This window comes from Elephas maximus, chromosome 3, assembly GCF_024166365.1.
Source record: "Elephas maximus indicus isolate mEleMax1 chromosome 3, mEleMax1 primary haplotype, whole genome shotgun sequence".
In the NCBI taxonomy this organism is placed as follows: Eukaryota; Metazoa; Chordata; class Mammalia; order Proboscidea; family Elephantidae; genus Elephas; species Elephas maximus.
This window is the reverse complement of record NC_064821.1, coordinates 171,328,218-171,400,051: the sequence shown is the minus strand read 5'-3', so window position 1 is coordinate 171,400,051 and position 71,834 is coordinate 171,328,218. Positions and strand designations below refer to the sequence as shown.

Below are 71,834 nucleotides of genomic sequence, written 5' to 3'. Positions count from 1 at the left end.
TGCGTACATTGTCTCAATTAATAAAACAAATAATTAGGTGATGCATTTAAGACTCAGTGCCTGACACATGGTGTATGCGTGGTGTTTTCCAGTCCTCATGACCACCCTGCCAGTTGGGTATTATTGTTATCTTAATTTTACAAAAGATACCCAAGGTTAAGTATGTTAAACCCAAGGTTAAACAACTTTAAGTGGCAGAGACAGGATTTAAACTGAGGTCAGTCTGCTTCCAAAGCTGGAGCTCTGAAGTCGGGAAGCTGTTAGGAAGCAGTTGCACAAGTGTTGACAACTGGTGATCAACTAGGGGAGGGGAAGAAGGAGAGGAAATGGATGTAGACTAAATTACGGATGCATAATAGACATGCCCTGGTGGCGCAATGGGTAAGCACTCAGCTGCTAACCGAAAGGTTGGTGGTTCGAACCCACCAGCTGCTCTGTGGGAGAAAAAACTTGGCAATCTGCTCCCAAAAAGACGACAGCCTAGGAAACCCTATGGGGCAATTCTGCTCTTCCCTGTAGGGTCACTATGAGTCAGAATCAACTCCACAGCACACAACCACAATAGACATGACATGGTAAATGACAGATGGTTGGAGAAAGTGGTCAAATATGACCCAGGGATTGGAGCATGAGTGACCAGTAGAAAGGTGAAACTATAATGAAAATCAAGAACATAGGAGGCGAATTAATTTATAGAGATTCTGAATACATTGAATTTGATGTGTTGATGGCATCACTAAGTAGACCTACCTTGCAAGCCTTTTGAAATCTTATTTCTTACATACTGTTCCTCACTTATCACTCCCCATTCTTTTCTTTTTCTTTCATTTTTTAAATGAATGTAAAGTTAAAATGACTTGTGTACTTATGTGTGTGTGTACAGATCTATAAATTTGAGTACATGTATACACTTATGTAAACACCATCATAATCAGGACACTGAACAGTTCCATCACTTCAAAAACTCCCTCACGCTATCCCTTTGTAATCACATCTTCTCCTTCCTCTAACCCTTTCCAAGCACTGATCTGTTCTCTGTCACTGGAGAATATCATATAAATGGGATCATGCAATGTAACTTTATGAGACTGGTATCTTTCACTCAGCATAGTGCCTTTGAGACTCATCAAAGTTCTTTTATGTGTCAATTATCTGTTCCTTTTTTAATGAAGGGTAGTATTCTATTGCATGGATATGCCCCAGTGTGTGTATCCATTCACTCACTGAAGGACATTAAGGTTGTTTCCATTTGGGGGCAATTATAAATAGACCATTATAAACATTTCTGTGCAGGCTTTTGTGTGAACATAAGTTTTCATTTTTCTAGGGTAAATACCTGTGAGTACAACTGCCGGGTCATATATTCCATTTTATATGAAATTGCCACATTGTTTTCCAGAATTATTGTATCATTTTACATATATTTCCAGCTGCAATATATGAGAGTTCCAATGTATGACAGCATCCTTGCCAACACTGGGTATTGTCAGTATTTTTTAATTTTAGCCATTCTAAAAGATGTGTCATGGTATCTCATCAAGGTTTTAATTTGCATGACCCTAATGGCTAATGATGGTGAACATCTTTTCATGTGCTTATTTGCCATTTGTATATCTTTTTAGTGAAGCATCTATTTAAGTCTTTTACTCATTTTTTAATTGGGTTGTTTGTTTTCTTGCTGTTGAGTTATAAGAGTTGTTTATATAGTCTCGATCCAAGTCCTTTGTTGGATATATGATTTGCAAATATTTTCTTCCAGTATATAGCTTGTCTTTTTATTCTCTCATAGTGTCTTTCATAGAACAAAAGTTTTTAATTTTGATGAAGTCCAGTTTATCTTTTCTTTTTGCTCATGCCTTTTTTGTCATGTCTTGGAAATCTTTGCTTAACCCTGAGTCGTTAAGATTTTCTGTTAAAAGTTTTGTTGTTTTTTATTTACATGTAAATCCATGATCCATTTTGAGTTAATTTTGGATAAGGTGTGAGCTTTAGGCAGGGGTTTGTTTTTCTGCATATGGAGGTCCAATTGTTCCAATACCATCTGTTGAAAAGACTATCTTACTCCAGTGAATCGTCTTTGGACCTTTGTCAAAAATCAGTTGTCCAAGATACTAGCAAGATGTAACAATTGGCCTCTATTTGCCTGGAGCAATGGAGGAAGAAGGAAACCTAAGACTCAGAGAAGCAACTGGACTACAAGACTGCCTTCATGAACCACTACTTCCTCTAACATGAGACCAAAACTGGATGGTACCCGGCTACCATCACTAAATGTTTCAATCAGGGACACAATAAATGAATCCTGATAGAAAGAGAAAAAATGTGGAACAGAACATCAAATTTCCAAAGAATTCAGACTTACTGAACCCACTGAGGCTGGAGGACCTCTGAGATTATTGTCCTGGGATACTCTTCAAACTTTGAACCACAACTATCCCCTGAAGTCATTTTTTTAAAAAACAAACAAAAGAATAGCTCAAAAAGCAAAGAATGTCATGCCTAAGTATTGTGCTGTTTTAAACAATTATCTATATGAAACCAAAGGAATAATAGTAACTCTAAAACACAGATAAGAAGTTAGGGGGCAGCGAGTCTTAAATTAATGCAGGTGACATAACTAGAGCAGAAATAACAAAAAAGCTGACACAGCATTGTAAAACCAACGTGGGGGAAGTGTCTGACCTCCTCCAACGCTACAAGGGGGAAGGAGAACCAAGATCAACAGCCCAAAGCTGATTCCTATGAAGTGGAGGTCAGACACACCTCCTCGCTCCTCATCTCTACAATTCTGACACCAACTATCCCTCCCACAGCACTCCTTGCTGGGTTCCATAATTCCTGGCAGCAGCCACACAGAACTCACAGACCATACTCACGATTATGGGGTTTATTGGGGAAGTATCGGTTATAATTCAAGCTCAAGAACACTCAGGATACAGGATAGCCTCTCCCCAGCTGCGCTCGCAGACGTGCCTCTCCCTGGCCCTCAGTCTCTGCCCAGAGGCACTCAGCTTTCTCTCTCTGTGGGCCCAGCCAGGAAGCCCACTGCATCATCTCCTGTTGCTGGGTCTCTGCTGCTGGGTCTCTCCTGCTGATCTCACCTTCCATGGTGTTGGCGGGCTCCTCCTCCCTGCCCTGGAACTGGCTCTCTTTTAAGGCAAAACTGACCAATCCCCTTGGCAGCCCACAACTATCCTATCACACAGTCACCTGGGTGGGAGTTACAAGACCTAGGTAGAAAGGCCACACACAAAAGTAATTAATTGCACCACAGGTATGAAGAATGCAACCAATGTCACTGAACAATATGTGTAGAAATTGTTAAATGGCAGCAACTTTTGCATGTTTTGATGTGTAAATTTTCACCAAAAATTAAAAAAAAAATTTTTTTTAATCAATTGACCATATTTGTGGGAATCTATTTCCAGATTCTCCATTCTCTTCCACTGATCCCTGTGTCTCTCCTGTTGCCAACACCACACTGTCTTGATTAGTCTAGCTTTGCTTTTTAGTAAGTCTTTAAATCACGTCATGCGATTCCTCCAACTTTGTTCTTTTTCCAAACTGTTTGAACTATTCTAGTCCTTTTACTTTTCTGTATGCATTTTAGAATCAGCTTTTCTATATCTTCTAAAAATCTGCTGGGTTTTTTTAATTGGAATTGAGTTAAATCCATTGATCCATAAGCTTGATCAATAAAACTGACCAATAAATGTGTTGATCAATAATTTTGAACCTTGAGCCTTCCAATTCATGAGCGTAGTCTATTTATGATCTTTTTTTTATTTCTTCCATCAGTTTTAATGTTTTCAGCACATAGATCCTATACATGTTTGAGGAGATTTATACCTGAGTATTTCTTTTCTTTTTTTTTTTTTTTGGAGCACTGGTAGCACAGTGGTTACGAGCTTAGCTGCTAACCAAAAGGCCAGCAGTTTGAATCCACCAGCCACCCCTTGGAAACCCTATGGGACAGTTCTGCTCTGTCCTATAGAGTCACCATGAGTTGGAATCGATTTGATGACAAATGGGTTTGGTTTGGTTTTATTTCATTTTTTTAGCTATTATAAATTGTACTGTATTTATGAATTTTTGTTTCTAACTTTTATTCCTAGTATAGAGAAATATGATTGTTTTTATATGCTGACTTTATATACCACAACTTTGATAAGCTTATTATTCCTAAGAGGTTTTTTTTTTCCTTAATGTGGGGTGTGTGTGTGTGTGTGTGTGTGTGTGTGTGTGTGTGTGTGTGACCTGCTGATTTGGGGTTCCTCAGCCCCTGTAACCACCTGAGTCAGGAAAAGCCTCCAGCCTGATGCCTGACCCATGGATTTGGGACTTGTCAGCCTCTATAACTGTGTGAGCCACTTTCTTAAACTCAATTTAGTCATGATATATATAGAGAGAGAGTTGGATTTGATTTTCTAATATTTTATTTATGCCTCACTGACTTATTGTCAATTATTAAATGCTTACACATTTTCAGTGATTGATGCAACAAGTGTTCATGTTTTCCTTCAGCTGTACTGTCAATCTGATTTCTTCTTGTATTTTGCAGCCATATCCAGAATGGAACAGTATCTACCAACCAGGTAAGCCTAGGCCTATGTGCAGCCCCACAACTATGCAGATTTCTAGGGGGGCTTAGAGCATTTCTTCTTCCTTCTCCTTCAGTAAGGTAATGCCAGGTCTCTGTAGGTAAGCATGGCTTTTGGTGGAGTAGACTGCCTATCTAAGGCCCATGGTCCATTGGATAAAGGGCAGCTCTGGACACCAGCTAGGACATGTGAAAGCAGACAAAGTTGGGAGCTTTCGACAAGGCAGCCCCTCTCCAAGTGGTGGGGAAAGGAGTTGGGACATTAGCTATTCATTTGTTTTGTCTCCTTTTCAAAAAACAATTTTTAAGTTTTTCCTAATGATATAGTCCTAAAGTGGAAGGATGTCTACGAAACAGGGTGAGAAAATAAATAATAAATAAACACACTTAAAAAAATTGTTAAAACTTATATAAAACCCATTGCAGTCGATTCTAACTCATAGCCACCCTATAGGACAGAGTAGAAATACCCCACAGGGTTTTCAAGGAGCGCCTGGTGGATTCCAAGTGCCGACCTTTTGGTTAGCAGCCATAGCACTTAACCGCTAAACCACCAGGGTTTCCAAAACCTATATAGTGCTTTTTATATGTCAGGCACTGCTTGAAGTGCATAACATGTATTAACTCAGTCAAGCCTCACACCAACCTCAATAAGGCAAGTACCACTGTTATCTCAGTGTTGCTAGAAAACTTGCAAAAGAGGGTTTGCAGGATAATATATATAGTACCATATGTGCAAAAAAAAAAATCCATGTATGAAAATACAAAAACTATTATGTGGAAGTGAAATTCCCCACTCTGATTAAGGAGAGCCTTGGAGTGGCTAGGGAAAGAGAAGATTTTCACTTTTGTTACACATCCGTCTGTTCTCTTACTTTTTTTTTGCAATGAGTGTGCATTATTTCTTCAATTTAAGATATTTAAAATGAAATTTTTGTTCAAATTACTCACCCCAAAAATGTTATACTTTATTGTAGAATTTTTAGAAAATAAAAACAGGCAAGAAGGAGAAAATTAAAATGACCTATAATCTCACTACACAGAAGAAATAAGCATTTGTGTTTACCTCTTTGTTCCTTTTTTTCTCTGTATAAATACATAATTTTAGCTTAAAAATTATATCACACTGTCATGCTGTTCTAAAGCAGCTTCCCCCCCACCCCCCATTAACAATATTATCATAAGCATCTTTCTATGTCATTAACTGTTCTTCTGACTGGCTGCACAGCATTGTCTTGTATGACGACCATATAGAGACAGAGATAGTAATTATTTAGTGTACCGTATTTTTCATTGCTTTTGAGAATATACACAACAGAACATACACCGATTCAACAGTTTCTACATGTACAGTTCCGTGACACTGACCACATGCTTCAAGCTGTGCAGCCATTCTCATCCTCCTTTTCCAAGTTGTTCCTCTTGCATTAACATAAACTCATTGCTCCCAAGCTTCCTAACTAATCTTTCATGTTGCTGGTGTCCATTTGATCCCATATAGATGGATCATAAAAGGGCATAATGCTTAAGGCAGACATTCGTCATTAGCTAACCTATTGTTTGGTTTTAAGGAGACTTCAGGAGATATTTTTTGGTTTCAGGTTTAAAGATGATCTCAGGGCAAAAGTTTCAGGGGTACTGTACCATATTTTTCATTGCTTACTACTGAACTTTTCTTTTGCTATTGAAAGTGTAACAGGGTGATTAATTGAATATTTAACGTGGCAAAATAACCTGATTGAGAAATCAGCCATGTCTGGTTTTCTTGGCCATGGACTCTTTAGAAAAGAATGTAAAGTATTTTCCCCACATCCTCCCAAGAGGGTGGCCAGGGCTTCAAGTACTGGAGGTCAGGGAGGTTTGGAAGCAGCAGTTTTCCTAGCCTTACCTGTGGGCAGTGACTTCCAGCACCTGGGAACAGGGTGTTCACAAGTGGTAAAAGTTGAGATCTAAGCGGAACACACACCCCAGGGGTGACAAAACCTGGTAAGGAGATGGCTATGAGGAGCTAGAAGAAAAACCACTGCCTGGCCCGCTGCTGAGAGAGGCCGCTGGGAGCAGGGAGCTCCCCGGCCTGCCTAGAGAGGCAATACCACAGAGGGAGGCACAGCACGCCATACGTAGCACAAGGAGCAACGGTCACTGTGGCGTCTTCACAGAACTAGCACCTGAGCCTGCCCCTGCCCCTGTTCCACAACCAAGCCTCTTGTTTGCTTGCTTAGTTTTGGATTTTTGTTTTGATTGATGTAAAATCCAGTGACCCAAGGGAGGAAGCCCTAATGTTAGACTTCTCACCAACTGTGGGTGGGATTTGGGACCAGATTTAAATAAATTTGGAAAAGTAAAGAATACTAACATTTCTTTTCCATCGAATGTCATTCCTCACTTTTGTATGACACTATGAGAAGCTTTCCTGTGGCTAAGTCTTTGAGTTCCTCCACGATTACTGGCTGTTCATTTCAAATGTCTTCTTGGCCCTGTAAAGGGTGGCAAGCTTTGCAGGGTCAGCCAGCTCCATAGATAAATCCCCTGGATTAAAGGACCCGTACTGGGCCAAGAGGAGCCCTGGTGGCGCCATGGTTAAGTGCTCGGCTGCTAACTGAAAAGTCAGGAGTTCGCAACTACCAGTCACTCCACAGAAGAAAGATGTGGCAGTCAGTTTACAGCCTTGGAGACATATAGGGTATTTGTACTCTGTCCTATAGGGTTGCTATGAGACAGAATTGACTCAACGGCAAAACCGATTTGGTTTTTTTTGGTTACTGAGTCAAGACAGATAAGCGTGGGAGAACTGGGATCTAGTCCTCATTCTGTTACTAGTGTGCTTTGTAAATTTCTTCACCTCTCTGAGCCTCCATTTTCTGACTTGTACAGCTCCATGAATCAATAGGTCTTTGTCACTTGGGAGCTCTCAGCCTATAAAGAAGTCTAGAAAAACTCACGGGTAACTTAAATAACACATCATAGAAACCATAAGCAGTTCCATATTTTTCCATGGGCTCCAGTCAAACGAGATTGCTTCCCATGTTTTAGAACATTCTCAAAGTTTCAACCTCTATATTTTCGTTCTTCCTGTTCCCTCTACCTAGAATGAGTGTCCCTCATTTCTGCTTATTGAAATCCTACTCATTCTTTAAGATTCAACAAAAACAACTCTCCTTTCACAAGACCATCCCAAGACCTTCCATGGGAAGCCATCTTTCTGTCTTCTTTGCCTTTGATTCCAGTCATCTGGCACATTCCACAAGCTCCTTGAAGGCAGGGGCTGAGCCTCATTCAGCTCTGCATCCCCCACAGGACCCAGCCCCAGGATTCTGCAAGTTACAGTGCAGCCAAATGTTTGCGGAACTAAAATTGGGACCTGGGCCTAGACTTGGATGAAGTTTCAGCCAGGCTATTTAAGGCCCTGGAACGGGTGGAGTGACAAAAGGAGTGCGGGTGCTGGGAGATAAAAGTCCTGAGTGAGAATGCGGCTTGGGCTTTACTGACTGGAATGACTCCCCTGGCTCCCTTGACGCCTCCAAGTCCAGCCCTTACAGAAGCAGAGAAACACTGTGTACTTGCGACTCTTTTCAGCCAGAACCTTGGATCTTAGTGCCCTCACTCTGCCCACCCCTTTCTTGAACCCTTTTAAAGAGGGGCAAAGGCCCGAACAGGTCTGCAGGAAATGGTTAGAGGGGCTGCAGGGAGAGGCCTGCATCCAACTTCTTGATATCTGGCTTGGGCTCTAGTTCTCACTCTTAGTCTAAGAAGTTGTGTTGACCCTTTGTCCGGGCTCTGTTTGGAGTGTGGAAGGGGCATGAGCTCATGCTGGATGCTGAGGAGCTGTTTCCTCACTGCTGTAGAATGGGACAAATGCTGAGGGTGGGGACACGGGAGGTTAACCCTTTTCCCAGGAAAGAGGCTGGGTTTGCACTGCATATGGTGGAGACTTCAACACTCAGAAGGCTGCCCAGGCAGAGTCCCAGGCTATCATGGAGCAGAAGGGAGGTTTTCAAGGTCAGCACAGAGAAGCATTAGGGGCAGACTTGGGAATGCAGGATGACTATAGGGAGGGTGAGGAGGATGAAATGGTTAATGTTTATTGAAAAACAGGGACAGTCTCTCCTCCAGGGGCCCAGCTGGCTGCAAAGGCAGGAGCAGAGGCTCCAAGGGTGATGCAATGGGGCCCGCCCTGCACACCAGAGAGGGTGAGGAGGGCGGGCTCCCACCCAGCAGCAGCCTCCACACAACCAACAGCCAGCCACTCTTTCTTCCTCTGACTCCAACAAACCAGCCACAGGGCAGGGCCTTTGGGGCAAGAGGGCAAGAGACTTGGGGAGTTGCAGCTTCTGCCTGTCCCACTCCATCCAGCCCCGCTGATGAAGCAAGCCTCTTCGCTAGCCCCTTGCAGGCAGGAAGTGAGTACCCAATAGGGTGTCTAATCAGCCCGTCCAACCTCAGGTCTTCCAGTTCCAGGAAAAGAACACAGTTGTCCCTCGGTTTCCAGTCCTAGGGGCAGGCGGCAGGCAGGGGTGTGTGGAGGGCCTGTAAGAGCACAGTCAGGTGATGCAGGACGTGACCCGTCAAACAGGTCCCTCCACCCAGTCAGCCCACTCCCCAATGTCATGGGAGAGGATATCTGCCCCCCACCCCCCCGAGACAGTGTTCCAGAAGCTTCTAAAAGGCTCAGGGCAACTTCGATGGTGAACTAAGTCTATCTGCACTCCGGAGACAGACTGCTCTCCTCCTCTCCACCCTGGGGTATGACTTGGTCTTTATTCCTGAGAGGGGCTTCTCAGGGCGGGGCACATGGACAGAGTACTTCTGTGAGAAGGTATTTTGGGGGACCCAGATTTTTTTACAAAGTCCTGCTACTGACTCTAAGCCCCATGAGGACAGGAACTGTGTCTGTTTTTACTGCTGGATGTCTAGCGCCTAGCATAGCTCCTGACACAAAGCCGGTGCTTAAGAAAACACTGACCCGGCCGAGGCCTAGTCCTCTGCTGAAGTCTAAGGCCAGTTCCACAATTTCTGGAGCCTGCTTTTTTGGCAAGCTCTTCAACACACACTCACAGGCACAGAAAAATACACAAAGTAGCCCAAAGAGTCATCTGAACAGATTCCTGGGACATTGTTTACAATCACTGGATGCCTTTTCAGCATTAACTTTAATGGGCTGCAGCTTTGGGAACTGAAGGATACAGCAGAGACTCAGTTCCAACCCAGAAAAGGCATCTGAGGACATTTTGAGGGGCTGCTGGACACACAGTGGCTGGACCACGGGGCCAAGTTGGGCCAGGGAAGTGGCATTTGCTCATGGCTGGGGCAGTTCCAGCCCTCCTTTCGGGGAAGCACAACTTGAGTGCAAACAAGTACTCAACACCAGCAATGACCAGCCTTTCCTGCAGCTGGTTTCTGCTTACTCTTGTCATTCTGGGAAGCAGGCAGAGAGAATCCCAAATCCTTGAAAACAGCCCTATCCGCCTCCAGAGTTTTAGCTTGGCCCCACATCCTAGTAACTCACATTTGCACAATATTTGTAACTTGTTCAAAGCTCTTTTGTATTTATATTGTCATGTTGGATCAGATCATCACCAGCCCCAAATGGAGAGCTAGCATCCTGTTGTGCATGAGGAAACCGAGGCCCAGGAAGGCCCAGGATCCAGTGGCCAAGTTGGCGGCAGAGTCAAGACTAGAGCCTACATCTCCTTCTGCTCAGATTCTCTGCTTCCCTCCACACCATGCTGCCTCCCTGTGAGTCAGCCATCACAAGTTCTGGGCACTGGACCTCAGTTCTCCTGATGGCTGAAGGTGCCTTGCCCTGTGCCTGTTTACAGCTAGGGCAGTTGGCCCCACTAAATATGTTTGCTCCCTCTCTCCTGTCAGGACTTGGCACTACGCCCCAACCTTGCCTGTCCTGCTTGAAAGCCATCCTACCCCCTCTCCTACCCTAACACGCTACTTCTATTGCTAAGCTGGATACAGAAGTCCTGGCAGGTAGTGGTTAAGAGCTCGGCTGCTAACCAAAAGGTCAGCAGTTCAAATCCCCCAGCTACTCCTTGGAAACCCTATGGGAGAGTTCTACTCTGTCCCATAGGGTCACTATGAGTCGGAATTGACTTGAGGGCACCTGACAACCACAAGCTGGATACAAATCAAATGCCCAACAATAGGAAAACAGTTCATCAAACTCCTAAGTCAATATACCGGGAACTTGAGAAACAATGACAAGTACGTGAACGATCTCTTTATGTGGTAATGTGTTTTTTGAAATGTTGTAATGCAATCAAAGCAGAACACAAAATGACTTGCAGACACTGATGGAAGTTATGTAGGAATGAGCTTCCGCAAACTGATACGAACCAGAAGTGAACTTAGAAAGATGTAAAGAGAGATTTTTATCTTCACAGGCTTTTTTTTTCCTATAAAGATGACATTCAAAATAAAAATGAACACGATCATACCAAGCAGAGGAGGAGGCAGAGCAGAAGAAGGAATCACTCCCTGTCCCTGGGGACCTGCCCGTCTTCTCACAAGGGGAGGAGGCTAGAAGGGGTCCTGGGGAGCTCAGGAGGCAGCAGGAGCCAGGCCCTGCTCTGGGGAGTGAGCACCCAGGGCCAGGCTGCTGTTCCAGGACGCAGAGGTGCGGCTGGGAGCTCTGCTCCTGGGTGTCCCTCAGGGCTGGCAGGGCAGATCATCAATGTGAAGTTGTGTTCCAGGGGTACCCTTCACATAGATGTTAGTGATATTCCTGGTGTTGTACAACATGGCAGTTCAGGGGCAGAAAGACAACTTGGGGGGTCTGCTCATGCAGGAAAGCAAAGTCACTGTGCTGTTCGCCTGTTTCTGTGCTGCTTTTGTCACCCAAAGGAGCCCTGGTGGCACAGTGGTTAAGTGCTCAGCTGTTAACCAAAAGGTCAGAGGTTCAAACCCCCCAGCCGCTGCTCGGGAGAAAGATGTGGCAGTCTGCTTCCATAAAGATTTACTGCCTTGGAAACCCTATGGGGCAGTTCTACTCTGTCCTATAGGGTCACTGTGTGTCAGAATCAACTCCATGGCAATGGGTTTATTGTCACCCAAAGGTCCCTAGGTAGTACAAGTGGTTTGCGATCAGCTGCTAACCTAAAGGTTGGCGGTTCCAACCCACTCAGCAGCGTAGAAGGAGAGAAAGAGCTGCTTCCGTAAAGATGACAGCCAAGAAAGCCCTATGGAGCAGTTCTACTCTGTACAGATGGGGTCGCCATGAGTCGGAATCGCCTCAACAGCTGCTAACAACAACATCACCCAGGATCTCCAGTAATTTTCCCCCACTAGACTCCTCCTTCAAAAAGAAAAAAAAAAAAATTTTTTTTAGACTCCTCCTTCTCCTGTGCTTATGATCATATTTATCATTATTTTGAATGTAGTCTACACAGGGGGAAAAAAAAAACCTGTGAGAATAAAAATCTCTTTAAGGCTTCTAATTTCACTTGATTCTTTTCAATTTGCAGAAGCTCATTTTTACATACCTGCCATCAGTGTGTACCTGCCATTTTCCGTTCTGCTTTGATTGAATTACAATATTTCAAAAACCTATTACCACATTCCCAAGTGCCAAAGTAGAGCCTGACCTGCAGGAGGTGGAAAGCCTACAGGGAGTACCCAGCCTTTGTCTGGTGGGGTGCCAGGCTGGGTGTGAAAGGTGCCAACCAAGGCTCCCCTGGGTCTCGGGGACAGTGTGTTCTGCAGATGTATCCAGCTCAACATCTAAAGCTGAGCTCTCATCTCGGCGGCCCTTCCACCCAGACCTGCATCTCCTCCCATGTTCCCAGTGGCTGTGCACCACCACCCACGCATGGGCCACCAAGCCCTGCATGCTCTGGCTCCAGCTTCATATCTCCCTCGCCCAACTTTGTACCCTATGTTCCACCTGTGCAGAGATATTTCAGCTGCCCTGCCTTTTCTCATGCAGTTCCTTCAGCCTAGAATCCCTCCCTGCCTTGTCCAGAGGCAGCTCCAGCAGCATCTCCCTCTAAGACGCCTTCCCCAATCACCCCCTATTCCCGTCCCCAGGTAGAAATCAGGGACCTCATCTGTCTCTGTAGTCCCAAAATCTAGCGCCACTCCTGAACTTCTTCAGCACTCAATATATATTTTATGAATAAAAAAAAAATGTGTTAATGTGGAGGGTAAATTTTGGGACAGACAGAAGAGTGAATTTGGCTAACCAGAACAAGCCCATGTGTGGTACCCTAGGGCCACTACATTTCTGGCGACAGCATCTCCTACTTCACCTCCACACTCACCCCAGTTCCTTCTAGAACACGGTCCCCTCTGGTCTCCAGGCCCTTTGGAGACTTCCCCTCACCACACACAACACATGCACCTGTCATTGGGTCCCTGCTCTTCTTAAACCTGGTCTCTGGACATTTCTCTCATCTGTGTTTGGATTGTGCTGTTCAGAGCGGTGGGCACTGAGTCAGGTGGTGGGTGGTGGCAGACAAATCATTCCTGGGCACCCATGAGAGGCAACCCCATTAGCTGGGCCGGGTAGGGCCATCTTAGGAATGTGTGGCAACATGCAATGGTTCTCAACGACGTTAGGTTGCCACGCTCCCTGACTGGGTGAGCTCTTTGATCTCCAGTGCACACACGGTGCAGGGTGGCAATCACCTATGCCCTCTGAAGTGGGAATGCCCCTAGACCTTGACCTGACATGAACTACAAAGGCCCACTGCCTTTCTACCAGAGCAGGGAGTGCCGCCCCTCCCATCTTCCAGCCTAAGCACCCCCAGCTCCCCTTAGTCGGTCTCACTAAGCCTCTACTTGGGCCAGGCATTCAGGTAAGGGGAGTCTGACCTGCTGGTCTCCTTCCTGGCCCAAACTGCTAAGGCACTGCCTCCTCTAGTCCTGGCCATGTCTTCACCATGCTGCAGCAGCAGCCAACTCTATGAGCCTGGTGTGAGGGCAAGCCTGTGAATTTGGTCCAGGAGGAGGCAAAGAGAGGCTGAACTTCAGTCTCCAGGAATCTCACAGTCTGAAAGCTAGAAGGCACAGCAGGAGACTGAGAGGCAAAGCACTTGGATGATGAGATTTTTAAAAATCAAATCCAAAAGCCAGACACGTCTCTTCCTTTTTTTTTTTTTAATAAACTACCCTAAGCCTCCTGGTTTTCTATCCAAGGTTCTAACTGGCTCTGCCTCTGTTCTTCGAGCAGGTAGCTCTGATCCTGAGGCTCTGACAACAGTTTGGGCAAACCCACAGGACGGAAGTGACCGTGGGTCTTATGTTCAGAGGGTGCTGGGTGGGCCGGTTGTAGTGTCTGGCTCCAGCTGGGAGATGAAGAGAAAGGTGGCACTCTGAACCCTTATGGATGAATCTGGTGCTCTGGTCCCCCATCTCTCTGCCCCTTCTGCTACAGGGATGTAGCAGGGAGAGGGAGGTCTGGGTGCTCCGAAGAGTGGGCAGATGAGAGAATCCCAACAGCCCAAGACCAGGTCTGCAGAAGTGAGCGTCCTTCTAGGCACTTGCATAGCCTGCTTCAAGCAGACAGCCTCAAGAGGCTGGGTGTTTGGAATGTATACTTCTCCAACTAAGACTCCCGGGACCCCCAGAAGTATTTCAACCTCTCCCCAACCTTGAACACATGCAAGTGAGGAAAACATCATTTCAAACCACAACTTTGTTCTCAAAAGTGTTGGCCCTGTTAAAGACTTAATGGGTTTCTGGATTTTAAAAGGTGGGCTTGTAGAGGAATTTAGGAAAAAGGCCCTGGGAAGGCTTGAATTGTTCAGCATTGTAGAGAGGAATCTGGCTTCCCAGAATCAGTCAAGAAGGGAGGGGTGGGAGGGGAGTAACAAGAGGGAGTTAGATTAGACGGCAGTGGGCTAAGGGGTATGGCCAGTGAGAAATCCCAAGTGGTGAGACAGCCAAAATAACTTCTCAGAACATTTCAGAAATGTGATTTTAAATTGTTTGCTGTGTGATGTAACCTCTCCCCTGTGACCCACAAGCCTTCATTAAAAGTTCTGCTACATGTTACAGCCTTACTTTTGTAGTTGCTTTGGGGTTGGGGATGGAGGTTGAAAGAGAAGGGGCTGTGTTTCATATTTGGAACACAGGAGCTAAAGAAACAGTTGCAAGACCGGAGCAGGGAGTAAAACTGGGGCCAGAAGTGACCATGAACATGTAAGCCCACTCAGTAATTCACAGAAATCCTGGCAAGGGCATTGGACTTTCCACAGGACATGGGAATTCCAGCCAATGTCATTTCAATCTCAAGGGACAAGCTACCTCAGCTGACATTTAGGTTCCATACAGGTTCTGCCTCTCCAGCTGGACTTGCTGGCTGCTGTGGAGTTGATTCTAACTCATAGCGAGCCCAGGTGACAGAGTGGAACTGCCCCATAGGCTTCTCTTGGCTGTAACCCTTACAGAAGCAGACTGCCATATCTTTCTCCTCCGGAGCTGCTGGGTGGGTTTGAACTGCCAACCTTTCGATGAGCAGCTGAGCATTTAACTGTGGCACCACCAGGGCTCCTTCCAGCTGGACTAAGCCCTTGCAAAACATAAAATGTGTCACGCATGCCTTTGCCATCCAAGGTCTTAGCGCAGGGGCTGCACACAGTAAGCAAAAAAACAGTAGTGCCCAGTAAAAGTGTGTGAATGGCCCATGAGTGCCCTGGGTGCCCAGTGGGAGTCGGCAGAGCCTAATGCTTGGGTGGAGGATGGAGCAGGAAAGCTTTCAGGCTGGGGACTTCTCCCGCCTTACTACTGCTTTCCACCCTCTGACCCAGCATGGCTATGCGGCCTGAAGGTCTTGTAAACAGACAAGGCCCAGGCAGAGGCGGTGTCAGTGCAGGTCACAAAGGGTTGTGCAGAAACCAGATAGCTCTGATTTTGTTCTGTCCACCCCTGTAGGGTGAGAAGAGGCAAACATGGCCTCTTAGGAGGGGGCAGCTGGTCCAAAGGGCCTGGGGCAGAGGCAGTGAGTGAGTGAGTTGTCCGTGGCCCCGGAACATTCCTAGGAACGGCTGTAGGATATGACCTGTAGGGTTCTGGTCTTTGCTCCCAGCATACCCCTTACGCCCTCTGAGATCTCGCCTCGCCCGGAACACCGCAGTCCAAAAAAAAAAAACCGTTACCGTTCAGTCGACTCCAACTCAAAGAGACCCTACAGGACAGAGTAGAACTACCCCACAGGGTTTCCCAAGAGCGGCTGGTTAGCTGACCTTTTGCGTAGCGGCGGAGCTCTTAACCACTGCCCTACCGGGGCTCCCCCCTACAGCCCAAATACCCTCAAGCCTCTGGCATCCAAGCAAGAACCCTGAGCCGCTCACAGGGCTGATGGCGCCACCTGGCGGCACAAAGGGTCCGGCTCACCCTGGGACGGAGTTTTACCATCAGCTAGAGAAAGAGGAGGTGGCTTCTGGGGCCCAGCCCGGTCCAGCGTGATGACGTCACGACAGAGCCCACTTCTCCCCGCCTCTTCCCCCTCCCAGGAGTTGCCAATACTTAACGTGGCGTCCCGCCCTCTGCCCTTACTTTGCGTGCGTGTTTGCGTGCGGCGGAGGTGGCGGCGCTGGCCGGTGGGAGCTCCGCGCTGCTGCTTCTGGTGCTCCTAGCGCGGCCGTCCGTGTCCCGCTGTGTTGAACTGCCAAGCTGACGAGGCGTCGGCCGCAGCCCCTTAGAAGCGAACGCAGCCCGAGTTGGGGCCGGGCGGGAGGGCGGGCAAGCGCGTGTCGGAGGGCGCGGAGCGAGCAGGCGGGCGGACGCCCGTGAGGGAAGGAGGCGGGGGCGGCGGGTAAGCCGCGGGCCAGGCCGGCCGGGGGATGTCGATGCCTGACGCGATGCCGCTGCCCGGGGTCGGGGAGGAGCTGAAGCAGGCCAAGGAGATCGAGGACGCGGAGAAGTACTCCTTCCTGGCCACCGTCACCAAGGCGCCCAAGAAGGTGCGGGGGCTGTGGGTGGCGGCGGGGGCCCGCCGGGCCTCGCGGAAGGGGCGCGAGCGAGCCCCGGGTCCCGGCTTCGGCTAGTTCGGGACTTCAGGGGCGAGGGTTTGGGATGATTGGGGACAGCAGAGGTGGTGTGGGGTGGCGGGTGAACGGCCCCAGGCCCATCCCGAGCTGGAAAGGCCGTCCGTGACCTCGCTTTCCTTTGTCCCTCGGCCCTAGCCCTCTAGGATCTTTCTTAAACCCGACAGGGCCGGGCCTTAAATTTCCCACTGAGTTTTCCTGGATGAAGGGCCTCGAGGACGGGAGTGAGGGGGTGAACAAACTCAGCCGGCCCCTACGACCAGCCGCGGGGGCGGCGGGGGGTGGGTTGTGCAGAGAAGCTCCCCTCAGGTGAGTGAATGAATCCGGCAGAGCTTTTTCGGGCAAGTCTTTGGGAACAGTGGTCGTTTTATCCAGCAACTGCGTGATAGCTTGGAGGCAAGAGAAAAGAATGCGTGGACCCAGCGGTTTTATTTAGGTGAAGGCAATGAATGCACCGTGAGATTGAAAAGAAAACTATGATTTTCACCTTCTACGGTCTTCCTGTTGCTTTGACATCTCTAAGGAATTAACGTTTGGAGGTTGGTGACAGCAGACACTGTCATGGATACAGGTTGATCGAGAGTCGTGTGAATAGATCACTTAGACATCCCTTGAGAAAGGAGCTTGGGTGGGTTGGCAGGGTGGGCGGTAGGGAATGATTGCTCATTCTTTACTGCTCTTATTGAGGCAGAACAAGTTTAGTCTGTTGTGCTGTGGGTTGAACTCAAAGGACACCCTTCTGATCCTCTTGTTGTGGAAGATTAAATGGAACTCTTTGGAGGTTTTAGTCCAAACACTTCTCCAGGTGGTGGAATTGGGGTCCCTAGTGCTTCCTGATCATTTACTGCCAACCACATCTTGACTTTCTACATACCTGGCACCCAGTTAACAGTAGACCAGAGAATCTTTGCAACAAAAAGGTGACCTTTCTGAAACCAGTGAGAACCCGGATAATTTCTCTCCTATATAAAGACAGAGTCTGTCAAAGCTACCTCTGCCTGCAGCGTTTGATGGGATGCAGTGCTTGTATAAGCTGAACAGAGGCTTGCAGGAGTTGTTACAGTCCTTGAGGCTCCTACACCTGAACTGGCTAAGCTATCTTAAGTGGGAGAGATGACATTTAAAATGAAAGAATTTAACGCACCATTGCAGATACCAAATGCCACATTGAAAAGACATTGTGTGTGTGCTGTCTCCTCCCCTCCCCCCCCAAAAAAATTGAGATCTTACCAACGAAATGCCTAAAAGAGATTAAGGACCATCCCTTGGTTCTAAGGAGTCTTGATTAACTGTATTTTTACTGCTCTTTGGTTCAGCTGGCTGCAGGGGGCTGTAACTCTTTGTATTCTGCACAGTTCTTTGGAGAAACAGTCACTGCACTTAGAGGCTGAATGGTTATAGGTATTATCTCGGGGAATTAGAAGGAAGAATGGGAAAGCCCTGATACCCTAATTCCCTGGACTCTTACTCTCCCCATTAGCCCATCTTTTGTCTAGTTGCTTCAGGGTATTAAGTGTCTTTATTCTTATTTGTGAATGCCACCGTGATAAGACAAAGTTTGTATTATAGTTTGTAAACTTTCATAAAGGCAGGGCCTCTTTATGCCTAGCTCTGTACCTAGATACTGTACTCAAATATTAATTGCCCACCTGGCTAACAAGTAACTGAGATGTCAGGATGGCTGCCTCCCAGAAATAAATATCCTTTTTCTCTCCTCTTCCCAGGAGGAATGTTGTTAATGTGTATTATTGTAAGGCCAAGAGCTAATGATTTTCGAGACTTGTATTCCATCAGCTGAAAGAAGCAGTCCCGGCCAGGGATGTGGGAATGCCCTGTTGTTAGTTTCCATTTGCTGGTAAATGTGCCCCCGTGTTTCTTATTAACCTTGCTCTTTCTGAGCTTTATTGCTTAGCATTTACGCAGCACTTGTATTAAAGTGCTTTATGATGACTAATTACTCTTCCCCTAGTGATGATAAAAGGCATTTATTTAGTTAATGGGTCACTTGAGGACTAGTTCAAGGTCACATATCAGGTCCTAGGTAATCCATATTTCAGAACTTCAACCTAGTTGGACATTATGACTTAAGTCACTTCTGTACCTCTGCCACGTGCCGATAACATGAGAAAGCATGGAAAAATAAGAGGAAAAAGGTAGTTTGGCATGGTACTGAATGGTATGAGAAAAAGACCTCCTGAAATGGTGCCAGTCCTTCACCTTTCACCTGTGAGGATTCCAACCTGGCTCTAGACCAAGAAATCCTTGAATCATCCAAGCCTGGAGGCCCCAGGGAAATGAGGGCATTTCTGGTGCCAGTCAAAGAATATAGGTTATTTCAGGGTGACCTCGATGGTCCTGCATCAGATTCCAGGGTAGCTTCCTGGTGAGCTTTTACTCACTTTGTTTGCTTTGCTTGGAGTTGAGTGGATGTCCACCCGTTCAAAGCAGAGGTATCTGGATTCTTCAGCTATAATAATGACTTAGTTTTGTGTGGCCCTGGGGTCTAGCACAGTGCTATGTAAATAATAGGGCTTGTTGGATTTCACAGTTTGATCTGGGTGTCAAGAAGCCAACTAAATGAGTATCTCGTTTAGCAAATGAATTTAGCATCTGCGCTTCAGTTTTCTCATCTTTCAGATAAGTACTTGTTAAGAATAGGTGGAGATAGAGGCATGTTGGAAACTAAGATAGCAAGAGGGCTTTTTAAAAAGTCTATTGGTGTATTTATACTCCCTCTTTTTAAAGAACATTTGAAATGGCTTATAACACAGAACACATATACAAGCAGGAAGTCAACACTATAGAGAGGAAAAAAAGAACTATTAACCTGAAGCCTGAGACAGTTGATAAGGTTGACTATCACCTGCTGCTCTACACTTCCTAGCAACCAGAGCATAATACAGGGAATCACAGGGTATAATCTCATTAGTAGACATAGTTATGTATTTACCATAAACACATAGCTGACCGAAGTTTTAAAGAAAATTTTCACAGGACAGTATTAATAGCTATACAGTCATGAGCCACATAACGTCCATTCAGGCAACGTCTGACCGCGTGTGCGTTCATGGTCCCGTAAGATCATGATAGAGTTCAGAAATCCCCATCGGAGAACGGGACACAGCGGATATAATCAGACGTAGCAGAAAGCAACAGCTTTCTTCGTGCAACACATGTATGTAATGTCTTTTGTATACAAAGCAATTGTGCTGCCAGGTGTATAATGGTACAGTACGTATGTAACCTGTAATATGTATTCTTGATAGTCATAATAAATGCCTGTGTGACTGGCTTATGTAAGTACTGTCCTTTTTGTTGTTACTTTCATGTGGATTTTCCCTACTTACAAATAAAAAGTTTATCATATAACAGTGCATTCTTGAGCTCAGGCAGCAACGTCCAGTCTTGTGTATTGCACATCTCTTGAGTGTTACAGCATTATCTCTGTTTAATTTTCTTTCAAAAATACTGCCATGAAGTGCATCATGGCCCTTGAACGCAGCAAAACCAGTACTAGTGATACCAGCAGCAAGAGCTGATACCTGGTGGAAGGAACACCACTCTGATGTTGGGGTTGAGGTCACCAGTGAAAGGGGGATGTCCTGGAGCATTGTCCACAATTAGCAAAATCTTGAAAGGTATGCGTTCTTCCAAGCAGTACTGCATTTCACTGGCATAGCAATTGAGAAGGGCATCCTGAAACAGCATTTGTGTCATCCAGGACTTTTTACTGTACCTGTAATAAACCAGTAAGGTATGTTTGTTATATATGGTACTGGGCAAACAATGTGCAAATCACATAACATCCTATTTCATAGAACGTATCATGGCCATTAAGCAACACATGACTACTGTGATCCACGTGTTAAGGCTTGATAAAGACTATCACTGGTGATTTCAGATCTTATTGCCAGATAATTTGAGGTGAGAAAAGGAGTCCTTGAGTTGTAAGGGTAGTGTACATTGTACCACAGCTGAAGAAGAACCTTGTTTTGTGTTGGCAGTTATCAGTTGAACCAAATATGTTGTCCAGCTCACCGTATTCACTGGGTATTTATCCCTCTTTTTCGGCTACTCTGTGTTGCCAGGGTGATGTCTGTCCTTGGACCTTTGGAAATTGACATTGTGTCAAGTTGATTCTTTATAGGGTAAACTCAGATCTCTGGCTTATTGACAAAACCTCCTGAGATAGACATGTTCCTCTGGACAGCCTGTCAGAACATTTGTTATTCTCCGAATTTCTGAGCATTTGGGAGAAGTCTCTGAGTGATAAGCGTTAGGCATTTGACCTAGGATCTGTGCACTCAGACCTTTAACACCTGCAAAACAGGGAAAAGGAGAACAAAAGAAACCTCTCTTTTGTTTATAGTATATTCTTTATTTGAATAGAGCTTAAACCAAAAAACAAACCCATTGCTGTCGAGTCAATTCCTACTCATAGCGACCTTATAGGACAGAGCAGAACTGCCCTGTAGAGTTTCCACGGAGCACCTGGTGCACCCGAACTGCCGACCCTTTTGGTTAGCAGCTGTAGCAACCGCTACAGCAGCAGGGTTTCCTCAGTAGAGCATATGTAGCCCTAATTCATCAAAAGGAACAACTGAAATTTAGGAAGCAGACCTGGCTGCTAACCTAACAGGTGAAATCTGGAATGTGCCTCTTGTCGTCAGGGTTATCTTAGGGCTGATTCTTGGTGCACTTTTGTGGAGTTTACACCTGTACTTCTCAGATTCATTGAAAAAAGATCCGATAGGTTGACACTCCTGTCTTCTCTGCATCTTGAGTCTCATCAGAGCATCTACTGTCTATTTTAGTGGCAGTCTTTGGACAAGAGTTAAAGGTGTAAGATGAACCTGACTTTTTAAGATTTCTCCACAGATACTGATTGCCTCTCTTTTTTTTATCTGGTTTGGCGTAGTTACTTAGATTCTGGTTTCCACATTACTTTGTTTAAATTCCTCTAGTTTTTCACCTTGTACGGAGAGAAATCTGTTCGTTAGCTGTATATCCTTTGCTGGCAAGATCACAAATTCGTACCTTTTATTTTTTGCAGGGAGGTGTTACTTAGATCCAATGTGGGTTACCCTGTATAATCTTGTAAAGTTGTTTACAAAGGATGTTTTCATACGTAGACTCTTGTGGATCTTTAGTTACTTGTGACTCCTCATAAGTTTACTCTGCGACTTAAAGTAGCTAATGATCTGTAAACAAGCTCTTTGATGCTCTCTTGGGGACTGTTATGTAAAGGAGCTGGTTAGTAAAGGAGGAGCCCTGGTGACACAGTGGTTAAGCTCTCTGCTGCTAACTGTAAGGTCAGCGGTTTGAACTTACCAGCCCGCTCCGTGGGAGGAAGATGTGGCAGTCTGCTTCTGTAGACATTACAGCCTTGGAAACCCCGTGTGGCAATCCTGCTATGTCCTATAAGGTTGCTATGAATCGGAATCAACACGATGGCAGTGGGTCTGGTTTTTGGTTTTGCTTAGTAAAGGAGAAATCATTTTATACCTGCCTTTTCTCAAATTTAGGTATTCAAATATTAAATTTTTGTTAAAAAGGAAACCCTGATGGCATAGTGGTTAAGTGCTTGGCTACTAACCAACGGGTCTGCCGTTCGAATCTACCAGGCGTTCCTTGAAAACTCTATAGGGCAGTTCTACTCTGTCCTGTAGGGTCGCTATGAGTCAGAATTGACTCAACGGCAATAGGTTAGTTATACTGGATATGAGAACAGTGGTGGCACAATGGTTAAGCACTTGGCTGCTAACCAAAAAGGCAGGGGTTTGAACCCACCAACCATTCCATGGGAGAAAGATGTGGCAGTCTGCTTCTGTAAAGATTTATAGCCTTAGAAACCCTATGGAGCAGTTCTGCTCTGTCCTGTAGGATCACTGTGAGTCGGAATCAACTAGCCGACAGCGGGGTTTATATTGAGTGTCATAATTCAGAAGGCATGTTGAGGTGGGTCAGAAACATCCTTATGATGTATGAAGGACAACATATTTGCATAGTCTATAGAGTTTTTCCAACTTGAAGTCTGAGAATCCAAAGCTGAAGACAGATTCTTACCACAAATTTTTCTTCCAGCTCTTGTCAACACTATCAGTGTCTTGCAAATGGTAAGCGGCTAATAAAAACCTACATGGAATTGTGGTCACTTTTTCTTTTCTGATTACATATTTCCCTTTGACTCACTTAGGTGGCTCTCTTGCTATCCCCCTTTGGCTGTTACATAAGAGCCTTTTGACTTCCCGTTTTTGTCCCTCAAACTGTGAGAAGTGGTAGTACAATGTAAGTGCTTCACCTTTGGGGTCACATGGGTTTACCCTTCAGTCTCTGCCATCTAATAGCCAAGCTCTGTGACCTTGAACAAGTGACTTAACCTGTCTCAGCCTCCATTTTCTCATCTGTAAAATGGGAATAATGATAGTACTACCTATATTGAATTGTTGAAGGAATTAGCATTTAGGAAATACTTTTTTGGAGCCATCGTGGCGCAGTAGTTAAGAGCTCAGCTGCTAACCAAAAGATCAGTAGTTCGAATCCACCGGCTGCTCCTTGCAAATTCTATGGGGCAGTTCAACTCTGTCCTATAGGATCACTATGAGTTGGAGTCAACTCAATGGCAACAGGTTTGGTTTTGTAAATACTAGTGTGTTTGCTCCTTTATCCCAGTTTGCCTGGTAGATTCCTGGTTATCCTGTTACCCCAGCATGCTGTCCAATGAGTGTTTCCTTACACTCTGAAAAGTATATGGTAAATTATGTGGTTACCCTGTTTATAACTCCCCAGATGATGCAACATGATAATTCAAAGGAGGGCCTAATTTTGAAATATTTTTAAAGCGCCAAAGCAAAGATGTTTCTATTATATTTTTTTCAACAGGAAAAAACTTTCACTGACAGAAAGTGCTGTTTTATGTAGTGCTTACACCTGTTGGACACTAAAATATTTGTTGATTCGTGGAAAGGGGGAGCATAGACAATGGAAGATCCTAGAGCTTGTGATGGAAATGGGATATGTTCTACCTGACTCCTCCTTGAGCCCACTCTTTCCCCCATACACTCCCAGTGCACCCATAGAATGTAGGTCTGTGTCAGGCACTGGCCTAGGCTGAGTACAGGAGTTTATTTCTCAAACTGCAGTAGTTTGGAGGTCTTCTAGACTGCCAGGATCTTTGAATTACATGAAACAATTCCAAGGACTCTTAGCTGTGATTTTATCTTTTCGTATAGTCACCTTCGATCTTAGCCCTGTGTACTCCAGCTCCCTCCCCCAGGTACTGTTTCTGTTTGCCCTGAACAGCCTGCTCTTACTTACCGGTAACTGGTTTTCTCCTGCAGAAGGTGGCCTTTGCTCCATAGCAGTTACAGCACTAGGGTGGAGCACCCTCTTTGTTGAGACTCAGACAGGTTTCATATTTTGCCTAAAAAAAAAAGTGCTTTTTTTTTGCCTATGTCTGTTCAATTGTTCTGAAGGATTCAGCCTGATGCCTTAATCTCAGAATGTGTATAATGTTCTACAGTGGGGCTTAGCAATGTACCAAACCCGTTGCCATTGAGTCGATTCCAACTCATAGTGACCCTATAGAACAAAGTAGAACTGCCCCATACGGTGGGGCTTAATCATTTATTACCAAAACAGGACACAGTGTTTCATGAACTACTGGTGAAAAGTAGTTTCTAGAATCCTGAGATAGAGATTAGGGAAAGGACTTTGACAGAACCACAGATACAGGACTGTCCAAGCATGCACCTGCTTTCTTGCCACGAAAGCCCCAAAGCCTCACTCAGGTCATGTGCCTCTGTTGATTAACCTGTAGCCCAAGCCAATTCACTTCTTTTAAAATGGACATACTGTACTCGGTGTGATGGAAATGAGGCTTAAATAGGAGGGGTTTGACTGCTCGCTGTTCCATGGTGTGGGTCTTGGACCTGCCCCAGGCTAAGTGCTTTACAAAGTGAACAACTGCCTGCCTAGAGCAAGCCCTGTTTATCCATTTTTCTCTCCTGTCCTGAACCTGTGTATATGTGATGGTATCAATGGGATCCCACTGAACTTGCATGCTCAGGGTGCCAAGGGGAATGCACATGTGCTGATCTACAATGGTGCACACCTCTGTGTGAGCTAAATAGGGAGTAGGTGAGTGGCAGAATGAAGGGGCTGAAGGCCTGGAGGAGATGCTTGTAACCATGTTTCATTTTTTTAGGCCTCCTGAATGAAGCTGTTCATATCACTTTGTACTGAGCAGTGACAGGATTTTGGAAGTTTTGTTTTTAATCAGCCCCCCACCCATGGCGACCCCATGCACAATGGAACGAAATGATGCTGGTCCTGCACCATCCCGGTGATCATTTGTGGATTGGACCATTGTAATCAATAAGATTTTCATTGGCTTATTTTCACAAGTAGTTTACCAGGCCTTGGCACCAGCTCTTCCATTACTAATTGTGTTAGAGTGAACTTTTGAGGCACTGAGGTTTCCATGGGCATAATGGGAATTATCCCTTTCCCCCAGGACTGGCTTGACCTGAAGTCAAATCTTTTGGGCCTTTACCTGTTCCCATTATGGTCCCAGGATCCTGAAATTTAAAAACAAAACAACAAAAAATCTACCAGGAAAGTTACTAGGGCAGAGATTCTGGTCTTCCCTCTGACTACGTCTGTCCTGTCTCCTTCTTAAAATGCTTTAAGGACAACCTGTTTGGACTCTCATGACTGGGAGCTTTATTTTAGAGCTGTACAAAAGAGGCATTCACCTCGAATTTTCAAAGTGCCACCCCCATCTCTGTTTCTAATTTCAGGAGAGAAGTCAGTAAATATATAACTCTGGAAGGTAGAGATTTTAAGTAGGTTTGTCTTTTGCCTGTATGAGGGAAACCTCTTGAAATTTAGAGACTCCAGGACAGTGGTTCTTAATCTTTTGAGTCACACACACACACAAAAAAAAACCCACTGGCCTTCAAGTCCATTCCCACCCATAGTGTCCCTTTAGGACAGAGTAGGTTTCCAAGGACCAGCTGGTGAATTTGAATTGCCGACCTTTTGTATAACAGCAGAACTCTTAACCATTGCACCACCAGGGCCCCTCTTGAGTCACAGGTCCCTTTAATTTTTTATGAAAATCATAGTTCTTTGCTCAGGATAATTCAGGAACACAGGAATTTGCATATACCTTCAGAGGGTTTACTGGATTCCTTGAAACTCATCCATGGGTCCTGGTTAAGAAGCTGTGATTTAGAAGGTCAGACCTCTGAGCCACAATCTTTTCCTTTACGGGTCCAAAAACTGCTAAGAGATTAAGTTTCCAGCATGCAGTTTGTCCTTGTGGCTTGGCACAAAGCTGAGGTTGTTGGTGTTCTTTGTTACCCAACCCCCCCCCCCCCCCACCTTGGGATGCTCCTCCGCTTCCCAAGAGACTCATTATAAATGCCTTGAGGGTTCACCTTTGGAACTTCAGCACACTGAAACCAGCATTTCAGCAACTTTTGGGGATTTTGTACTGTCTCAACCCCACTGCCCTCCAGAGCTGATTCCCTGGGAATGTTGAAAATAGGAAGCTCACGTAGTAGACTGAATTTAAAATCCTAACAAAATAATTTGCTTCCCAATGTCTCTCAAAAATAGGTTTGATTTCAGTGTTGTGCTTCTCAAACTATTTTAAGGGCTGGTCTGATGATTCTTAATTTGATTTTTCTAGACCAAACTTATTGTAGGCAAGGACCATGATTCATGCATACATGTTATATATAGTGTCTGGCCCATAATACAAATAAATACTTACTGTATTATGACTAAAATAATGAGGTGATCCTTTCTAGGAGAAAGTGAGTTGGACTCACTTGGTGGCTTTGGCTCACTTTCCCTTTCAGTTGATCTAGATTGTTCTAATTTAGGTCCCTCCCATGTGGGTGATAAGGGAGTATCAAGAACTGCAGGTGAGAAATTTATGGGGTTCTCAACAGCTTATTAGAGCCTTTTATGATGCCGGAAATAGGAGTTAAGGGAGGAGACTGTTGTGAATATGTGGCCCCTAGTTTTTTAGCCCAGTAGCATGGAAATGTAAGTCAGTGGCCTAGAAGCCTAGGGCTATAGTTAAACGTAATGGGAAAGGTAACTTGAATTTCCCACCATTGAAACAAACTTTAAACCCTTAGCATTCGGGCTACTCTGCTCAGAGTTGAAACTGGTATTCTGGTTTATAGGGTGCTTGAGGTCTGAGACCAGTGACGAGTTGAGCAGTTTGATTTTGGAATGTGTGTTGGAGTCCTGAAAGTAATAAAGCAACAGCTCTGCCCAGCAGTGGGAGGCAAACTTCTGGCTCTTCTCATTCTGCAGCCCTGGCTGTCCCTTCGGAGCCAAAGCTGAGCTCAGTGCTGAAAAGCTTTATGTGTCCTTGTCTTTGAACCGCACCTCCTTTAGATAACAGTCTACTGGGACCTGGGCCATTGCTTGTCCTAGCCGCGAGCTCAGACTCTAGTTAGCACTAAGGATTTTGTGTGTGTCGCTTCCTTAAAGTACAAGCCCTAAGCAGGATTCAGGGGAAAGAGACACCTTCAGAATTGTACTGCTTTGGCACTGGAGATGCTTCTTAGAAACGGCAGATGTGTTCAGTTGTTCTGGTAACTAAGTTTCCTGATGGTGGCCAGGTAGTATCCAGCTTCTGATGTAGTACTTGAGTTTTTAGTGCCCAGCCTCTGAATACCAGACTTCTTAGCAAGCAAAACACGAAGGTTCCCAATGTTCGCTTCTTCTGGGGAGTAGCCCAGCTGGCTTGTCATGCTGGACTAGATGAATTGTGAATGTTAATTATACTGGTCAATACAGTGGCCTTGGTAACAGACTTGTAGCTGCTCTAGAATCTTTTGCCAAAGTTTTTAACAGAAAAGAGACCAAGCTGGTTGGGGACATGATGTTCTAAGTGCAATAAACTATTGTACATCCAAGCAAACTGCATGGTGGAGGGGCTGACCCTTTGTACCCCTTCCCTAGGATTTCCCAGAGGGAGACATTACTCTGGGGTGGCTTCTGTTCTTCTTTCCCAGTTGAGAATGAATTGAGGTTGGCAAAGGCTTGGTACTTTGTGGGGTGGAGAAAAATGATTATAAAGAGTAAAAATTAGAAGAGTGCCCATGTTGGGGAGCACCTGATTTCTCTACCCAGCTTGTAATTAGGAGTGGATAGTTGATGAGTTTTGTTTCAACCCTCACATTCAGGAAAAGGAGCTCCTCCAATTTGGGGAGTAGGGGGTTCAGAATTCTGCACATTCTTTTCTGACTCCACAGCGAGGAGATTAACTAAATGCTGGGCATGTTTGGAATGAGAGCACCTTGCCAATTTTTCCTGAATTTGAACCGAGCCATTGTAAAAAATACTGTCTCCTTCTTTCTTAGACAGGCTTTCGTCATGCTCTCCTAAACCTTTGTGGGTCCACATGGTGGATTGTCCATATCTGACAGGTGGGATTGGTATTAAAGATTCTCTCCTTCCTTTGCCATATTTGTCTTATCTCTGCCATGGCCTGTCTAACCCATTCGTTCCCTGTGTTCATCAAGCCGCTTTAACAAGAGCCTGGTAAACTCGTGTGCTTGTGTTTGCTTTTCCACACCCTACTTGGATTAACCTGGTTCCTAACCCCTACTGAATTAGAATGGAGGAGGGGACAAGAGTAAGAGGGCAGATGGACAATGGTTTGGTATATGGATTTTGAAACAGTTTCCTCAGGTAAACTTGATAGATCTCAGATTTATAACCACTCTTTTATCTGACAAGGCTGGCAAAATTTTTAGAAAATCTTACGTTGGAATGGTAGTGCAGCGACTCCTATCGAGGATGACTTTTGGCCATGAGGAAAATCTTAGGCCCAGTGTGGGGGAGCCTGAAAATTATCTGCCTTTATTCTTCTTCTCCAAGGTATTCAGAGTAAATCAGAAATCGTTGTGCAGCCCTATCAGTTTAGGAAGTGGATTTGAGTTCTTTGTTGAATGAATGAATAAATAAGTATTGCTTGATCACCTACTGTGGCCCAGGATCTGTTCAGGCACTTAGGATAGTCAGTGAACAAAACAAAGACCCATAGTCTGTGAAGTTTGTATTACTGTGGGGTTATCATTTGGGTCATTTCAGTTTAGTGTAGAGGTTCGTACCCATTTGGGGTTTGGAGCCCTATCAGAGCTGTGTACATCTCCCAGAAAAAAATGCACCTACCCATTAAAATTTACACATAAGGGGGTTATTGGCAGCCTATCCATGAACCCCAGATGAAGAACCTAGAATGCTTGCCTAGAATTGAGAATGTGGTGATTGGGACAAAGCCAGTCTCTGAGTTGGGTGTTTGGGATTACTATGTCCTAACTAGACTGGCTGTAGTTTCTTCATCTGTACAGCCAGTGAAGTTTGAAAAGAACTCAAGGGTATCTCTAGAAAAAGTGCAAGGAACAGTGTTTCTTGAGTCTACGTTCTATCTGAAATGCTAACAATGGTTCTGACTGCTTATCCCCATCCCCACCTCCAGTTGCTGGCTAGCCGAGCTTCCTAGACTCAGTCGATTAAAATTCAGGTCAGAATATAAGGATTTCCTTAACATGCTAGTTTATATTGTGAATTCCTGGACTGAGAATGATAGTAAAATTATAAAGGTCATCAGAGGGTGTTTTAATGAAATTCTGGCTTCAGAAAATCACAGAAGGTGCTGAGAGTAGAGGGACTGAGAAAATAGCCAAAGAGTGAAGTTTGGAGAAAGATAATAGGGAAAAAAAGGAGAGCAGAGCTCAGAAAGACAGTTGACTAAGCTGGTGAGCTCAGTTAGTCAGGAGACCAGCTTCCACCTTAAGCCAAAGGGGATCTAAGACCCAGACAGAAAAAGATTTCTTTTTAGTCCTAAAGCAGTCTGTCACCATTGCTTTCATTTTCTTTTCTTTTTTTTTTTTTTTTGAGCTCTTTGTTGTGTTTTAGTGAAAGTTTACACAGCAAGATTAGTTTCCTATTGAACAATTCATATACAAATTGTTCCTTGACATTGGTTGCTGTCTCCACTTGTGTCAGCACTCTCCCCATTTCCATCCATGCAGTTTCTCTGCCTCTCCTTGCCTTCTCATATTTGCTTTTGGTCCGATGTTGCCCCTTTGGTTTCATATAGTTAATTGTTCTAAGGAGCACACTCCTCACGGGTAGTGGTGTTTTATAGGCCAATCTGTTTTTTGGCTGGAAGGTGCCTTCCAGAAGTGGATTCAATTCCAGATTAAAAGGGTGTCTTAGGGTGGTAGTCTCAGGGCTTACTCCAGCCTCAATCCAGTAAGTCTGGCCTTTTTGTATGAATTTAAATTTTGTTCTACATTTGTATCCCATTCTAACTGGGACCTTCTATTTTGTCCCTGGTCAGTAGTAGTAGCCAGGCACCATCTAGTTCTTCTGGTCTCAGGCTAGAGGAGCCTGTGGTTCATGTGGGCCATTAGTCCTGTGGATTAATTGTCTCCTTGAGATGTTGGTGTCCTTCACTCTCCTTTGCTGCAGACAGGAGGAGACCAATAGTTGTATCTTAGATGGCCACTTGCAAGCTTTTAAGACCCCAGACGCTACTCATCAAACTAGGATGTAGAACATGATCTTTATGAACTATGTTATGCCAATTGACCTAGATGTCGCCCAAGACTGTGTTCCCGAGCCTTCAAACCAGGCATCTCAGTCCTATGAATTATTTGGATATGGCTTGGAAGTTTCTATAACTGTGCCCCCATGTGTTCTGTGATACGTGTGAATATATGTGCAGCATGTACAAAAACGTATATACACATGCCCACAACTGTACATAGATAAGCAGAAGCATGTACTCCCATAGGCGCCCCCCACACACACACCTATATAGGATACGTATCTACCTGTGTAACCACTCGCCGATTTTTGGTTATTGTTACTGTTGTTGGAGAATGTATATGTTACAGCATTTACCACAGTTGTCCTTTATTCTTGTGTACCTTTTGGTGTCTTCATTTAACTTGGTCATGTTGTGCTGACTTCCCCCATATTGTATATTGCCTTTGCCTTCACCAGAATTAACACGTCTGCTATCTAGTAAATAATTTTCCCGCTCTTCTGCTCCCAGTTCTGGTAACCATCAAAGAACGTTGCTTCCTATTCTTGACTTTTTATAAAATTCGTATCATATAATATCTGTCCTTTCGTGATTGACTTGTTTGTCACAGCATAATGTCCTCTAGATTCATGCATGCTACATATAATATGTTTCATGGACTCATCAATATTTTTTATCATTGTGTAGTATTCCGTTGTATGTATGTACCACATTTTGTTTATCCATTCATCCATTGGACACTTAAGTTGTTTCCATCTTTTTGCTATTTTAAGTAATGCTGCAGTGAATATGGGTGTGCGTATGTTTATTCATGTCACTGCTTTTATTTCTCTAGGTTGTATACCTTGGAGTGGGATGGCTGGATCATACAGTATTTCTATTTCTAGCTCTTCAAGGAAGCACCGTACCATTTTCCATAGTGGTTTTACCATTTTACAGTCCCACCAGCAGTGTCCAAGAGTTCCGATCTCCCCACAACCTCACCAGCATTTGTTGTTTTCTGTTTTTTCGATCAGTGCCATTGTTGCAGCGGTGAGATATGCTATCTCATGATAGTTTTGATTTGCAGCTCTCTAATGGCTAATGATCCCGAGCATCTCTTCATGAACTTGTTAGCTGCCTGCATGTCTTCTTTGGTAAAGTATCTGTTCATGTCCTTTGCCCATTTTTTGATAGGATTGTTTGTCTTTTTTGTTGAAGTGTTGAAGTTTTCTATATATTTTAGAGATTAAACCCTTGTCAGATTTGTCTTTGCCAAAAATTTTTTCCCAGTCTGTAGGTTGTCGTTTTACTCTTTTGGTAAAGTCTTTTGATAAGCATAAGTATTTAATTTTTAGGAGGTCCCATTTATCTAATTTATCTTCTGTTGTTCATGCATTTTTGGTTATATTTTATAGTGTATTTATGCCACAAATTAGGACCCCTAGCTTTGTCCCTGTGTTATCTTCCAGTAACTTTATGGACTTAAATTTAACATTTAGGTCTTTGATCCATTTGAGTTAGTTTTTGTATATGGTGTGAGGTGTGAATCCTGATTCATTTTCTGCAAATAGATACCCAGTTTTGCCAACACCATTTGTTAAAGAGACTGTCTCTTCCTCCATTGAATGGACTTCAGTCCTTTGTCAAAGATCAGCTGTCCATCGCTGGATAGATTTGCTTCTGGGTTCTCAATTTTGTTCCATTGGTACATGCATCTGTTTTGATACCGTGACTGTTCAGTAAGTTCTGAGATCAGGAAGTGTGAGGCCTCCTACTTTGTCCTTCAATATTGCTTTAGCTATTTGGGACCTCTTTCTTGTCCATATAAAATTAGAGATTAGTTTTTCCATTTTATTGAAGAATGTTGGATTTAGATCAGTATTGCATTTTATATCTGTGGATCACTTGGGTAGCACTGACACTTTCACAATGTTAAGCCCTCCAATCCATGAGTATGGTATATTTCTCTATTTACATAGGTCTCTTTTGGTTTCTGCGGTAGTGGTTTGTTGTTTTCCTTGTATACATCTTTTACATCTCTAATTAGATTTATCCCTGGTATTTTATCCTTTTGGGGGCTATTGTAAATGGTATTGTTTTCTTGATTTCATTTTTGAAGTTCTTCTTAGTGTAGAGGAATCCAACTGATTTTGGTGTGTTGATCTTAGACCCTGCCACTTTGCTGAACTCTCCTATTAATTCCATTAACTTTCTTGTGAAATCTCTGGGATTTTCTGTGTATAGGATCATGTCATTTTTGAATAAGGATAGTTTTACTTCTTCCTTACCAATTTGAATGCCCATTATTCGTTTTCTTGCCGTATTTCTTTTGCTCAGACTTCCAGTAGAGTATTGAATAAGAGTTGTGATAATGGGCATCCTTGTCTCGTTCCTGTTCTCAAGGATAATGCTTTTGATCTCTCTCCATTGAGGATAATGTTGACTGTTGGTTTTGTTGTACATATGCCCTTACTTATTTTGACCATTGCTTTATTAAATAAATAAGACTCAGGGTGAAGAAGGGAGGGCAGATGAGGCTTTGCTTTATACCAATATTAGTATGTTTCTCTTCCTGGAAAAGTTAGTGTTTGACCAGAAAGAATGGCCATACCCTGCCTTAAGGTTAGTACAGTGTGTAACATGTACTGCAGAAACACGAATGAAATTTAGTTTGGGGCACGGGAGAAAGAATGATGTAGAAAGACATGGCCAGATATAGAGGTTGGAACACACTAAGCACACAGAGTCCCTTACCTCTCTGAAATCTGATCTGTAGTATAACCACAGGCCAAGACCTCTTTAGGGTGGTCTTTGCAGGGGTATTCTTTTTCTCTGCCTGAGGTCTAAGAGGAATTTCCATAGCCACACCGAGAGATTGCTGAATAAATGTTGTATTCGAGGCCTTATGGGCTAAATGTGTATAAACTGAGAGCCCATTAGAGAACAGAACCCACAGTCCTCCCAGAGGAGCCAGGAAGACCTAGATGGTTCCAGTTGTAACTGTTCTCCAGCACATGGAAAAAATGTTCTGCTATGAAGCCTTTGAACCTGCTGTTAATATAAGAATGTCTTATTCTTTGCTCACTGATGCAATAAAGCCAAGAGGAATTTAAGCACACCACCAATTATCTATTTATTTTTAAAGAAACCCTTTAAGGTGACCAAAGGAATTTCAGAACTGACTTCCTGGGACTAATTAAATTTGTTTCGAGGTTCTTTTCAGTCTGAAACTGTATAGTTAAAACCTGTTACTCAATTTTGGGGAAGAGTTTCCGTATCTTAAAAACCATGTAACTGGAGGTTTTTCTTCAGTCGTTCATTGAGTAAGTAAATGTTTACCATAGATATGAAACCATGATTCCATAATCATGTATCATGTTACTTCAATACAAAGTATTCAGTGGAATTAATAGCCTCACAAGAACTTTTTCTAGTCCTAGTAGAGTCATTTGGAGAGGTGATACCAAAATGTGGGAAAGCATCAATGACAAAATTTAGCTTTTTTTTTTTTTTTTTACTTCACGTCCCCAAATTTAATATAACTCATTTGTAGTGGGAAAATTCAACTTCTCTAGGTATTTCAGGCATGTTATAAAATGGAGAGATGATTTGAAGACAATACTTTCTTTGAGTAGCACACTAGTTGAGAAAGGAACCTACTAGAATGTTCTCATTTTAAGGATGTGATATTTAATTTTTGCTGTTAGTCTCTGAAAGAAAAGCTCCACCATTCCCATTTAGCACAGGATAAGTAAATGTCTTCATAAGCACATTTAAAGTATACTCTTTATTGCATGTTTTAAATATCGTAATTTACTATGAAAATAACCAATGTGTTTTACAGGTGATCCCCCCGCCCCCCCAAAAAAATTATTGGTCAGTTTTAGTCATACAAAATTGAAAATCTCCTTGTGTAAATACAGGTTGGGATTTCTAAGTTGCATTTGATGCTGGTAGGAAATGCTAAGGACATTTCCTTTGAGTAAAGTGGTCATGATTAGATTACCCATATATTGCCCTGCTCCTCATTCCATCCATCCCCAAAAGACAGCAGACATATATGCCAGGATGAAACACCTTGATTCCATAGTATTTGAGCTGTACTTTTCTTTCCTTGTCCTTTCTGGGTCTAAGGAACAGTACCTCTCAATAGCAGTTCATTGGTAACTGTAAAATATTACATTTGTCTGCATTATATCACTTCCCCCAAAAGGAGTCTAGATTTTGGAACTGAAATTCTTTTCCTTCCCCGAAAGCACACAAATGTTCAGCTGGTATTATAAGCTCAGAAAGCTTTATTGCAGTAGTAGACTGTTCCATAAACTGACCCCTTGAAAATAAAAGGGAAAGCTGGTATTTCCCCAGCCTATTCCAAAAGAAGGAAAATAGTACTGGACTGATGGGTTGTTTGGTTCTTTTTCAGTGTCAGTTTTGGTAGCAAATTGCTTTGAGCAAGTCACGTAACAGCATTCCCCCACCACCCAGCGTTCTGCTTTCTCTGTGAAGTGTAGATGCAGCACTCACGTGATTCTAAAATGCTTTCACATACAGAGCATATGTAAGGAAATCACAGTCACAAGCCACTAATGTTGGGGCAAAGCATTTTAACTAGAAAGTCAGGGAAATCTAGGGATTTAGGACCTTGGTGTTCACGATACTAATCAGTATGGATTTCAGACTCCTTCTCTACTCGGCTTATGTAAACCCTGACCTAGTGCTCTCAGGTGGTTCTACCATTGAGGCTTGTTCCTTATATACCAAAGTTTAAACAAAAATGGTTTGAAAAATACTGACATCAGTGATGTTCTGGCAGTGTTATTTACTGAAACATTTTAGCAAGCAAGCTTTCCTATATGGGGAGTCCCCGGATTACGAATGAGCTCTATTCCTTTATCTCTCTTTAAGTGGAATTTGTATAAATTGGAACAGTTAGGTACAGTTCGTATCTAACATCAGTTAAATGTTTGTCTTGGTATATTGTCTACCTTTCTATCCATCAAAAAAAATTAAAGAGACTTCCAGATACACTACAATAATAATGTTTTGATGCACATTGCAAAGCAGTATCCATTTGTTATTACAAACCACTGTATGTACCTCAGATTTTTAATATACTAAGCTTTACAGGGGTTGGCTCGTAATTCCGGGTTGTATGGAAGTAACCCGAAGACTGCCTGTATACAGAATTTTATTTTGATTTCTGGCTTGCCATACAGCCTAAAGAAAGAGATCTTTATCCTTGTATTTCTGTTCACTTGTTAGAAAATGGCTGTTCAGAAAGTCATAGGTCAGGAAAACCCAAACTTCTGTATTCTGGTCTGGGAGGTAGAGAGTGTTGGGGGTTATACTGTATTCATTATCTAGTAGCTGTTATTTTTAAATAGCCCCACAGAAGTTACAGCCAACACTTTCAGTCATCTTGTTTCTTACAGACCATCTAAGGTTATAATTTTATACTGAGGTTTTTCTCTAAAACTGAATATACACAGCTGAAGGTAGAAAGTCAAGAAGATGACACATATTGCTTATCGGGAATAAAAAAAAAAAAGCTTTTTAAGTGGTTTGACATGACTATCTTTGACAGACTGCTGTACGTGTATTGTGTCTCTGGTCTGTCCTTATAGAGCCTTAACGTTTTTTGTTTTAAGAGCTGTGGAAACTAAGACCAACTGCCACTGAACTTTAAAGGGGTTTAACCTTGTCCTTTGAACTTGAAAATATCTAGTCTAACTGCATAATGGATTCTGAAAGGTCTCAGTGACCCACACACATTTGGAAACAGTACCAATTATTACTTAGTTACAATTTAACATTAGGTCCTTAAAGTCAGACTTAGTTAATGTTGAGTTTTGATGACCCTTTCCTCCCTTGAGCCTATGCCTTGTGAAAAGCAGTAGATGGTGACTAAAAAACTGATACGGCTTTTGTCTCATTAACTTTTGTTGAGTGCTAGCCTGAGGAGAAAGCTCACCTGCATAGACTTGGCTGCCACTTATTGAAAGTTACTTATACTTCTGCCACCCATGTACTACTTGGCAAGGACTTCCATGTCTTTCACCTCTAATTAGACGTAGCCTAGCCTTCCCAAATGCTAAGCTGACTCATAGTTGAAATTCATTCACTTAAGCAATATGTGAAGTGGGTTTGATTTGTAGGATGCAGTTGGCTTTCAGCCTCACCAGATCCAAGAATGGAGAATTGTTCTTAGACACCTCCAGTCTTGCTCCTTCTTGGTAGTGTAAGAAATTACACAGACGGCATTTACTCCATCTGTGTGGCCACCTTCCAAAATGCCAGACACCCCATCTTCCTTCTAGGGCTGTCTACTGATCACTTGCTTTTTAAGTCAACTTTTCTTACCATAGAAATTCATTTGCAGAATACATATTTGCCTATTTGTAAGCAATTGGTAAGTTTTCATCTTCTTTAAAAAAAATGCCAGCATACATTGCAGTAGGGTTTGCCTGTTTCTAACTTCTTGTGAGCTTCATTTAAAATCAGGGTTGGCTTTCGAGAGTTAAGGCTCATGATTTTTTTATTACAGACATGTAAGGTTGGGAAGGTGAACACAGTAACTAGCTTGAACACAGTAACCTAGCACAGTCTTTTCCCAACACCAAGAAATGTTCATTCTTATACTCTGTAAACCAGTTCCCAAGTTAAAAAAAAAAAAAAAAAAGTACAGAATATTTTAGTATGCTACATTTTGAGTAAGAAAGTGAGACTGTATGTATTTGCTTCCCCCCCCACCCCCAAAAAGGAACATGGGTTGGATAAACTAGAAACCAATGGAAACAGGAAGGGGGAGCAGAGTAGCAAGGATAGAAATGGAAGTGAGACTTCTCTGAGTATACCTTTTTAACTTTTAAGACATGTAAATGTTTTATATGTCAAAAAATTAAACCAAAGAGAAAAAAAGAAGCCTTAAAATTGCTTACAAACAAATGAACCTAGCTATACATCAAGTTGGTTATACAATCACACAGAAAGCAGTACACTGACTGTACATCCTAGTAAAATATATTCTAAGAACAAAAAGAACTGCAGTGAAATCTTGAGATTCACTCAACAAATTATTGTTAGTGGTAATATTAGTCTTGTTATTTCTAAGCTATTTTATGTGTATTAGGGAATAAAGCAAATAAGTAGGTATTGTTATTAAGGACCAAGATTGGCAACATAAGAGAAAAGAAATACAAATAGGAAAATTTAAAGTTTGAAAAAAGTGGTAAAGTTAAATTTGAAATGGCAATGTCAGTATGAACTCATAATTGAAACAAAAAGATGTATTTCATTCCTCCGAAAGAACCTAAAAACAATGATACTTCTAATAGCAATTAGCTTACTTTGCCCCCATAAATTAGTTTCTAAGTATCATTTCCCACTGCAAGAAATCAGGACCCTTGGAGAAATGGCTGATTGCAGGTCTGGGGCAGAGAAAGAAAAGGGCAGAGACTGGTGTATCTTCTTATGTCAGAAAGGAAGGAAGTGCTTAAAGACTAATGCAGTTGGGTCAGAAGGATAGAAGAGTCAGCTTGGAGGAAGCTCCGACTGGCCAAATGTAGGACAATTTGAATATTTGGTGTACTCAGTGTGTAATTGATTGTAGCATGTCGAGTAAATAAAAATATGAATGCTAAGTAAAAATGAAAAAGAGAAAAGGGAAATATTTCCGTACAGTAGAGTGCCAAATATGTGGAAGGGAATGATAAAAAATTCATGATTTTATAATCTCCCTCCCCATTATAATTGGTTCAGACAAGGATTATTATTAACAGATGCTAAAGCCAGGAGAGAGTCCCAGGGTGGTGCAAATTGTTAAGTGTTCAGCTACTAACCAGAAGGTTGGCAGTTTGAATCCACCCACAGGCACCTCAGAAGAAAGGCCTGGCAATCTAATTCTGAAAGATAACAGCCATTGAAAACCCTCTGGAGCATAGTTCTACTCTGAAACACATAAGTCACTGTGAGTCAGAATCAGCTCGATGGCAATTAGTTTTTTTAAGTCACTAGGGAATTTTTTATTTTTTTGGGGGGGAAACAGGATATTAACACAATGACAGGGGTCAACCCACAAATAAACCTTCATTTGCAAAGGAGAAAACTTTCAAAGGAGAGGTCTGATGGTCATCACTTTCACCCAGGGTTCAAACATAGCATCACTAATAGTGGTACAACCTGACATGTGTCTACTGATGCAGTACAAAGTGAAATATACATCATTATCTATAAAATATTCTTGCCAAAATTTTGTAAACCTCTTTCTACTCAACCCTCAAAAGTGAACTTCCAGTTTACAGGAAGAAAATAATATGAAATATTCAGAATACAGAAGATTCTGTAACACAGCTGGCCTAGATTCTTCAAAGAAAAGTCAATATCACTTGGGGAAAAGGCAGGGAAGGGACTCTTCTAGATTAGCAGAGACTGAAGAGACCTAACAACCAAATGTATTTAGTGAACCTTGATTCAGTCCTGGTTTCGAAGGGTGGGAGAGGCTGTTGGGACCATACCTATGAAAGATATTCTTGGAGAAATTTGAATACAGACCAGATATTTGATGCTACAGAATTGTTAATATTCTTAACTGTGGTGGTGTTATCTTGGTTCTGTAAAAATATCCTTACTCTTAGAAGATATGTTCTGAAGAATTTATAGTTCAATTTTCATAATGTTTGCAATTTTTTACAGAAACATTTGAAAGTATATGGGTGTATGATTGCACAAGTACAGAGAAAGAAGGCTAATTTGGAAAATGGAAAGATCCAATGTAGGTGGAGGGTGCACAGGTGTTTATTATACTTTTAACTTTTTTGTTTGTTGAAAATGATCATAATAAAGTTGGAAAAATAAATAAAACAGAAAGTGCAGCAGCGGTGGAGGGAGGAAAATTTGGCGTATCATCGAAATAGTGGGTCTATTCCAGAGACGTAAATTTCTTCAACCACCTGTACTTTTTTTTTTTAAACCTAAAGTTAATGATAAAAGGGATGCCTGGCATGTTTTTATATAATGTTGGGGTTGGAATTGAGGATGGGAGGTATGACAGCCCAGGCAACAGGTAGGTAGCTAAATCAGTATTGAAACAGTGTGGATGTGTGCTATATCCTGTTGTAAATTGTTTTAAAAAGATTATGAAGAACACACAAACTGCCCAAACTGACTCAAGAAGAAATAGAAGGTCTCAGCCGACCAATAACATGTGAAGACATCGAGTCAGTGATGAGAGACCTCCCAACAAAAAAAGTTCTGGACCAGATGGCTTCACTGGGGAATTCTACCAGACATTTAGAGAAGAATTAACACCAATACTGTTTAAACTCTTCCAAAAGATAGAGAAGGAAGGAATACTCCCTAATTCAATCTATTAAGTAAACGTAGCCCTGATACTCAAACCAGACAAAGACACCACAAGAAAACTACAGGCCCATATCTCAGGAATATAGAGGCAAAAATCCTCAAGAAAATATTAGCAAACAGAATCCAACGGCATATGAAAAGAGCCATAAACCATGACCAAGTGGGATTTATTCCAGGAATGCAGGGATAATTGAACATTAGAAAATGAATTGACACAACATTAATAGAACAAAGGAAAACTACATGATCGTCTTTATGAACGCAGAAAAAGCATTTGACAAAATCCAACACCTTTTCTTGATGAAAACCCTAGAGAAGATTGGACTAGAAGGGAAATTCCTCAGTATGATTCAGGGAATATATGAAAAGCCAACAGCTAACATTATACTTAATGGAGAAAGACTGAGCTTTCCCCTTGAAATCAGGAATAATACAAGGGTCCCTGCTCTCATCACTTCAATAATAGAAGCCCTAGCCAGAGCAATAAGACAAAAGAAATAAAAGGTATCCAGATCGGAAAAGAAGTAAAATTATCTCTGTGGATGATATGATCCTATAAATAGGAAATCCCAAGGAATCCACAAGAAACCTCTAGAGCTAATCAAGGAATTTAGCAACGTTGCAGGGTACAAAGTCAACAAACAAAAACAGTTGGGTTTCTATACACCAACAATGAGGAATCTGAAAGGGGAATTAGGGAAACAATTCCATTTACAATAACATCTAAAAGAATAAAACACCTAGGAATAAATCTAACCAGAGACGTGGACTTATACAATAAAAACTATAAAACACTGCTGAAAGAGTTAAAAAACCAAACCCATTGCTGTCGAGTAGATTCCAACTCATAACAACCCTATAGGACAGAGCAGAACTGCCCCAGAGGGTTTCCAAGGAGCAGCTGGTGGATTCAAACTGCCGACCTTTTGGTTAGCCGCTGAGCTCTTTAGCCACTACACCACCAGGGCTCCAAAAGAGATTAAAGAAGACTTAAATAAATGTAAAGATGTTTCATGTTCATGGATTGAAAGAACTAACATTGTTAAGATGTCAATACTACTGTGACGGTTAAGGTTGTGTGTCAACTGGGCCGTGATTCTCAGTGGTTTGGCAGTTATGATGTGGTTTGGCCAGCTATGTAGTGATGTAATCACTTCCATAATGAGATCTGTTACAATGTAATCAACTCTGTGATGAGATCTGCTATGAGCAGCAAATCAGTGGAAGGGGAGTTTCCTTGGGGTGTGACCTGCATCCAATATAGGTGGACTTTCTGGCAAAGCTCACTGGCTTTTGCACATTCTGGATCCTGCTGCCGACTCCTGTTCATCTGACCTGCAGTTCTTAGGACTTGAGCTAGCAGTTGACCTGCCCATCTTGGGATTTGTCAGCCTTCACAGCCTGTGAGCCAACAGCCTGTCATCTTACTGCTGATCTTGGGATCTGCTGGCCTCTGCAGCCTGTGAGCCAGAGCCCTGCTGTCTTACCTGCTGATACTGGGTTCATCAGCCCCTTCAGCTACATGAGTCAGGAGAAACCTCCAGCCTGACCGAAGGAGTTGTGATTTTCCAGACTTGTGAGCCATTTGCTTGATATAAATCTCTCTCTGTATATACTTATGCACTTCACTGATTTTGCTCCTCTAGAGAACCCAGGGAAACCCTGGTGGTGTAGTGGTTAAGAGCTATGGCTGCTAACCAAAAGGTCGGCAGTTCAAATCCACCAGGCGCTCCTTGGAAATCGTTTGGGGAAGTTCTACTCTGTCCTATGAGTTGGAATCGACTTAACGGCAATGGGTTAGAGAATCCAGCCTGAGACAACTGCACAAAACTATGGATTCAATGCAATCCCTATCAAAATTCTAACAGTCTTCTTTACAGAAATAGAAAAACCAATCCTCAACTTTATGTAGAATGGCAAGAGGCTCTGAATAGCTGAAACAATATTGAAAGAGAAGAACAAAGTAGGAGGACTCAGACTTCCTGATTTTAAAACATACCATACAGCTATGGGGCAGCTCTACTCTGTCCTATAGTGTTGCTATGAGTCGGAATCGACTCAATGGTAACAGGTTTTTTTTTGTTGTTTTTTGTTTTTTTTTTAATACAGTTTTGGAGCCCTGGTGGCACAGTGGTTAAGAGCTACGGCTGCTAACCAAAAGGTTGACAGTTCGAGTCTACCAGCTGCTTTTGGAAACCCTGTGGGGCAGTTTTACTTTGTCCTAGAGGGTCGCTATGAGTTGAAATCAACTTGATGACAGTGTGTGTGTGTTTTTGTTTTTGTATCCAGCTGTGAGTCAGAATTGACTTGATGGCAGTGGATACAGCTGCAGTAATCAAAACAGCCTGGTACTGGTTTAACAATAGACACGTAGACCAATGGAATAGAATTGAGAGTCCAGAAACAAACCCACACATCTATGGTCAACTGATTTTTGACAAGGGTACTAAGTCCCATTCAATAGGTAGAATCTCTTTAATAAATGGTGCTGGGAAAATAGGATTTCTGCATGCAGAAAAATGAAACAGGATCCATGCCTCACACTGTACAGAAAAATTCAAAATGGATTAAGGACTTATATGTGCAAACTAAAACCATAAAATTCTTAGAAGAACGAGCAGGGACACTGTCAGGTCTAGCTTTCAACAATAGATTATCTAATGTAATACAAAGAACGAACAGCAAAAGACAAATAGGAATCATAAAAATTAAAAACTATTGTTCATCAAAAGACTTTACCAAAAAAATGAAAAGACAAGCTACCGACTGGGAGAATATCTTTGGAAATCATACATCCAACAAGGATTTAGTAACCCAAATATATCTACAACTTCAACACGTTAACAAAGAGAACCCAGTCATAAAATCGGCAAAGGACTTGAACAGACATTTCACCAAAGAGTACATTCAAATGGCCACCAAACGCATGAAAAGATGCTCAGTGTCATTCACCATCAGAGAGATGCAAATCAGAACCACAGTGAGATACCATTTCACTACCACTAGGATGGCTAAGATAAAACATAAAATAAATGTTGACAAGGGTGTGGGGAAATTGGAACCCTTCAGTGCTGGTAAGAATGCAAAATGGTACAGCCATTGTGGAAAACAGTGTGGAGGTTCCTCAAAAAACTAAAAATAGAACTACCATATGACCCAGCGATCTTCCTAGGTGTATACCCAAAAGACTTGAAAGCAGAGACTCAGACAGAGACTTACACACCAATGTTCATTGCAGCCCTGTTCACGGTAGGCAAAAGGCGGAAAAGACCTAAATCCCCAGCAACAGATGAGTGGATAAACAAAACGTGAAACATACACACAGTGGAATACTACTCAGCCAGTAGGAAAAATGAAGTCTTGACACATGCTACGGTATGGATGGTGCTCGAAGAAATGCTGAGCGACATAAGCCAATCATGGAAGGACAAATATTGACCTCACTTATATAAAAAGACAAATGTATAGAGACCAAATTTTATTGGTAGTTACCAGTAGTGGGAAGGAGGGGGGGAAAGGTGGGTTAACAGTGATGGAAAAATCACATTGATTAAGGATAGGGTTGTGCAGCCAGTTATTGTAATTGCTATCAATAAGTTCTACACCTGTAAAAAGTTGAATTGGCACAAGTCATGTGATACATTTATAACAATGACAAAAGAAAAAAAAAAAAGCTGCTGTGACTGCTTATATACAACCAAACACCTCATGAGATTTGGTTCCTTGGTTTAGAGGTTTAGGGTCATGGTTTAATGGGACAGCTCAATTAACTGGCCTAATGTTTAGTGTTTCTTTTCTACTTCCTTGTTCGTTGTGTAGCACCTGGGGTCTTAAAAGCTTAAAAGCAGATGTTCCAAGGCACAGCAATTGGTCTCTGTTCTCCTGGAGCAACAGGAAGAAGGAGAGTCAGGAATAGGAGGAGGATATGGAATGTGTGGCTAATTGACTCTATGAACAACTGCCTCCTTTGCCATGAGGCCAGAAGAACTGGATGGTGCCCAGCTACCATTACTGAACATTTTGGTCAAAGATTCCATGAAAGAATCCTGGTCAAAAGGGAGAAAATGTAGAAAAAAATTTCAAATTCTCAAGGACCTTAGACTTTCTGGAGCCATGGAGGGTAGAACTCCTGAAACTATTGCACTAAGATAATCTTTAAACCTTCCGAAATATCCCCTGAAGTCACCTTAAAACCCAACAATAACTTAGCTTAAGTAGTAAAAAAAGTCTGCCTTGAACATTATGCTCTTGTTATGCTCTTTTTAAGAACTATCTGTATGAGATCAAATTGACAACAGCAACTCGAAAGATTAGGTAGGAACCTTAGGGGGCAGTGACTTTATGTTCATGAGGGAGGAACAACTCAGAAAAGAAGGGTGAGAGTGGTTGTACAACTCAAAGAATGTAATCAGTGCCGCTAAATTGTACATGTAGAAACTGTTGAGTTGGTATATGTTTTGCTGTGTTATGTTCTCAGCAACAACAAAATAAATAAAAATTTTGGAAAAAAAGATTAGGAAGCCCTGTTCTGTCCTACTTCTTGCTATTTTTTAACCTCTTAATTTTGTATCTAGTTGGCATTTGGAGGCCCAGATCATTCATTTGTACTAGAGCACTTGAGGCGATAATAGGAAAGCCAGTGAGTATGTTGTCTCATATGAAGGGAGGGGGAATCGCTTATAACGGTGAAATTTGGCAGTTTTTCAACCTCCACCTTCCTCACCACTTAACGGACTCAGCAATGTGGTGCCCGGTGTTACCTCACCCCTTCTTCCCACCAGCACTGACAAAAGAGCAAGTTGAGTCCCGTTTCTTCTGACTGTGGAATTGGATTCTACCAATGTGTGTGTGTGTGTCTCATATCCTGTTACTGTTGAGACACAGAGACTGGTGGAGTGGGGGAGGGAGCTGTGTGCTGTGATTAGTCAGCTTGCCCACCTCTCCCCTCTCTGGGGTGACTGAGAACTTTAGAAACTTGAGACAGGGAAGGAGGGCAGGGAGCAGCCAAAACTGAGTCTCAGAAGACTGGTTTGTGCACTAGGGAATGGAAGAAGTGACTGAAGGAGGCTGTGGATTCAACTCTGTGGCCTGAGATCGATTCCCTTGAGATAAGTTGTTTTCTGGTAGGTGTGCCTGAGAGCATCGTGTTGGGAAGGGGATGCCCTTCATCTCTGGGAAAACTTCTTTTACCAAATTGAGGTGAAAGATACTCAGACTTGTCTATTTCTTATACCAAGAAGTTGGTGTTTCTTGATAACTTTCTTTGGATTCATCTGAAATGGGAGTCGTACTGATAGCTCACAAGTTATCTAGAAGAGGTAGTGAGGCTGACAGTCATTCCCTCTTCCTGTCCTCTGAAAAAGAGAGGGTGAAAGTAGAATCCGTAGAAGAAAGGATAAATTAGCCAGAAGATGTATGCAGTAGGGTTTAGAAAAGATAATAGGAATCCTGGAAGGTGTTCGAGCACGCTCTTCAGTAATTTGCCTTGTTAAAATTTCTAGCTTATAATAGTTGCTTTTTTAGTACTCACTTGCTAAGTGTTGATTTAAAAAATATGCTTATGCTGACCATAATTTCTCAACAGAAAAATCTGCACACACATATGCTAGAGTAGACAATGGGACAGAATATATAAAACTGGGGATGTTCCAGAAACTCTGTAGGGTACCACAAGAGGGATACAGGCCTTTCAAATAATCCTCGGCAGTAAGAAAGACCGATCCTGCTACTCACTTCTAAGGTATGTTTTCTTAATGATTTGTTTTCCTAATAATCGCTGTTTACCTTTGAGCCTAGTTCTTCACCCTTAGGAGGAAACCTTTCTGAGGAAATTAAAAGCTGTTAGATAGTCATGTGAAATAACAAGTTTAACAAGGTGACTTTTGGAGGCCTAAGTTAAGCAATATGCAGATAAAACTACGAAGACTGTAGTACCCAGCACGTTCCTAAAGAAATAGTAAAATTCCCTGACAAAGCCACCTGTGTCATTGTTAAACACTGTGGGTCAAAACACCTCTACAGACTTTAAAGTACCATATCGCCTTTCTTAGATCTTTTGTGGAATAGCCCTGGGTTTAACATGCTCAGCTGTTAACCAAAAGGTTAGTGGTTGTAGCCCACCTAGAGGTCTCTCATAAGAAATGCCTGGCAATCTACTTCCAAAAAATCAACTATTGAAAACCTTGTGCTACACAGTTCTACTCTGACATAAATGGGGTCACCATGAGTTGAAATCGACTCAATAGCCGCTGGTACTTAGTTGATGCCCATTAAATGTGTTGACTGTAAGAATGTAATGCCCCATAGGGTGTTATCCTTATCACTACCCCTTGGCCATAGTGTCATAGTGGAATTCTGGTAGCTTTTAATTCTCTCTTATTCAGGAGCTAGAAGGCAAAATTGAGTGGTACTTGGGAAGGAAGTATAGCTAAGCATGAGTATATAGGCCATGTGTTTGTGGAAATAAACTTCTCAATCAATGTCTAATGGTAAAAAATATCAGTTAGGGTCAACTGAGTAGGATACAACCGTTTTTCTTTTTGAGGCTTATAACTTTTTTGGTTTGCCTCTGATCCCTTTTTCTTAAAAACTTCTGTATAATTCTTTCGGCTCACTCTATCACCAGACTTACCACTAGGTGGTGGATGTACCCACAAGTTGTTTCTTCAGTAGAATTTTTCTTTGTCATTCTCAATATCACATGGAAGAGAGTCCATCATTAGTCAGCTAAGCTATTGGTAAAAAAAAGGTAGAGGTGCTTTAAAACAGTTAGCATGATAAACTGGCCTGATATTTAACTGGGTTTTTAAGACACAGCAAGTAGAGTTCTGTATTTGGATGTGCCATTTGGAGAATGGGCCAATATGACCTTCTAACCTTTCTCAGATTAGTATTAGTTCAAGAATGGAACACTAATGTGCTTGCCCAGCTGTTGGTAAGGCTGTTTATGGGGTGGTGAGCACCCAAGCACAAAATAGTTGTTTAACACAGAACTTGTAGACTTTAAGGTAACTTTTTGGACTTTAACCACTTTATCTCCTTTCCCTCCCTCCTTCGCCTGCTGTCTACATCATATTTAAGACCCAGCATCCCTTGGAGATCTAGATTTGAAGAAACACCAAAACACACCAATTAATACTTAACAACGATAGGAAATAATATAAACAGAGCAGCTTTGCGGTTTGTCTTTGGATTTTGTTTTCACCCAAATTAGCATATTTGGCTTTAATTGCAGTGAATCCAGCCCAGTTAGAAGTCTGTTACTAAGATCTGGTTTCACTAGAGAGAACACTCGTGACATCCAAGTTGCTTTTGGCAGCAGTGTCTTTATTTACAACGTGAAGGTGAACAACACTCCAGGAAGTGCTTTGTGCAGGGGGCGGGGGGGTGGGTGGGGACAGCTTCTAGCTGTGAAAGCAACCAGTGGACCTAGCCTGCCTGGAGGAAACTGGCAGAGCAGAGGCACTCCACGGCAGCAGTTGTGATACAGGTGTCATCAGCTTTTAGGTTGGGGTCAGAGAGAAGGCAAGGTTAGCATGCAGCTTGTATAGCTGACATGTCACTGGACCACCTTACAAGCAGTGAGAATATCAAAGAACGTAAAGAATAGGCAGCCACTCATCCAGGGTCATGGCTTGAGTTAACATTCTGCCCACTTCACATATGGACCATATTCATTATTCAAATATGATTAGTAAGCTGCTTGCAACACAGTCTCATATTTTTAGATGGGAAAGATTTTTTCTAAGCTTTAGGCTACCGATGAGCTGTATTAATACAAGGTAGGATTATGCCTATTAATTCCATTCTTAGGTTGCTAAAGAAACGTACTTGTATCTTGCCACAGCTGCCTAGTTTCATATTTAAAAAACTGCAAATGTTATTGCAGTTTTCCCTTCTCCCTGCCCCCCAGGTAGGTGGTATCTGGGAACATGCCTAGAACTTTTTGAAAAAAGATGAACAGAGGAGGGAGGCCTAACAAGCCAAGAGAGGAGAGCAGCTTCCGGATAGGCTGCCTGTGCCAGCAGCACGGAGGCTGGGAGGGGGAGGGCTGCCACTGTTTTAAAAGGCTTTGCTGGCCCCTTGATTATTTTTTTCACCACCAAAATATTTGCACATTGGGTTGAAAGTCATTACCTTGGCCCTGGATTAATCTCTTCAGTAAAACAAGCTTTGCTGACTGCAGAAGTCACATGAACATGCAGTGGGAAATCCTATCTAGGACTAATGCCGACCTGTGGCCATCTCATTGAGTGTGCTTTTGGACAGCACTTGTGCTTTTGACATTTCAGGTATTTAAAATTAAAGTTTTAGCACCTAACACGAAAGAAGAGCTGCTTTGGACTTAACAAAGATATTTGTTAACCGCAGTGCAGTATATGTGGTTTAACTTGAGTTTTCTTAACTTACTTATTTTGAAGCTTGAGTGATTTGATCTTACAGAAGGATTCTGAAGGGGTAACACATTCTACAAATATCTACTGAGTGCCTTCTGTGTTCAGGGCCCTGGACTAGGTGTTAGGACATGAAGGTCTTTTCGTTCTGTGCCTTTAGGATCTGTCCTCAGACTTAATAAAACAGGCGGTGGTCTCTGCCCGCTCCTTATTTCACCGAGCAGCCTAAAGGAAAAAACTTGCACGACTGGATGTTGAGCCTGGGCGGGGGGTTTAAATGGAAGCGTATCCAGCTATTTCCCCGAGGGCCTGCTGCCCAAGTAGTGGTGTATATGGCCGTTACTGCATGGCTATTCATTCTCTGCTTTCATTTTTGATGTGAACCGTGCCAGATGGGAAGTCAAAAACACAAATCTGCGCTGCCTTGATTTTTGCTTTGTAACCTATGGACCCTACTAATTCAGTTTCTGATTTGTTCATTTTAGCTGCCTGTGCCTAGGCTGAATTTCAGCCTGTGAGGCTGTACTTCCCTGGCTGGAGAGTACACAGTGACAGAGGGGAAGGTTTTGCAGCTGTAACTAATGAGCACTTCACTGTTGCTGGCTTGGGAATGACCATAGCTATGTTGCCAGCTTCATGGAGAGAAGATTTTAATCTATAATAGCTTACATTTCCAGAGATACTTGCTGAAGATTTAGCTTAATGGATTCTCCAAGGGAACCCTTCCAGATTTAGTCAGATCGTGATGATACAGAAGAGATTCTCAATTCAGAGTCTCACACCATCCTGTTTATTTTCGGAGGCTGAAGTTTATTTTATATTCTGATGAAAAGGTTTATCAGAGTTTAAACAGCTTAGGAGAGAGGTTTGAACCATTTAATAGAAGGAAGTGTTTTAACGCACTTTAGAAGCATCCATTAATTTATTTACAAATAACATTAATTGCAAGCTATTTGCCATTTATAAAGCCAGTCTTTCAAGCACTCTTCAGACAATTCTCTAGTTCTGGTTTATTTCATTTAAGGGAGTTTCTAATCCAGAGTTTACCAAGTCATTATTTTCCCTTTCAAATTAGTCCTAATTAGTTGGACTTTAATATGATGTGTGTATGTTTTTCTATCTTTTTCATCAGTATATTCTTTATTTTAAATTTTTAATGAGTGTAGAAGGTCCTAGAGAATGCTACATTGGCTATGTGAAGTATAGGTTATGGGTGGGCTCTGACTATTGGCACCCCAATGTCCACTAGCATTTCTAGGCATCTCTTTATGATTCTTTAAAAAGTCAAGACCGTTGCCAACTTCAGGGTAAGAATATGCTACAAGGGAATGTTCTGAAGCAAACAGAAGCGCTATAAGGTTGCGTCGGTTTTTTGATAGAGTTGGGAAGAAGGGTAAAAAGCTTGTTTTAACATGTGAAGGTTATAAGAGAAAAGAAAACTATGGAATGTGAGAAAGAAGGATTGTGAAGTTGAATAAATTCTAAAAGAAGTTGGGTCCTCACCACCACCCTTCGCCTCCCCCCAAAAAAGAATTCCTCCTGAAAGTTGGGAAGTGACAGTAATGGGCATCTGGGGGACAGGGCGGGGGGAGTCATAGTAGCCTCTGCTCTGTCATTTCTGGTGGGAGAGTTGCTGCCTCAGTAGGAGCCACATGGTAACGTTGCCATTTAGGGAAAACAGTGAATGGCTTTAAAAAAGGGAACATTTCATAGTCTTTCTTATTATAAGTTTTCAACTTTCTGTCTTCTGCTTATAGCAAATCCAGTTTGCTGATGACATGCAGGAGTTCACCAAATTCCCCACCAAGACTGGCCGGAGATCTTTGTCTCGCTCCATTTCCCAGTCCTCCACTGATAGCTACAGTTCAGGTAGGTCTGAGCTTCGTGTCCTCTCAGAGCCTTGAGCTATTTCACTACCCAGAGGCCTTCACTTATCTGAAATCTGAAAATACCTCATGTCAGGACTGTCCATTTTTGTGCCGAACGCTAATAATTAATGGCTGAGCAGTGGGAAGTCCTCAGCCAGGCTTGTAGCTGGGGAAGCTCTTGTCGTTTTGAGACTTTTTACCCCTGACTGTCTCTGTGTGTGGTCTGTGGCCAGTGCCTGGTTGATAGTACTGGGCCGGTTCCCATTCCCACGTTTATCCCCTCCCCACCCCCAAACACAAAGGGAGGGAATCAATCGTATTTTGGCTGACGGAAGTAGCCTTGAAAAAGAAGTGTACTTGAAAAAGAAGTGTACTTTGGAAGCTTAGTTTATTTATAAAATATTCCCTGCCACCTATCTTTTTTTCTTTCTTGTCTCAACACTGCTTGAATTGTAAGAATGAAATTTAACATTTTAGACATTTATTAGGTTACCCTTTATGTGGAAGCACCTTCCTCTGTTAAACTCTGGAGTAGGAAAGATTCAAGTTACTATAACATGACTCCAGTTCTTTTCTTGTAGTTCTCTCCTCCTATTTTAGCTCTGTGTAAGTAAAGTCTTTTTCTGCTTTGAATTACGCCTCTCTCAGCTATAGAGAGGGTGTTATGAACATTAACATGGAAAGAGATCTGGAGCTTTAGGATTTGAATACAGGAAGAAACATTAGGAGCGTCTAATTTAACCCCTTCATTGTTCATCTGAGGAAACTGAGTCCCTAAGAGATAAAGAGGCTTGCCCCAGGTCACCGATGGCCAATCGTGTCAGCAAAGAGATTGTTACAAAAGCTAATCATTGTCTTTTGCCAGAATATTGTTTGCATTGTCTTACTAACATTATGGACTGGGCTTGATGTACAAGGAGTATAAAAAAATCAAGGAAACCAACCAACCAAAAAGCCTTGTCTTTGCCCTGTGCCTTTGATAATCCAGTATAGACCACATAGGCAGACAAGAGCAAATGTGGTATACGGCATTAAGTACAAAAATAAATGAATATACAGATTCACTGCGGGGATAAGTATGCAAGAAAAGGTTCCAGATTTAATGGCTATCACAAATGAAAAGGTATTACAGAGTGACAAATATGAAAGGTGGCACATGACAAGCAGGCTGAGTATATCTCAGAAAGAAGGCAAATTAATTTTGAAAGCTTGAGTTATAAGAGGAAGAAAGATGGAACAAGTAAAGAAGGCTTTAAGAAGTCTTCAAAGATCTTGATGGCCGTGTAGTATGAGAGCATTTTAAAAAGCTTAGTAATATAGTTTAATTGTCCTAGTGGGGAAGATAACCTTTAGTATTAGTCGCGTTAGCTGGACGGAAGAAGGACCTATATGTCACGGTCAGTGAGAGACCTGATTCTCTGGCGGAGACAGTGAGGAGGGAAACTTTCAAATCAGAGAGAAAAGACGTGATTATTGCACGTCCTCTTACATATCTATTAAAAGGACATTTTTAGCTGTTAATGCAGCTGCTTTTTAAAGTTGATCATTTTGACAGACTTCCATGACCCGCAGTAGAACCGAAGCTGTTCGCCTTTTGTGCCATTTCTTTCCATTTCTGTATTCCTTCAGCACAATTTAGTGTAAAATCCCTTGTAAGATTATCTTATCTCTTTCATCCATAGCAATGGTTCTCAAAGTGTGGTCCTCAGACCAGCATCAGCAACACCTGGGAACTTGTTGGAAGTGCTAATTCTTGGGCTCTAACAGCGACCTACTGACTGGGAAACTCTGGTGTGGGGCCTAGGAATGTGTGTTTTAACCCACCTTCCACGTATTGCTGATTGATAGATGCTTAAGTTGGAGAACCAGTGACTATAGAAATAGCATTTCTTATTGCCTTAATTTATTTTTCTGGTTTTTTTCCAGGTCTGGTTCTAATCCAGGTTGGGACCAAGTAGTCCTATTATCTGGGGTTCGCTAGAGCTGATGCAGGATAAGCATTAGTGGCTGCTTAGCACAGGCGCTGGTGGCATCAGGATGGGTAAAATGGCTGAAGCACTGAAAGATCCACAGTAGTTTCATTCCTACCATCTATTAGACCCCGGAACTGAGAGTGACCTAAAAGGTGGCACCAATTAAGAGAGTTCGCTTACCTTAAATGAGAGTCCCTTAGGGGCTGCACTCTGTGGAACTGGGGCCATTGAGGTTTTTCTGTCTTTGTTTCTTTCCTTCCTGGCTCTAGCTGCATCCTACACAGATAGCTCTGATGACGAGGTTTCCCCACGAGAGAAGCAGCAAACCAACTCCAAGGGCAGCAGCAATTTTTGTGTGAAGAACATCAAGCAGGCAGAATTTGGACGCCGGGAGATTGAAATTGCAGAGCAAGGTAAAGAAAAGGAGTGGGTAAGGGACTCAAATGGACAAAGGGACCAGAAGCAGCCCTCTTGCTGGTCATCAGGATCCACAAACAACTTAAGCCTTAAAAATTCACTTGAAGATGTTCTGGACAAAATACAGCATCCTGGACTTTTTGACAAAGACTTCTGTCTGTATGGAGCATGAGCCTCAAGGGTTCTTGTTCTCCCTTTTTCCTGGTCTCAGCATATGGTACTTACACACAGAGTAGCTTCTCCTCTTCTCTCATGACACCATATTCAAAGATCTCTGTGGCAGAATCAGCAAGTCCTAGATCACTACATGGTGGTTAGTTCTGCAGGATCCTACCATACCTGCAGTCACTCAACCAGAAAAACCCAAACCCGTTTCCTTCGAGTTTATTCTGACTCTATAGGACCCTATAGAACAGAGTAGAAGTGTCCCATAAGGTTTCTAAGGCTGTAAATCTTTGTAGACTGTCACATCTTTCTCCCAAGGAGCAGCTGGTGGGTTTGAACTGCTGACCTTTTGGTTAGCATTCTAGTGTTTTACCACTGCACCACCAGCGCTCTTCCTGCCAGTCGCAGAGACCCAGATTTCCCAGAAGCAGCAGACCTAGGAGGGTTTTAAGCTAAGGATGTGGCGACCTAGGATCATGTTTGGTTCTGAGCACCCTCTGCCGGAGCAAGAGTAAAAGTGACTAACAATTGGTTAACTCTTGGTTTCTCCACCCCACCCCCAATAATGTCTGATTGCTCTCCTGTTGCTTTCACCTTGGGAGGGAGTAGAGAAACCAAACTGACACGGTGGGGTAAGGCAGCCTGGAGAAACAGAAGCAAGTGGCTTCTGCTAAAGGTAAAGTCTTTCTTCTTGGTCTAGTGATTATATTTAGTAGTTCATTAGCCAATGCCATAACTGCTTCCTTCTCCTCCCAAATGAATAAGATTCCTCCTCCATTTTGATCGGCTTTCACTCTCCATTTTGATCAGTTTTGAGAATTTACTTCATTCTCTATCCAGTCCTCTGAAGCAGTGGAGGAAGAGAGGAATTCCAAGTGATTGGATGGTGACTCCCCACTGTTCTGCTGTTGATGCTGCGAGTCATCATGGAAATATGTTTAGAGTTGTTCTGCCTCATCTCACCATATCTCAGCAGATCCAGGCCAGCCCTAGATGTTGCTCGGGCAGGAACTGATGATGTTGCTAGTGCAGACCTAGCTCAAACCCTCTGTTCTTTCACAGACATGTCTGCTCTGATTTCACTCAGGAAACGTGCTCAAGGGGAGAAGCCCTTGGCTGGTGCTAAAATAGTGGGCTGTACACACATCACAGCCCAGACAGCGGTGAGTTTGTGGGGAGGAAAATGAGGGACTCCTGATAAGGGGAAGAAGGGAACAGATTTTTTTTTTTAACTTTTCCTTCCTCATTAAAAAAAAAAAATTTTTTTTTTTTTTTTCCCTCATTAGCCAGCCTCCAAATGTTAACTATGAGGTGGGGACCTCCCTGTTACACAGTAATGAGGTTCTCTACTTTGTGTGTGTAGTTATAATCCGCTTTTAGCAAACCTGTCTTACAAAGATCTAAATTTGCAAAAAATATGACTCTTAAAAAATGTAATTAAGACTTTTAGGAACATATCTTTTGGGTAAAGTTAGATACCATTGTGCCACCTAACTCTTTTGTAATCTCCCACCTCTGCACCTGTTGCTCCAGAGGTGAGGGGTATCGTTCTGTTAGTGAGGTTTGCGCGTCACCGCTGTCTGGGCCTCCTCTTTCTCACGCTGTCTTCCTACGCATCTGGACAGGTGTTGATTGAGACACTCTGTGCCCTGGGGGCTCAGTGCCGCTGGTCTGCTTGCAACATCTACTCCACCCAGAATGAAGTGGCTGCAGCACTGGCTGAGGCTGGTAAGTTCAGCTTCTTTTCACCTGCCCCAAAATAATTAGCTAAACGTAACTGTTGTGTATCAAAATTGTTGTTACAGTATCATTTATGTCTAGGAGCTGTAAAATTTGGGGGATAATAAAAACATCGACAGGAAGAGATTGGATCCTGCAATTGATGTCCAGATCTACGGTGGAATATTATGTCCTCATTGCAAACGATCTTTGAAAAGAATCTAATGACGTGGGGAAATGCCCAATTCTAATGTTAAGTGAATAAGTGCAAATATCAAACTGTATAAGCTATATCATTTGAGTTCAAAGGTCTCTTTTCATCAAAAGTCTCATCAATTTTGAGAGAGAGAACACAGGAAGAAATACCTTCTTTATTGACTGTTCAGGAGATAATTTGGTATTCGGTATTTGATTGCAAAATACATGGACTACTTGCACGTTAAATTGAACAAGAAATAATTTTTCTTGTTAAAGTGTTCCAAAGAGACTCATCATAAAGTTTAAGGACCTCTCATCTTCCTGGCATCCTCAGAAAGTGACTTTGTAATACTTTTGTTTTTGTTATTCACTTTTTCCCAGTGAGTATTTATTGCCGAAAATTTAGGAAGTTCCAGAAAAAAATTCATAATTCTACTACACAGAGATAATACTTGATGTGTTTTCCCCTTTTTTAAATTCATTTTTGACAGAGAAGAAATAAATCTTAGAATGTGTACGGTTTTGTAACCTAAATAAGATCTCTTCAGAGTAGTTGTCCAGCTGACTGAGAGACGCAGAAAGCATCATTTGTAGTGCGCATTCACATGGCCGTGTGATTCTGCTTCACTGTTTTCCTAAGGTTAAACACAAGATGTTTGCTAACGTAAACAACACTCGACTAAACAACTTTGCATTCATACTCATTTCATTTTCTCTCCTTAGGATAGAGTTCTAAGGAAATCACTAGCCCTAAGAGAATAACATTTTAAGGCTCCAGAATTTGTTTTTTTTTAATCCCTAAATGTTAACCAAAGTAATTTCTGAACTAGAAGCACTATTTTGACTCCTTTTGCTTTTGCCGATTGTTTCCTTTCCATGATAGTTTCTTTGGCCTTTTTCTCTTCATGGGATCTCAGAAAGCATTGGTGGAATAGGGCACTCCTCAGAGGAAGAGTCAGCTGACGCGTTCTGTTTCTACAGGAGTTGCCGTGTTTGCTTGGAAGGGAGAGTCAGAAGATGACTTCTGGTGGTGTATCGACCGCTGCGTCAACATGGATGGGTGGCAGGCCAACATGGTAATCATGCATATCTGTCCTGCATTCCTGACAATAGATTTTCCTTTTTTCCCTCAAAACATGGTTCCCTAAATATGTTTTGGATGTTTGGTCTTACGCACTGACTTTGTTGCTTAAGTGTTTAGCGTGGTACCTATTCAGAATGGGTACTGAGTACTGAATGGAAAGGTGGGGGAAGGGTAAGACTAGCTGAACACGTGTGACTCAAGCATGGCAGAACGAATTAGAAGGAAATGATGTACCTTTTTTGAGTATGATTCTTGTTTCTTCCTTCCGCCCCAGCTCTCCTTTTGCATTCAATGGGGCCATATATTCCAAGACTCTAGAGTAAAAATGACTCTGTAATAAGCCTAAAAGTACTATTCATCGTAGCCTAGGACAAACCTAGGAATCCTTTTAACCATTTTACACCAACAAATTTTACTGTATTTCCACTGTCTAAGCCTGCTCTAAGGAGCTCTAAGAAGGGCTCTTCTAAAACAAACAGGGCTCTCTCACTAGTGCAGAAAGTGGGTTCAAAGTTCCCCCCAGCTCTAGCAGCCTGAATGCCCATAGAAGTCTTCTGGCTGTTCTATAGATCCTGGATGATGGGGGAGACTTAACCCACTGGGTTTATAAGAAGTATCCAAACGTGTTTAAGAAGATCCGAGGCATTGTGGAAGAGAGCGTGACTGGTGTTCACAGGTAACAGATTCTGGAGTAGCTGCCCCTGTTGTCTTTGCCTCAGCAAATTCTTCCGGTCTCTGTTAGGCTTTAGGGCTGTGTTCCAGATTTAGAGTAACTAAATGGGAACATCTTCACTAGACAAGACTTGAGTTTTTATTCTTTGAAAAACCAAGGTGACCTTATATAAGGAGGTTATTTCAGTTTCTAGTTTACATATTTTTCTCTCCCACTTACTCCACTGAGTGATTCTCAACAAGTGTTGGGAGGTGGGGAGTGAGTGTACCTGGCAAAACTGTATTCAATATTGTATTATAACTTTATATATGAAATATGAAGAACAAATCCTATTGTAAAATTATTCGTTATGCACACTACAGAAAGTAAAACTGGGCAAAATATTGTTGGCTTACGAGGATACCTAAAAGATAACTGAAAGTGTGTTTCTCAGTCGGGGGCACATTGCACATGCCGTCACCCAGGGACCCATGTCAGAATCAATGATAATCTTCGTTCATCAGACGTAGCCATGGGTTTTTAAAGGTTGAGAAATGTTGGTGTAAGGAAATAAGTAAGAGAAGTAAATTTCTTCAATTGAAAGGATTTTTTTTTCCTTTAAGAAAAAAGTGGGGGGTGGGCAGGAAAAAAGAAAATAAAAAGGTGAGATGACAAGGAAATGATCTTGTTGACTGATATCCTTGGGCAGTTAATAAGGCTGGGTGTAGGGGGGCAGTGTGGACCTTGGCGAGAATTAGGCAGTTTTTGTCACATTTTATGCTTTACAGGCTAACTTGCTTTTTGTTTGTTTTTGTGGCCCCTTTTCCTTAGGTTATATCAGCTCTCCAAAGCTGGGAAGCTCTGTGTTCCAGCCATGAACGTGAATGATTCCGTTACCAAACAGAAGTTTGATAACTTGTACTGCTGCCGAGAATCCATTTTGGATGGGTAGGTTGGAATTTATAGGGATAGAAACTATGGGGGGTAGATTTGGAGTGGGTTGCTGTGTTCATCTGCTGTCGATCTTGCCTGGTCCCCTGATCATCTCTTGGCTTTAAACGTTTGTTAGAGGGCCCAGTTCATACCAAGCTCAGCCGGCTTCCAGCTGTAGTTCTCCGGGGCGCTGATCCACACTTCTTACTTTGTGCAGAGGGACTGTGTTTGAGTTAATAATGTTTAAGTTGAGCCCTTGTCTGTTTCCACAGCCTCAAGAGGACTACAGATGTGATGTTTGGTGGGAAACAAGTGGTGGTGTGTGGCTATGGTGAGGTAAATAGTGGGGCCTCATTGTCTCTCTCTGTCTTTTCGTAGACTTACTAGAAATGTTGGGTGAAGACTTGTGCTGTCAGTCTAGAGTCAGTCATGCAGGGTTTCAAATCTGCTTTTAAAGAATGTGTCTTAAAAGAATAACCGAGGTCCTTTATTCAGAGTTATAAATAAGACTGAACGAATGAAGTGAGTTTTCAGATTTCACCAGTTTGGCTTGTGGAATGGAATCTCAGCATCATTTCCCCCCAGTTATAACAAAAACCTTTTGTGGGGCTTAATTCAAGCACATATGTAGCTTTTTAGCCCTATAGGTAACTTGCTGTGGAGTGAAGGGTGGGGTCCAAAGTGGTATATAGTTGCTTTTTTCTAAACTGGAATAGGTTATGGCAGACTTTATTGTCATCAACAATGACCCATGGAAGCTCCCGACCTCCTAGATTGTTTTTAAATAGATGCATCGCAAGTAAGAGTTACCAGGTTTTTTGGAATAAGACATTCGAGGTTATAGTTGCTCTGCCTTGGCCTTGTTTCCCTAACGATAACACCTTTTATTTCCTTGATCTTTTTCACTATCCAAAGCCCCAGCCCTTACTATGAAATGTTTGCTAAATTACCTCTCTGACTTTAAGATTTACAGCATACTCTGGGTCCATTTCTGCTCTGCCTGGGCTTGGAGCATCCCTGCGTGTGCTCACTAGTTGCTGAATGATTTCAGGAAGGTTAATTCCCATCTCCCAAAGAGCCCTCCCAACCCACCAGCCAAGCCTTAATGAGCCTGACAGCCTTCTTTCCTGTGCTCTGCAGGTGGGAAAGGGCTGCTGTGCCGCTCTCAAGGCCCTTGGAGCAATTGTCTACATCACAGAAATCGACCCCATCTGTGCTCTCCAGGCCTGGTAAGAGCACATGGGTAATACTCTTAGAATCTCTCCGGGTACTTTATGTTCCTCAGGGCTCACCATTGATCACATTCACCTTTCCTCGCAGAAATCTCACAGGGGAGAAGAAAGTTTAGGATTGCTAATCCTGGGGCTCTTCTAGAGCTTTTTGGCATTTCCCTTCCTGGGTGGAATCTTGGGGAGTCTGAAGAGGCCAGTGTGTGTAGTTTAGCACAGCTGGTCACTTGTCATCCCTGTTGGTAGCACTGGATCTGACATTAGAAGGGGATTTAGTTGTCTTATTTTGTGACCAGCTTCTGTCCCACTTCCTTCTTGCTTTGCTCCTAATGTGCTTTCCTTTTCTTCCAGCATGGATGGGTTCAGGGTGGTAAAGCTAAATGAAGTCATCCGGCAAGTCGATGTCGTAATAACTTGCACAGGTAAGTATCAGTGCTTTGATGTAGATGGAGGGGTGTTGACCCAGAAGCTAAATCTTGAAAGTGGTCTGACTGACTTCCATTCAAAGTAGGTGCTAGGTTTAAAGCTCTCAGAACTAGAGCGTTCCAGTAAGCTATCAGAACCTTAGCATGTTTTCCAGAGCAAAGAGCCTTTCTTCCCAGTGGCTTTTTGTTCTGCTCAATCTTAAACAACTGAGCCGAAAGAGCTATATACATACTTCTTTTCTCATAGTGCGTTCATGTTCTTACGTGCCAGGAAACCTCCTCTCTTCCGTGTTCTAACTGAAAGCCAGTTGGTACCTTTTTCCCCCAAGTTTTTCTTTCCTCAGCCACCCTTCTTTCCTTTTAGGAAATAAGAATGTAGTGACACGGGAGCACTTGGACCGCATGAAAAACAGTTGTATCGTATGCAATATGGGCCACTCCAACACAGAAATTGATGTGGTAAGACTCCTCTCATTCATTTGTTGCTAGGCCTTTCTCCTCTTCTTCCATCATAGCCACAACCTGCTGTGCCCTCTTCCTTTCAGACCAGCCTCCGAACCCCTGAGCTGACATGGGAACGAGTACGGTCTCAGGTCGACCATGTCATCTGGCCAGATGGCAAACGCGTTGTTCTCCTGGCAGAGGTACACACACAGAAGGACCCAGGCAGTGCACCACCACAGCAGTTGGGGTGGAGGCAGGGAATAAATATTTGGGCCTAGGCTTCCTTAAACTTTGTTTTTTGGTAGAGGTATAATTTCAAAATGTTTTTTTTTTTCTGATCCCCAAATTAGAATCACTCAAAAATTCTACTTTTTACAAAGAAACACTATTTCCATACCACAACTGATTCTTCACCTTTTCAGACTCAAGTGGACTTAAGGAAAATGGATAAAACCTAAGAGTTCTGATCTGGAATGTAGTTTTTCCTCTTCTGACAGAGTCTAGAGGGATAGAAAGTCCTTTCCTGTTCTTGCCTGACTTGTTCAACACTGGAGTCTGAGACAGAGGGATGACACAGCTGATGCCAGGGCTCTCTTTTACCTTTTCAGGGTCGTCTACTCAACCTGAGCTGCTCCACAGTCCCCACCTTTGTTCTGTCCATCACGGCTACGACACAGGTGTGTGGCACAGCGCCTGCTCCCCCTGCACTGAGATTAGTGGGACTGAGCAGAGATCAGCGTTCCAATGAGAGTAGAGCTGGGCGGGGGTCGGACCTCTCTGAAGTGCGCACTGCGCTATGTTCTCATTAATCTGTTCTTTTTCCAGGTCATAAGTTGTTGAGACTTAGGCTTCTTCAAGTATAGAAAAGAGTCATTAGTCGCAGTCAGTGTTTGGCGTCCCTTTGAGTTGGCTGTTTTGTTTGAGAATCTGGTGCTCCAGCTTAGTTGTATTTAGTCTGTTCTTTTATCAGTAACTAAACAAAAACACCAACAAATCCACTTGGGGTGTGTGCCGACATTTAATTCAGGCAGAGCCCTGGGTGCTTTCGCTGTAGTAGATCACTGTAGTACTTACTACTAAGACCCTGTTAGTCCTACTTTATTGTTATACCCCTGCCAAAGAAGTGTTTGCTTTTTCTGACCCTCCCTTCCCACCTTAGGCATTGGCACTGATAGAACTCTACAATGCACCCGAGGGGCGATACAAACAAGATGTGTACTTGCTCCCTAAGAAAATGGGTGAGTGGACACCGATACTGATCCTCAGACAACTGCATGGTTTGGTAAAATGAATATCCTGAAAAGCATTGGCTTTGGAGTCAGAGTTCTAATCCCAGTCCCAGCACGTAGTGATTGTTTGACCTCGGCACAGATTCTAATCTCCTTGAGTCTCAGTTTATCAGTAAAATGGGAATATCAGTGCATCCATTGCAGCACTGTAGTAAGAATTACAGATGAAGAGTAAAAGTGCTTAGCATCGTGGCTTAGTGTAGGTGCTCTTATGCTTAGTAGCCTCATGAAGTTCAGTGAACTCTCTCCATTTCCCCAGTGCAACTAAGTATAGCCTGGGGCCAAAAAGGAGAAACAAACAATGCAGATTTTATCATCCATCCTCTGTGTAGGTATGCAGACCACCCCTCACATGGCCTCCTGTATTTCCAGACACCGCCCTGCTGTATTCATGTAACATAATGCCTCATCTCTAGTTCTTTACCTTTCTGAACAGCGGTGCCCACCTCCCATCTCTCATCGGTCAGCCCAAATCCCTGACCTCTTAAAGCTAAAATTTCTTACCCTCAGCCCTTCCCACACCTTACTTCAAATTGGTTTAAAAAAATTTTTTGTTTGTTTTCGTAAAGGCAAAGCCAGGGAAGCTTATCTATGGAAGAGTAGTAAATTTGTGCCAACTACCAGAGAAATCTCCGATCCTAAGATTTGAGGCCTGTTATTGTTCTTATCCTAAATAAGAGCTTCCTGGTATCTACTTTGATTTGTAATTTAACTAGCATTTAATCCAGTGACGAGATTGCTGTAGACAGGTGAGAATAGTATGCAGCATGTTGGCCACCGAGGTGATGGCCGCAAACTTTGCCAGAGAAGGAGAGGGAGATACAAGCCCACCCCGTTTTGACACCTTGGTAAGGGAAATGCACTCTAAATGTACTGAGAGAAGTTCCCTGCCGGAAAGGCAGCTTTGGGTTTTTTTTTTTAGTTGACCATTTCAAGTCATGGATTCTTTCAACCCATTGCCCACACTCTCAGAAAACTTCACATGAAAACAGAAATGCATATTTGAGATGTCGTCCTCTCCCCTGCCGCTTTTTCTTCCTAGATGAGTATGTTGCCAGTTTGCACCTGCCGTCATTTGATGCCCACCTGACAGAGCTGACAGATGACCAAGCAAAATATCTGGGACTCAACAAAAATGGGCCATTTAAACCCAATTATTACAGGTAACTTCTTCCCTGTTCCTCCACAGGGCTCTTCTGAAAGGCTCTTTTCCCCAGTATTAAACCAGCAGGCTGGCCAGCTTTCTTCAATAAGGATCAGGAACTATGGTGATTTTAGAGAATACAAGAGCTCTGTTTCAGATTAAAAGGGTAGGCAGAGAAATTGTATTGCCAGTGGTAGATGTAAAGAAGTATGGATTTTCTGAAATTTTACAGCCTGGTCCTCACCCCCAGAGATTCTGATATGGTTGGAGCTGGATGGGGCCCAGGCATTATTTTCTGAAGGCTATCCAGGTTATTCTAATGTGTGGTCAGGGTTGCAAACCATGGAGTTATATTATTAGGGAGCAGGAAGTACAACCAGAGATGGTACCATCAGAGCCCTGAGGAAGAACAGGGAAGGATGCTGAGCCCACAGACAACCTGGGGAATGACTGCAGGGGTCCCCAGCCTGGGCCCTGGAGGGACCGTGGAGAATGTGCTAGTTTTGATTCTTCTCTTGGAACTCACATATGGAGGATACAAGTGCTAACTGGTCTCTCTCTCTCTTCCCAGATACTAATGGACCATATTACCAAGGACCAGTCCCCATGAACCACACAAGTCTAAAAGAAATATTTTTTAAGATAATTTTTATTTTCTTCTTACTCCTTTCCTCTTGATTTTTTTTCCCCCTGTGATTTCATTCTTGTTTTTTCATCTCATTATCCAAGTTCTGCAGACCACACAGGAACTTGCTTCATGGCTCTTTAGATGAAACTGAGGTTCAAGATACCTCACCCTAATCACTAAAGAAGGATCTTACTCTCCCAGCCCAGAAAGGTGATTCCTTCTTTACCATATCTGGGGACTTCAGTCTTAACTGGGTACCTTATTAACAGGAAATGCTAAGGTACCTTCTGTGTGGAACAATCTGCAATGTCTAAATTGCCTTAAAAGAGCCCATTTCTCAGCTGCTGAAATCAGTGCTCTTTCACTTCTCCAGAGGAGCAAGGGTGGTACCTTACCAGCCAGGTAGGTTAGATGTAGGTGGTGCATGTTAATTTCCCTCTGAAGTTCCAAGCCCTGTTTCCTGTGTAAAGGTGGTATGTCTGGTTCAGAGATGTGTACTAGTGAGTGTTGTTTGTTAAGATCCAGTAGGTCCACTTGGATTCAGTACAGCCCTTCCTCCACTCCTGCCAGACCCTCTCATTTTCCTAGTTTTTAACCAGACTGCACTTTATCAGGTTGAATTTTTCCCCTAGCATTTGTTATTTCTGTTGTACAAAAAGAAATTTTTTTGTAGTGTTAACACTGAGGAGCCGCTTCAGTGCTTGGCTAGTTGTTACCAGTTTCTCTTTCAGACCTTTGGAGCTATGAGTGCAGAGTTGAGTCTAGTGAAATGCTGGTCTCAAACTCTGAGAAGCCCCTCAGTTTCTATAGTTTACAGCTTCAGTGACCTGGGGCCATAACAGCAAAGTCTATCAGCTCTGCCCCATCCAGCTTGTGCTGAAGGCGAGTTTCTTGAGCCACTACTCAGTATAGAGCACTGAGCTCCCTTTTTAGGATTTATCCTTTAAAAGCAAATTTCTGGTCAGCTGTGCTTTTGCAACCTAAAATATTTAAACGGAGGTAAAGGTAGATGGGAGAAAGGAAGGATAAACTGGGCCAGGGTGAAAGAAATCTAGCTCTGTATAATTTGTCTGGGACTTCAGGCCCTATATAACATTAGTTTTACTGAAATGGTGCCACTTTTGGTTGACACATACTGCAAAAAGTTTATGAACCAAGACTTTAAGGGGCAGTTAGTGTGTAGAGACAGTAATCAGCAGGTCCTGGCTCACGTGCTAGAAGAATCCCCAGGGAGGCTCTCAGATCAGAGAGCGGTGCTCCCACGCCACGCACCCTGCTTACCAGCGTCTCTGCATGGTCAGATGAGCTTTGTTCTGCTCACGAGCTTTAACTATATAATTATCCAAGATTCTAAATCCTCAACTTGTTCTAGCTTGTGATCCTTCAAAGTTGGGTCAGGCGTTAGTGCCAGGTACTAGAAAATTTCATTTCTCTATTGCCACTGATCAGAGAGACAGATGTTAAAAACAGGAACATAAGAAAGGAAAGCTTTCACCTGCAGCTTCCAGCAGGGGACAGTTGTCTTGCCAAAACTTTTTTCCCTGTCCTCTCCTGTTTCTCCCCACCCGAGTCCCTGCCCACTCCTTGCCCGTGTGACCATTGTCTTCTCTGTAGATGCTAAGGGTTCAAGCCCTTTTTCCCAGGGCACATAACCAGCCAATCAGAACACCACACCCATTAGGGAAGGTAACCTGGCCAACAGTGTATCCATCGCGTGTCAGGTCTGTTGGAGGGAAGGGGCCAGGTCCTGCTGCCCTCCGGCCTGTCCCAGCTCCCATATCAGTTACTGTGTCCATAGGAATAATAGGTAAGGGCTCCATCTCTGTCAAGCCATGTAACAAAGGACACTGGGAAAATGTCTGGCATCAGAGGGAGCATGTGGAGAGCAACTTGGGAGGAACAAGTTTATTTTGTATTGAATGATTTTTAATGAATGCAATATTAATCCTTGCAGATGAGCAATAATCATTAAAGTCCATTAAAATGATAAGACTTTATTGGCAGTCTGTGTCATTCTTGGTTGAACAGCAAAACTTCCTTAGGACCTGTTTTCCGGGGTGGGATGAGTCACGGGTCAATATTTAATAGAGGAACAAGCTACGTACAGAGCTCTGTAGTAGTATCTGAAGTTTGATGCCTGCTCTGTTGCCAAGTACTGGGCCTAGGCACTTTCAGTCTAACTTCCTTCAAGAAGCAAACTTGCTGCTTAAGCTTTGGAGCTTCTTATTTGCTCAGTGCTTTTCCCCACAATTCAGCTGTTGTGTGGGACAGAGCAAGCTAGGTGTCCACAGGATCTGAGGCCTGCTGTGGGAGTGGTCCACATGGGAACTGGTGGTGTGGGGTAGGGGGCTCAGACCCTAAGTAGGATGAGAGGGGCATCCAGGCAGGTTGGTTAGAAATAGGGGGGCTTGATCAAATAAGCAAAAGCATTGAGAATAATGGAAGCCAGTTTTCCTGGAAAGGGAAAAAAAACGCTGGTGTTTGGTTTGAAATGGAGGCATCACGGTGAACTTGTGAATTTGGAATAGATACAGAAACCCAGATGTAAATGTGTATGTGAATATTTGTGTGTCTATACAGACATTCTAGCATGTCTACTGCACGAGCCTTGGAGCAGCACCCCCCCCCGCCCCCACTGCAGTGTGCACACCCAGCATTCAGATGTGGGCACCACGGTCTCCACTGAAAGGAGCCAAGACTCCTTGGAGAAATAGCGGATTCCGTGGCTGGGCCAGGAAAAGTACAAGATGAGCCAGAAAGCAAAGAAGTACTAAGAAATTACGAAGGCATGTCAAAAGCACGCACACCAGCTTTAATGGACTTTGGCTGGGAAAATTCGAGCATCAAAATAAATAATGGCTTATAACCTATTGAATAAAATGGGAAACTCTGTGTCTATAAGAAGCCCTGCTGGCACAAATGGTTAAGCACTCTGCTGCTAACTGAAAGGTTGGTGGTTGAAATCCATCCAGTGGCTCTACAGGAAAAAGACCTGGCAATCTGCTTTCATAAAGATCTCAGCCAAGGAAATCCTAGAGGGCAATTATACTTTGCCACACGGGGTTGCTGTCAGTTAGAAATCAACTCAACGGCACCTAAAAACAACAACATGTGTCTTATACTGATATAAATAAGCAAATGAAAAGTTTAATAAGGAATGCATACATAGTTTCAAAGTACTTTCCCATAAAATATTTCTTAATTACAATGGGAAGAAGTAACTTCCCAGTGTAGAATCCTGACAGACCAACTTAAGTGAACATCTGTACTGGGAGAAATCTAAACCCTCCACCACGGGAGGTGGCATTGAGAACACAGCATCCCTTCTGTGATATTCCTGCCAAAGATGCAAGATTGGAATGTAATCATGAGACATCAGACCAATCCAAACTGAGGGACATTTTGCAAAATTGGAGCCCTGGTGGTGCAGTGATTAAGAGCTACATCAAGCTATGGCTGCTAACCAAAAGGCTGGCGGTTGGAATCTACCAGCCCCTCTGGGGCAGTTCTGTAGGGTCGCTATGAGTCAGAATCGACTCGATGGCAACGGGTTTTGGTTTGCAAAATAACTGGCCTATAATCTTCCAAAGTATCATAGAATGACTAAGGAACTGTTTCAGACTGAAGGAGAATAACATGACAACAAAATGCAATTCTGAACTAGATCATTTTGCTATAAAAGGACCTTTTTGGGACAATTGGTGATACATGAAAGGGGTCTGAGAATCAGATGGTAATAACATCAATTTCCTGCTGTTAATGGCTAAACTATGGATATATAGAATGTCTTTGTCAGAAATAAACACTCAAGTACTAGGAAGTGATGGGTCATCAGGTCAACAACTTAGAAATGGCTCAGAAAAAAATAGTATTTGTACTGTACTTGTTAACTTTTCTGTAAGTGTGATTATTTCGACGTTAAAAAAATTTTTTATGCAGTTTCAAGACAAGAAAAATTAGACTTGTCTTGACTTTAACAAAGTCAGTTATGTTCTATTTAGAGATATCTTAGACCAGATAATAAAGGTAGTCTGAGTTAGTAGAAGAAAATAAAAACAGTATTTTACATGCCCACACAAAACAGCATTTCACTGACAATAAATCCCAACTAATAATAAATATATAGACTGAGACTGATCAAAGGAAGGTGGAGAGTGGAAGGGCATGGTATAACCACTCCAGAGTACCAAACAAAGTCTTACCTGCTGTCATAGATTGAATTGTGTCCCCAAAAAGTATGTGTTGACTTGGTTAGGCCATGATTCCCAGTATTGTGTGGTTGTCTACAATTTTATGATTTTCCTATGTGTCATAATCTCTGCCTGTGGTTAAAGAGGATTAGGGTGGGATGTAACACCCTTGCTCAGGTCACATCCCTGATCCAATGTAAAGGGAGTTTCCCTGGGGTGTGGCCTGCACCACTTTTTATTTTACAAGAGATGAAAGGAAGCAAGCAGAGAGTCAGGTACCTCATACCATCAAGAAAGAAGCACCGGGAGCAGAACGCGTCCTTTGGACCCAGAGTTCCTGCGCAGGAAGCTCCTAGTCCAGGGGAAGATTGACAAGAAGGACCTTCCTCCAGAGCTGACAGAGAGAGAAAGCCTTCCCTTGGAGCTGAAGCCCTGAATTTGGACTTAAAGGCCTCCTAGACTGTGAGAAAAAAATCTCTTTGTTACTAGTGGTATTTCTGTAATCGCAACACTAGATGACTAAGACACCTGCCAGATAATTTCTGAATGCAGGAAACTTCTAGAGAAATTCATAAGTTTTGAAAGACTGTAAGACAGGAATTGACATCATTACCTCCCTACTACCTGATTGCAAAACCCTGGGTTTGAGCAGGGGTCAGCAAACTGCAGCTCTTCCATGAACCAAACTACTGCTTGTTTTTGTATAGTTTACAAGCTAAGAATGGTTTCTACAGTTTTAAATACCTGAAAGAAAATCAAAACTAATATTTTGTGACACGTGAAAATTACATGAAATTCAAATTGCAGTGTGTAGGCATGCTTATTCATTTATGTAATGTCTATGGCTACTTTCTTGCCACATTGACAGTTGAGTCATTGCAACCAGTGGCCCACAAAGCCCAAGATATTTACTATCTTGGCAGAAAAAGTTTGCTGCCCCCAGGCTAGAGCATAAAGGTTGTTGTCTCAGTCATCTAGTGCTGCTATAACAGAAATACCTCAAGTGGATGGCTTTCACAAAAGAGAAATGTATTTTCTCACAATCTAGTAGGCTACAAGTCCAAATTCAGGGTGTCAGCTCCAGGGGAAGTCTTTCTCTGTGGGCTCTGGAGAAAGGTCCTTGTCATCAATCTTCCCCTGGACTAGGAGCTTCTCCGAGCAGGAACTCTGGGTCCAAAGGATACGCTGTGCTCCCGGCACTGCTTTCTTGATAGTGTGAGATCCCCAACTCTCTGCATGCTTCTCTTTCATCTCTTATAAGATAAAAGGTGGTGCAGATCACACCCCAGGGAAACTATCTTTACATTGGATTCGGGATGTGACGTGAGCAAGGGTGTAACATCCCACCCTAATCCTCCTTATCCACAGGCAGAGATTATGATTCATAACACATAGGAAAAGCACAAAATGGAGGACAACTACACAATACTGGGGATAATGACCTAACCAAGTCAACACATTTTGGGGGGACACAATTCAGTTCATGACAGTTGTGTTAGGTGTAAAGGGAAAGATGAGTTGAAAGGCACATTTCATTTCCATTCTATTAGGTAAGAAGAGGGAGCCTCTGGTTTTCTTGAGCAGGAGCCAAGACAGAATGAAAGCACTGGAAAGGAAAGGACATTGAACAAAAAATCCCCAAAACCCATTGCCATCGAGTCGATTCCAACTCATAGCAACCTTATAGGACAGAGTAAAACTGCCCCATAGGGTTTCCAAGGCTGTAAATCTTTATGGCAGCAGACTGCCACATCTTTCTCCCAAGGAGCAGCTGGTGGATTTGAACCTCTGACCTTTTGGTTAGCAGATGAGCACTTTAACCACTGCACCACAAGGGCAGGATTCATTCTGGGATTAGGAAATCTCACCAAACTGATAAAACCAACCCATTAATATCAAATTGATTCCAGCTGATAGCGACCCTATAGAACAGAGTAGAACTGGCCCATAGAGTTTCAAAGGAGTGACTAGTGGCTGTAGCTCTTAATCACTGTTCCACCAGGGCTCCAATTTAAAATGTGTGATTGAATGATCAATTTAGACTTGCAATTTTAAGTTACAATCAATTTTGTACACAGTATTGGGAGTTAATGTATTGGAACTTTTAAGACTAAAACCCTTTAAAACACCCGTGTTTTGTTTGCCAGACCGTTAAACTACTCCAAAAATGAAATTGATTACATTAAATATATAAATGCACTTAAAAATGCTGAAAGGCGTTTAAGTTTATAAATGGGTTGCTCGCTTTAAAATCCCATTAAAATGATTAACATTTGCTGCATTTATAAATTCAGTGATAATATCTGTAAACTAAACTTGCAAAAGCTTAAGTAACGTTTTCAATTTTTTACTTTAATAAATTGCGTATGAAAATTTTAAACTGAAGCAATGTCTTCTCTGTCCACAGAAGCAGCCCTTGAAGACATTTTAAAGCATCCTCTAGAAAGGATTGTTCAGGACTATGGATCAGAGGGTCCTTGTCTCTGACCCTGGGCGGGGCCTTTCCCCTTCATCTTACTGTCCTGTGATGTAGTTCTCTACTGCAACCACCAGATGGCGAGTTTTCACGTTGTCTGGCTGCCCTGTCTCTCGAACTCTTGTGTTTTGAAAATTTTCAATTTTCTTTTTTTTTTTTATTGAACATTAGATGAAGGTTTACAGAACAAACTAGTTTCTCATCAAACAGTAACACATTGTTGTATGACATTGGTTAACAACCCCATGACATCTCAACACTCTCCCTTCTCAACCCTGTGTTCCCTATTACTGGCTGTCCTGCTCCCTCCTACCTTCCAGTCCCTGCCCCAAGGCTGGTGCGCCCCTTTAGTCTTGTTTTGTTCCACGTGACTGTTCAATCTTTCGCTGAAGGGCAAACCTCAGGAGTGGCCTCATTACTCAGCTGAAAGAGTTTCTAGGGGCCATACTCTCAGGGTTTCCCCAGGCTCTGTCAGGCCAGCAAGTCTGGTCTTTCTTTTTGAGTTAGAATTTTGTTCTACACTTTTCTCCAGCTCTGTCTGGGAACCTGTATTGTGATCCCTGTCAGCGCAGTCAGTGGTGGTGGCCGGGCACCATCTAGTTGTACTGGACTCAGTCTGGTGGAGGCTGAGGTAGGTGTGGTCCCTTAGGCCCCTGGACTAATCTTTCCGTTGCGTCTTTAATTCCTTCATTCTTCCTTGCTCCTGAAGGGGTGAGAGCAATGGAGTGACTAGAAGGCTGCTCACAGGCTTTTAAGACCCCAGGCGCTACTCACCAAAGTAGAGTGTAGAACATTTTCTTTATAAAACCCTGTATGCCAGCGGAGCTGGATGTTCCCTGAGACCATGGTCCCTACAGCCCTCAGTCCCAGCAGTTCGGTCCGTCAGGGAGTTTGGATGTGTCTGTGGAGCTACTATGGCCTTGCCTTGTACAGGTTGTGCTGGCTTTGCCAGTATTGTGTACTGTCTTACCCTTCACCAAAGTTACTACTTATCTATTGTCCATTAAGTGTTTTTGTGCCCCCACCCCTCCCCTCCCTCATAACCATCAAATATTTTTTCTCTTACAATTTTTCAAATTTTTAAGTACTATATGAATATTGGAAACCCTGGTGGAGTAGTGGTTAAGTGCTACAGCTGCTAACCAAAAGGTCGGCAGTTCAAATCCACCAGACGCTCCTTGGAAACTCTGGGGCAGTTCTACTCTGTCCTATAGGGTTGCTTATGAGTCAGAATCGACTCAACGGCAGTGGGTCTTTGGATATGAACATACTGTATATTATCTAAAACCTACTGGGGGAATGGGGAGCAGTGTTCCATAATCAAATGTGTTAATGTTTCTGCAGTGACATTTATGGCTGTTCACAGTCTAAGGGGTAAAGACTGTCAATAGCCTCCCATCAGTTTAGAAAGGTGGTGCTGCCAAATAAATTTGTACCAAACTTCAGAAAAAAAAAATTGATTTTTAGTTTTTTTGTGAATGTTGGTAAGGACCACACCCTGGAATAGTAACAGTAAACAGTATTTGCTGTGTATCTGGGTCTACCCTAAATGCTTTCACACAGTTAGCACACTTGCTCCTCACAATAACCTGTGAGATAGGTTCTATTATTAGCTCCATTTTACAGATGGAGAAATTGAGACCGTGCAATTAAGTAACTTGCCTAAGGTAATACAATTAGTGAATTGATGAAGCTGGAATTAACCCGGGCAGTCTGGCTCCAGGGTCTCTTGACACTAGGCAATATTGTTTCCAGGAAACAGCCCTAAACCAGGGTTCTAGCGATGCCCAAACTAGCCTGTGCATCAGAGTCACATGCAGAGCTTATTCAAAATATGGATTCCTGGACCCTAACCCAGACCTACTGAAGCAAACTCTTAGGGCTATTAGGAAACAAGATTCAGGAAGCCAAATGTCTCTCCAGAATCTGTGAAACATTTCATAACATGGAGGAATCTGGAAGGCATTATGCTGAGTGAAATTAGTCAGTTGCAAAAGGACAAATATTGTATAAGACCACTATTATAAGAACTTGAGAAATAGTTTAAACTGAGAAGAAAACATTCTTTTGTGGTTACGAGAGCGGGGAGGGAGAGAGGGTGGGAAAGGGGTATTCACTAATTAGATAGTAGATAAGAACTACTTTAGGTAAAGAGAAAGAGAGCACACAATACAGGGGAGGTCAGCACAATTGGACTAAACCAAAAGCTAAAAAGTTTCCTGAATAAACTGAATGCTTCGAAGGCCAGCGTAGCAGGGGCAGGGGTCTGGGGACCATGGTTTCAGGGGACACCTAAGTCAACTGGCATAATAAAATCTGTTAAGAAAACATTCTGCATCCCACTTTGAAGAGTGGCGTCTGGGGTCTTAAACGCTAGCAAGCAGCCATCTAAGATGCATCAATTGGTATCAACCCACCTGGATCAAAGGAGAATGAAGAACACCAAGGACACAAGGCGATTACGAGTCCAAGAGACAGAAAGGGCCACATGAACCAGAGACTACATCATCCTGAGACCAGAAGAACTAGATGGTGCCCGGCTACAACCAATGACTGCCCTGACAGGGAACATAACAGAGAACCCCTGAGGGAGTAGGAGAGCAGTGGGATGCAGACCCGAAATCCTCATAAGACCAGACTTAATGGTCTGACTGAGACTGGAAGGACCCTGGTGGTCATGGCACCCAGACCTTCTGTTGGCCCAGGACAGGAACCATTCTCGAAGCCAACTCTTTAGACATGGATTGGACTGGACAATGGGTTGGAGAGGGATACTGGTGAGGAGTGAGCTTCCTGGATCAGGTGGCCACTTGAGACTCTGTTGGCATCTCCTGCCTGGAGGGGAGATGAGAGGGTGGAGGGGGTTAGAAGCTGGCGAAATGGACACAAAAAGAGAGAGTGGAGGGAGAGAGCGGGCTGTCTCACTAGGGGGAGAGTAATTGGGAGTGTGTAGCAAGGTGTATATGGGTTTTTGTGTGAGAAACTGACTTGATTTGTGAACTTTCACTTAAGGCACAAAAAAAATTATTTAAAAAAGTCTGTCCAGAGCCACATTGCAATTGAGCGGTAGAGCCAGGATTT

The 71,834-nt window shown here is 42.9% G+C and overlaps 1 protein-coding gene across 2 annotated transcripts; it reads left to right on the top strand.

The window, feature by feature from the left end:
• The first annotated feature begins 16,299 nt into the window (after positions 1-16,299).
• Positions 16,300-64,101, top strand: AHCYL1 (adenosylhomocysteinase like 1). Of its 2 annotated transcripts, XM_049880143.1 has the most exons (17): positions 16,301-16,512; positions 49,677-49,788; positions 52,030-52,173; positions 53,405-53,505; positions 53,968-54,070; positions 55,241-55,335; positions 55,913-56,019; positions 56,827-56,943; positions 57,201-57,264; positions 58,069-58,157; positions 58,509-58,579; positions 58,947-59,041; positions 59,128-59,226; positions 59,635-59,703; positions 60,186-60,264; positions 61,358-61,478; positions 62,031-64,101. In XM_049880143.1, exons 1-17 carry the CDS (start codon positions 16,393-16,395, stop codon positions 62,035-62,037), a joined length of 1,593 nt encoding a protein of 530 aa, XP_049736100.1. In that variant the 5' UTR covers positions 16,301-16,392; the 3' UTR covers positions 62,038-64,101. The 2 variants fall into 2 exon arrangements, with proteins under 2 accessions (XP_049736101.1, XP_049736100.1); XM_049880144.1 differs by lacking the exon at positions 62,031-64,101 and having other exon boundaries at positions 16,300-16,512; positions 61,358-61,482.
• Positions 64,102-71,834: the final 7,733 nt, after the last annotated feature.

What these genes read in the sequence shown, in the direction of transcription:
- AHCYL1 (XM_049880143.1), top strand. Translation starts at nt 16,393, where the DNA reads ATGTCGATGCCTGACGCGATGCCGCTGCCCGGGGTCGGGGAGGAGCTG. An exon ending in TGTCGTAATAACTTGCACAG is followed by an intron (nt 58,580 to 58,946) that starts GTAAGTATCAGT and finishes CTTTCCTTTTAG; the next exon opens with GAAATAAGAATGTAGTGACA. An exon ending in CCATCACGGCTACGACACAG is followed by an intron (nt 59,704 to 60,185) that starts GTGTGTGGCACA and finishes TTCCCACCTTAG; the next exon opens with GCATTGGCACTGATAGAACT.